Source organism: Asterias rubens, chromosome 7 (genome assembly GCF_902459465.1).
Source record: "Asterias rubens chromosome 7, eAstRub1.3, whole genome shotgun sequence".
Classification (NCBI taxonomy): domain Eukaryota; kingdom Metazoa; phylum Echinodermata; class Asteroidea; order Forcipulatida; family Asteriidae; genus Asterias; species Asterias rubens.
The window spans coordinates 4,594,983-4,667,071 of NC_047068.1; the positions used below are offsets into that span (position 1 = coordinate 4,594,983).

At 39.1% G+C, this 72,089-nt stretch overlaps 3 protein-coding genes across 3 annotated transcripts; 2 read left to right on the plus strand and 1 right to left on the minus strand.

Moving 5' to 3' along the window:
• Nucleotides 1–6,434: 6,434 nt before the first annotated feature.
• Nucleotides 6,435–21,693, minus strand: LOC117292172 (cytosolic Fe-S cluster assembly factor nubp1-A-like). Its single transcript, XM_033774110.1, has 10 exons — nucleotides 21,618–21,693; nucleotides 20,329–20,433; nucleotides 19,819–19,952; nucleotides 19,173–19,274; nucleotides 18,375–18,465; nucleotides 17,326–17,480; nucleotides 16,482–16,592; nucleotides 8,991–9,093; nucleotides 8,018–8,101; nucleotides 6,435–7,013 (listed from the first exon to the last, which is right to left on the minus strand). The coding sequence occupies exons 1-10, from the start codon at nucleotides 21,646–21,648 to the stop codon at nucleotides 6,952–6,954; spliced, it is 978 nt and encodes a 325-aa protein (XP_033630001.1). The 5' UTR covers nucleotides 21,649–21,693; the 3' UTR covers nucleotides 6,435–6,951.
• Nucleotides 10,277–14,762, plus strand: LOC117292171. Its single transcript, XM_033774109.1, has 3 exons — nucleotides 10,277–10,545; nucleotides 11,232–11,443; nucleotides 12,635–14,762. The coding sequence occupies exons 2-3, from the start codon at nucleotides 11,243–11,245 to the stop codon at nucleotides 14,315–14,317; spliced, it is 1,884 nt and encodes a 627-aa protein (XP_033630000.1). The 5' UTR covers nucleotides 10,277–10,545; nucleotides 11,232–11,242; the 3' UTR covers nucleotides 14,318–14,762.
• A 20,119-nt stretch (nucleotides 21,694–41,812) lies between the features above and the next one.
• On the plus strand, nucleotides 41,813–68,243 carry LOC117292350. The gene is made up of 15 exons (XM_033774372.1): nucleotides 41,813–41,916; nucleotides 46,096–46,295; nucleotides 50,911–51,049; nucleotides 52,475–52,704; nucleotides 54,335–54,498; nucleotides 54,757–55,423; nucleotides 56,282–56,472; nucleotides 57,382–57,493; nucleotides 58,952–59,101; nucleotides 60,493–63,540; nucleotides 65,267–65,453; nucleotides 66,048–66,149; nucleotides 66,776–66,957; nucleotides 67,657–67,833; nucleotides 68,218–68,243. Exons 1-15 carry the CDS (start codon nucleotides 41,813–41,815, stop codon nucleotides 68,241–68,243), a joined length of 5,679 nt encoding a protein of 1,892 aa, XP_033630263.1.
• The last annotated feature ends 3,846 nt before the right edge of the window (nucleotides 68,244–72,089 follow it).

Sequence of the window (72,089 nt, forward strand, 5' to 3'; positions counted from 1 at the left end):
AAATAAATGTTTAAAGCATAATACTGATATGCTTAACCGATACAAATTCAGTAAGCTCTAGACATCAAATCTGCTCCAAATGAGTTGAGATTGTTTCACTTGAAGGCAGGGTGTACTTTTGGTAATTACTCGTCAAGTTAATAGTCATAAAAACTTGAGAGTGGTTGATAATGTAAAACATATTTAAAAACGACCCCCTTGTAAAAAAATGTAGTTTCAGAGAAAAAGGCAAATTTCAAAAAGTTATCTGACATGAAGCTTATTTCGGTCACCTGAAAGCACACAATTATGCAACATGGGCTGTAGTTTTTCCCCCATTATTTTCTTGCAACTTAGATGACGTCCAAATTTCACGAGTTTGTTATTTGATGCATTTGTTGAGATACACCAAGTGACGTTTCTGGTTAGTTTTTGATTACCGAAAGCATACCCTGCCTTTAAGGTCCAATTAACAGGTGGGAGTAACAGTGTGTAGCAAGCTTTTTATCGTATATCTTTAAAAATGTTTAATAAAAAGTGTTTTAATAATAAATTTGTATAAATGGCTGCCAATGTAACACCTCTTGTTTTCGCGATGAATAACAATAAAGCTTGTACGCATAAATTAACAACTGTTTGTTTTAGCATTTGCATCTTCGTAAACAAAAATTAGTACAGAGCCTCAGTTACTGGGTCTAGTTTCTCTTAATCCATCTTTCCCAAAAGGTGTCAAGACTATCGAAATGCTTTCCGGTATTTCATATGCTCTTTTAACCGAAAAGCCCGTATTATGTTAATTAAATTACGCAATCTCTATTTCGGATTATTCTGTTCTTTTATACTATTCTTTTATACTATTCCTGAATTCCTCAGCGAGAAATTCCTTTCCCTTATAGAAGCATTGTCTGATTCCTAACCATCTGAATTGCTTTGATAAGCAAATTATTCACAGGGCATAATCCATCCATGGCCCACACAAGAAAGACTCTGTTTTTCTCTGCCGTTTTCCCACATTTTACAGCGAATTCTGTGGACGAAACTACAGCGAAATGAGTGGGGTGAGTTCAATATTACTTATAGAATCCCTTGGTAGAGTTCTTGTGGTGATTATGAGGTTCCAAAACAGTCAAAATTCAGCAAACATTCGGTTGGGTGTGACGGCGGCAAACTTGAATGCGTGGCGTGAAATTGTCCAGCTCTTATACAGTTACTTTATTATGTGAGAGACGAAATATTTAGGAAAATTTCCGTATCATGCCACCACTTTTCACTCGTTTTTATTAAGATGGAATGTACAATTTCTTGTCTTCTTACCCGCCCCTTTGTTCATTCTTTATGGGAACAAGACAGTATATGTAATTTACTCAAATGAGATATTCCTTTTTGTAAAATGAGTGAAATAGTTGCAGTATGTAGGGAAAGTTTCCCATTCTCCAGTATGATTTATGTGAAATGGTCGAACGTATATTAGCAATACGTTTGACACTTTATATATGGGTTGACAACTTGTTCAGGAGAGCATGTTGGTGATTTGGGGTGTGTGTGGGGTGAGGTGTAAAAAGATCTTCGGAGTTGAGGCTTCGATTGGCAACCTCAGCCTCTTGGTTCGAGATGGGTGGTGATAAGTGATAAAAGGTCTATTGGTGCCCCCCTCCCTTATTAAGACACTAAAATGTATAAATTGTAGTAAATTTTGTATTTTTGATTTACAATAAAAAACCACGGGAAAGTTTCAGTTAAGCACAGTGTCTATCTTACTATAGAGGAAAACGGCTTCAACTGATGCTATAACCATTACCTTAAAGTAAATTCGGAGTAAGTATTGAATTACCCTATAGTGTAACTCCGATATTAATTATATAATTGTTCATAAACCGTGAAACATATTCTGTCCATCTCAGCGTATCGCCGCCACATGAATAACAAATCTATCTTATCGTGTACGTACACGATAACTCAGTGAACGTACAAGATAAGTCCAAAATTTAGAATTGAGAACTTATCGTGTATGAACTGGAGAAGTTACCGTGTTCATACAAGAAACAATTGTTACAATCTTATCGTAGATATACAGTCTTCTGTATAGTATTTTATGTTGCTTGTCTACTGTTGTCCTACTTTCATCATGCTTTTAAGCTTCCTAATCTAAATCATTGTGAACTTTCATATAAGATACTACGTAATACTGTAAACTACTCATAATTTGAATATAATTATCAAACTTTGTAAAATATGTAAGTGTACATGTAGGGCAGCAATGAAATAAATGTGTGCAAATGCATCTTCTGGTTTTAGTGCGTAATATTGCAACCAAACGGTACTGGAGGTCCTTTAGAAGAGTAAAATTCTCGTTGGGTTGTTGAACTGCGCGCGTTTTTCTTCTGGTCCAAGTCCACCACGTGACCTTTACTTTTTCCTATCGTGGTTGAGGAGAGTAACGGCACCTTGCGACCTTCTTCCTGTATAAATGAAGAGAAGGGTAAATAAATCCATTAAAAGATACTTAAAGGGAAGGTACACGTTTAGTAATTGTCAAAGACTTCTCACTTGGTGTATCCCATCATAACCATAAAATAACAAGCCTGTGAAAATTTAGGCTCAATTGGTCATCAAAGTTGCGAGGAAATGATGAAAGAAAAAACACCCTTGTTTGACAAATTTGTGTGTTTTCAGATAAGAATAAAAGACTTCTAGCTAGAAGTCTTCTAGCTAGAAGTCTTTTATTATTTTAGTGAGAAAATTACCTCTTTCTCATAAACTAAGTTACCTCAGAGGGAGTAATTTCCCACAATGTTTTATACCATCAACAGCTCTCAATGCTCGTTACCAAGTCAGTTTTTATGTTAATATTTGATTTGAGTAACTACCAAACGTATACCTCCCTTTAAGTGTCGGCTTGAAACACAAGGGTCAGATAACCCCTGAAACACAATGTATACGGATCTACGAGGTTTTTGAACCGGCCGTATGTGGGCTTACTTATGTGGGTAAACAATACAAAATAACCTGTGAAAAAAAAATCATTTCAAAAGGGGGTCGCATGGCCGAAACACCGGAGTGAATGTCCGTACACAATCTGAGAAGCGTTACCGTGGTAACGCATATTATATTCACATTTTGGGGAATTAAAAGTGACTTGTCCTTTTAGTTAGAACCATTTTTGTGAAATAAATCCCTGTGTGGATTTCACAAAGAGTTAAGACTGTTCTTAACTCGTCAATTAGGAATAGCCATACGTGTTTAAAAACTTCTATTAGTCCTATATGAATGGTCCTAAGTTAGGACTACCTTTGTGAACATATACCCCTGTGTGGATTTCACAAAGAGTTAAGACTATTCTAACACTATTCCTAACTCGTCAAATATGAATAGCCATACGTTTTTACTACTTTCTAAGAGTTCTAGGACTAGTCCTAAGTTAGGAACCATCTTTGTGAAATCGACCCCAGGGCCCCTAGAATTCAGATCAATTCTGACCCGTTTATAACAGTGTATTTTATTACCTCATGTGCAGTGTTGAGCGACAGAATACTTCTTCGATCATCACGATGCATCTTAGCATTGTAGTCATGCTCGCCTTGGTGGTAAATCCGATCGTATAACGGTATTGTTTTGTGCTGATTGAAAAGGGATATCATTCATTAGAATAGTTATATAACAAATAATAATAATAACTGGGTAGTGAAAAGTGAGAAAAAACTCCCATTTCGATGTTATTCTTACTGTACGTGGTGAATTAAGTGAATAGAATAAAACCCGATTATAAATTGTTCAACCCCCAAATCAGTTAAAATGTACCCCAAAGACTGTAAAGTTTCCCCATTTTGGTTCGAATTTTGATAGAATATAAACTCACACACCACATTTTCATTTCTTGGTAAAATCACCATATCCACTTCCTCCTTTAAGAAACTCCATGGCAAATCTTTACAGGACAACATTAGCTCACCTTCTTCGTGGTTGCAAAGTAGTTATCAGTCGCATCAACGTCTCGCTTGTTCCTATAGTTGTCCATACTGCCAACAATGTTACTAAAAACGAAGAAAATGTTTGCAGTTGGTGAAGATGGCCGATTTCGCCTCACAGATGCACTGGCTGCCCTGGCTCAAAGATACACTGGCTGCCGCTTGTTTAAAGACACACTGGTTGCCCCTTGCACAAAAATACACTGGCTGCCCCCTTGCTCAAAAATACACTCGCTGCCCCTTGCTCAAAGGTACACTGGCTGCCCCTTGCTCAAAGGTACACTGGCTGCCCCTGGCTCAAAGATACACTGGCTGCCCCTTGCTCAAAGATACACTGGCTGCCCCTTGCTCAAAGGTACACTGGCTGCCCGTCGCTCAAAGGTACACTGGCTGCCCCTTGCTCAAAGGTACACTGGCTGCCCCTGGCTCAAAGATACACTGGCTGCCCCTGGCTCAAAGATACACTGGCTGCCCCTTGCTCAAAGATACACTGGCTGCCCCTGGCTCAAAGGTACACTGGCTGCCCGTCGCTCAAAGATACACTGGCTGCCCCTTGCTCACAAAGATACACTGGTTGTCCTTGGCTCAAAGATACAAAGATACACTGGTTGCCCTCTGCTCAAAGAAACACTGGTTGCCCCTTGCTCAAAGATACACTGGCTGCCCCTTGCTCAAAGATACACTTGCTGCCCCTTGCTCAAAGATACACTGGCTGCATCATGCCCAAAGATACACTGGTTGCCCTTTGCTCAAAGTACACTGCCTGTCCCAGATTCAACACCCGTACCATACTCATCAGTAACCATGTAGTCACAGAATACTACACCAAGAGAAAGTTTACCAGGCTGTATTTACTTTTGAAGAGTACCTTCCCTTATTTTTCTCAGAGATAGCCACTTGAGTTTTATCTAAGTGGAAATTGAAACAAAGGCCCCCAAACTCCTATCGACTAACCTATAGATTTTTAAGTGGGTCCTGCATAAAAATGTTCACTCGTGTAGGTGTCATGGCCTGAGGGGTGTGTATTGTGATCGCTCGTTCCATTGATCCATACCTCTAGTATAATTGCCTTTCTGTTTGATTAAGTGGTTTTCAAGTATCTGCAAATGGCAGCTTTTGTAATGAGCAAAACAACCCCATGAAGGAGGCAATGCCTTTAAGTGTGTTTTTTTTTGCCTTACAAGACAGGTAAAAGAAGTACATTATAACCAATAGCGATGCATATGATAGCCACTCATAGTTATTCAAACTTCTATTGTGTTTTTAATTGGTTGAAAATTTACCAGTAGTCCACTAACCCAGTCCAAACTGTATAGCCCAATGAAGGAATAATTGATTTCCCAGCCCCTCCAAATACGTGTTCCATTATTATTCACCAGCATTGTTAAGTTGAGTGGAACACAACTCGACTCTACTTTATGAGTGGGGAGGGTTGTTTAAAACAAACGGAAAACAGGGAAACAAGAAAACTTTGTAGTAATTTTCATGAAGATTTATCAATTGTTTATATTAACACATAGTTATAGTACGGTGTACATTATGTTAAATGACAAAAATTAACATACAAGATCTGCATGTTCACGCAGGAATAACAATCCCTATACAAGAAATAGTAAATCTGGAACGTGTTACCGCCGTAACTCTTCTCAGATTCAAATTTTGGGACATTAAAACTTATATGTAGTCACAAAACCACATGACTTCAAGGTGAAACGTTCATCAAAATGATTTATACTATCGAAAGCTGCTGCAGGCTTCTAACCAATAGTTGTATTAGCATTAATTTTAAAGAGTGATTACCGAACGTAAACCTTCAAGAGTGGCACAGTAGCAACACTTCTCTAAAATAGATTAAAGAAAGTGGACACTATTGCTAACTGTCAAACACTAGTCTTCACAGTTGGTGTATCTCAACATATACATAAAATAACAAACCTGTGAAAATTTGAGCTCAATTGGTCGTCGAACTTGCGAGATAATAATGAAAGAACAAACACCCTTGTGAGCTTTCTGATGCTTAATTTCGAGACCTCAAATTCTAAACTTGAGGTCTCAAAATCAAATTTGTGGGAAATAACTTCTTTCTCGAAAACTACGTCATTTCAGAGGGAGCTGTTTCTCACAATGTTTTATACCATCAACCTCTCCCCATTACTTGTAATCAAGAAAGGTTTTATGATGATAATTATTTTGAGTAACTACCAATAGTGTCCACTGCCTTTAAACCAGAATAACATAACTTACTACAATTCATAATAGAATCAACCATTGCCACACAGGATGACTGGAACATACTTCAACTGCTTCCTATTTTAAAGGAACTTGACATGTTTTTTAATTACTCAAAATATATATTAGCACAAAAACGTACTTGGTAATGAGCAGCTGAGAGCTTTTGCTAGTATAAAACATTGTTTTTGAATCTGAGAAAGACTTAAGGCCTGCAGCCTTTCTTAGGCATCTGAAAGCAGAGCACAACAATCTGTATGCATGATGTTGGGATACACGAAGTGAGGATACTGACTTTTGACAATTACCCAGTGTCCAGTGCCTTTTTGAAAAAGACAGTTTATGCCCTAGTCATTTAGGGAGTGAGTGGGAGTAAAACAGAAGGCACCCTAGCAATCCTAGAAGCGGAGGCTGAGCTCAACTTAAAAACATCATGTCGTACTCTTAAAAGTAAATAATTTAGTTATCTATTATTTGACTTGGTCTCAAGAAAAGAAAAACAAATAACTGGAAGGCAGGCACTAATTATTTTTAAAGAGATAAGAATCAGTGGTATCCATGATGGAAAAATGCTTAGTAAGTAAGGTTTGCGGTGACACCATGTAAAAAAACTCTTTTGTGAGTAGTGGTGGCTCTGAGAAGAGCAGGTTTGTTCTGCTCTGACTTTTTAGTCAGTGTGCACTTTTTGTGTGTGCTCTATTACTTTAGTTAATGGGTCTGGGTAAAGATAGATTGGGGTTGGGGCGGTTTAAACCAAAGAGGAATGGTGGCGGCGGTTTCATGAACAGTCCATGTTGTTTTCCCCTCCTTGGTTGTCCTTCTGGCAGGCACTTTTTAGTTCTTTATTGAAAAAGCAGAATAAAAGAAACTGGGTTAGTTAAATTACAATGTTAGCAACTAAGGGAGTCTCATTTGGCTTACAATCATGTGTGCATTTGGCCTCTCCATCATAGTGCCAATAAAAGCAGGACTTATTATACAGCCATATTTGAAATAGTTCTTAAACATATATGAAGACAAGAAATGGTGTAGCATGAACTCAAATACTAATTTATTCTGCCTGTCGGCATAATCAGGGAGATTTTCAAGCTTGTTCATCAGAACATGGACAGGTTTATTTTCAGGGTTACCTTAGGGGAGTAGGCAGCTCTGTATCTCAAAATGCCATGTTGTGACCAGTGACCATCATCACCATCATTGTGGTGTCTGTGCGCATTAAGCATACAGGCGATGTCGTAGCTACAGTTTGTTTGTTTTGCTAAGTGGCTTGGTGAAGTTGTTTTATTCCATGACAAATACTGTTGTAATACTGAGCTATTATATTGTGTGCTTCTAACTAATTAGTTGTTGGAGAATAATAGTTTTTGTTATATTGTGACATTGTGTAGATTTTGTACTTTTGGTGAATGTCTTGTCCTTTTTCAGTAGAGTGTTTTTCCCCAATTAACGTGGACCAATCACTTCATTACAAAAAGGAATTTTGTTTGTTTTTACCCTTACACAAATGTGTTCCAGCACTGTCTACTAAGCATTCCTGAGTTAGGTCAACAAAATCACAGGCATATTACTGGGGTGGGATTCGAACCAACGACCTTTGCCAATCTAGAGCAGATGTCTTACCAACTAGACCCACCGAGATTGCCCGATGGCTAGATGCAATTCCTTTATCTTAGCAATGTAAAGTTTCATTTGGTTTTACCCTTACACTGTAGACCTTTGCCATCCAGAGATTGCCCAGTAGCTAGAGGCAGTTTGATCTTTTATTTTAGCAGTGGGTACAACAATAATTTAATAGATGTTAAATTTGCACTAGGGATAAAGAAACAAGGGGGGGAGGTACTCACTGTTGATGATAGACAGGTATGCATGTGTAGCAGGAGAGTCTGGCACCTCCTCAAAAAAAGATTTACCCTCGTCACAACATTTACCTAAAAACAGGGGCAAACAAATCCAATAAGCACAATACTTAATAATAATAATAATATTGGCTTTCATATTGCGCAACTCCAAAGAATGATTGTTTCACTTTACATATTATTACCCCTGATCACTGGGCAATTTATTTTATTCCTGAAACCTCAGCTCCCTGGGGAGTATACAGCCTGTGCAACAAATATGCGCTTCTCGGCTAAATCAATCACAAGAACCATATCTGCCCTCACAGGTACCCATTTTTACCCCTCGGTGAAGAGAAGCAATTATACTTAAATGTCTTGCTCAATAACAAAAGGGTCATGACCGGGATTCGAACCCACACCTTGATGATTCATATGCACTGAATACTCGGTGTTTTCCACAGTCCTGTGTTGAAAAAAAATCCACATGCAAGGAGGGATTCGAACCACCCCCCCACATTCTTAGACATATATCTTGTTTACTGAGAGTGTCTTGTCTGTTAAAGGGTTTTGATACCTTTTGTAGATCAATTTTGATTGGCCATGGTATGATTACTACTCACTGTGAACGAAGATGTATGTAATATTCTATCTGTAGAAGTTTCAGCTTTATTAGTCGTCGAGTTTTTGCAAAAAAAAAAGTGAAAATCAAAGAGCGATGTTTTCAGGAGAGTCATTTAAATACTAGTACTGGTAAATATGTTGTACATCCTTAAATAATATGTGACAATATTTTACTCATTTCTAAAAAACTACAACACTTCAGCAAGTAATATTTTAAGGTAAGCTTACTACAAACAGTGTAAGTTTAATGTAAATCTGTGGACATTTTGTTTTGTGTCACAACAAGTACCCTTTAACAGACAAAGAGAGAAAGTGGAAATACAAAAAATTTCTTTAGGATTTCAACAAAATTATTTACCTATTCTTGGATCAAGAGGAAGTTTGCCGAGGAATGGTATTTTGAGATCGTCTGCCATTTTTTCTGCACCACCAGTTGTAGGAGGGAAAATTTGAGATTCATTCTGTGTAGAGAAAACAACAATACAAATAATCAAAATAAAAACTGTCGCAATTAACAGTAAAACGAAATCATCTGTTTAAAGTATAATCAATGAGTAATGTTTAATACAATTGTTTCAATTTGAAAACTGCGCTCACAATGCACAAATTAAACTGAAGTATACCCTTTAGAGATAGTAGAGTCCACAAGTGACCTGTACCAAATTGCCCACAGCGGCCACAAATGGCTACAACATTTGACCAACTTATGCAAGAGGTTTTAAAAGAAAAAGAAATTCACCAAAATGAACACTTCCCAATGTTTCCAATTTTCCAAAACAAGCCCATATATTTGTGTTGCTAAACAATTATGTTCCTGGGATTTAGGGGAAAATTTTCTCTAAAAATAAAGGAGTAAAAAAAAAATAAAGGAGTAAAACAAAAATACGGTGATGATTATATAAATGATTGGTCTCTAAAGGGTTAACATGACACACCCACAAATTCAATGTTTGCCGTGACTCCAAAGCTAGCCTTGAAAACACACAATAAATGCACTCATGCAAAGTACAAATATTCACCACCTTTGGCTCTGACAGTAAACTTGTCTAAACATGTCGAATTGACTGATTGGTGACAAAACTGCTACCTTTAAAGGCAATGTTGACTGCATTTTTTTATTTAATCACAAAAAATAGTTAATGGAAAGAAACTTTGACCATGGTATTACCTCCTTGGTAACAAGGTAATTGCAACCGTTACCATGGTTACCTCCATGCAGCATATGGCCTATAGACCTTTCTCTGTTGGTAAATAAATCGCGCTGGTTGGTATGGAATGGCTGAATGGCAAACATTCAGTTGTGTTAAGAGAACAACCTCAACATTTTCTGCAAACTGTCAATTACATAAAACACCTCCCATGATTTAATGCTTTATTTCCTAGAAATCTGACACTATTTTGTAACAATTGTGAAATTTTGTTACGAACTGTAGCTACCTGTTTTTCATTCGCATTTATGGCTTTCCTTAGTTTTCCACCCTCGGTTGGCAACAACTCGTGCTATGACATTGTAAAAGAAAGGTCTATATGTTCAAGTACCTTTAATGGTACACGTACTGTAAATAAAGTGGTTTGATGTGTAGTTCTCATATTGGGGAAACCCCCCTCACTATGCAATAAGACTTGCATGTAAAATTGCACAGAGATGTTTGACACCAGTTTGACATCCTTCATTATGTGAAATAGCTTCAAGGACATGTACATTATCCCAGTAATTGAGTAATAGCTGTACAATCTACATGACATAGTGGTGGCCATTTGCAATCCCACATTGTGTGAAATTACTTCATTGCATTGACATTGAGTATAAAACCAACAGGCTGTCTGCGTTTAGATGCAGAGTGCGCAAGTGGTTAAATAAGCGGTCTACATCGTTTTCATCTGACAACTTGGTATTTTGAGATTCATTGAAGGTAAGTTCCCAAATGCTGAACACTCACATTATCATTTAATAAATGTTAAATGTTCATCAGGAAAAAAAAAATCTTAATTTGGTTTTACCCATACACCAATGTGTGTAAGCACTGTGTACTCAGTACTTTCCTGAGATTCGAACCCGGGACATTTGCAGTTCTAGAGTAGTGTACCAACTACACCACCAAGATTGCCCGGTAGCTAGAAGCAGTTTGAATCCTACATCTTAGCAGTGGGTGCTACAACAATGTAATAAATGTTAATTGCCTGTGATACACACATCGGTGTATGGGTAAAATCCCAAATTAGGACATATTATCACTAATAGCATTTTGGATTCAGGCTCAATGCAATGGGAAGCAGCAGTATGAGTTTTCTTGATTGTGTCACTGGTGTTTTATTTTATCTTGAGAAATAGTACTTGGTGTATAAAGATAAATAAATAAAATATTTGTGTTCTTAGGGTATGATTATTACATAGGCCCTATGTGATGCGATCAAGCTAAATCAGTATGGAAACAAGCAAAAAACAGGGTGAAATTTTTTGGGGAAAAAATTGAGCCCTGTGTAAACTGCTATCCTCCGTTATTTTTTGACCAACGCAGATTGCTTTAATTCTTCTCTTTTGTGGTTTATTTTTGGACACAGATTCACAGTTTTAAGAGAGTGTATTATTACTTTTCAGAGCTGAGAAACATGGACGTGAAGCCAGGCCACTGTTGGCGTTGTGAGAAAGCTCTCCCTGATTGTGTGGTGCGATGTGATCGCTGCAACAAGGCCGTTTACTGCAGCAACTTATGCCAAAAGCGGGACCTAGTAAGACATGGTGCTGTTGAATGCCAAATATTTGGACCCAAAACATGCACTTATTGCAAGAAAGAAGGTGACCATAAGCAGGTACATGAATATTTAATTGATGTTAAATTTGCATCGGGATTAGGCATATTATTTGGTTTTACTACTCTTCCACCGATGTGTGTAAGCTCTGTTTACTCTGTATGGCTGTGATTTTGCTTCACAGAACTCTGGAAAGTACTAAGAATACAGTGCTAACACACATCGGTGTAAGAGAACTTAAAACCAAATTAAACATGAGTATTGTCGTCACAAGGAAATATGATGCACAATCAACAAAACAAAAATACAATAATAATTAGTTTTTATAATTATTTAAGGTACATGTATCACTTGGTATGACAACAAAAAAGTAATCTTGAGAAAACTGTAATGCTGTATCTGCAGTATACTCTTATGTTTCTTGGAAAAATAATACATTATTAAAGTTAAACCACTGATGTATTAATAATAATAATTATAACACCCCTTACAAGTATTCTGCCTGCTACTTGGTTAAGAGCGCATCACATGACATGTCTTAGTTTTGCTAGACGACGGCCGTGTGATAGTGCGTCGGTTTGCCGTGCGCTAGCCGAAGACTAGCACACGGCGTGCAGTACCCAGACGTCCATTGCGTGTACGAGGATGATAAATTAATAGTCTGTAACCATTTTGGATTGCACGACACTCTACATGCAGCACAGTAAAAGTTTTTGCAATCTGTATTCGCGTCGTCCGTGGATTGTAGCATTCAGGTCTGTAACTTAATAATAATAGTACAGTATTTAGAAATGTTTGGGGTGTTATAAAACAAATATTGACTGCTTTTACTCGTGTTCGCCTCGGGAAAATAGAACGCTCCGGGGATCACCGAGGGAGTCATAGTTTTAACCATAGCACTCGAAGCAGTCAATATTTGTATACTAGTGCCCTGCCGTCGATTTCACCAAACTCTTCCAGGACTTAATACAGGATGAGTTAATTTCCGTAACCATAGGCATTAGAACGTATTGAACCCATCCTAAGTTACGACAAGCAACACATGATAGAATTAATCCTAGTGTTTCCAGAAATCAGCTGCTGGTCACTGGGCCAATAACATTCCTTTAATCTTTCTCAGCTCCCTGAGGAGTATACAGCCCTGAGCTGCCGTGGCGCTCCAAATGCTTTTTTGTACACAATATCAACCCTTGCAGGTATCCATTTATACCCATTTTCATTGCTGATTCCATCCGCATCCTTTATTTTCAGTGTGCTGGATGCAGCGCGGCATGGTACTGCAATGTGTCATGCCAAAGGAAGGACCACTCAAATCATAAGCTTTACTGCAAGACCATCAAAATATGCATTCAAACGGCTGTCGCACCACTGAATCAACTCTACAATGTTAGAGCTCAAGATTATGCTAACAACTCACAGGATGCTATATGGCGTGCAGAACTGCCCAAATACTTTGGAAACAAGATGGCATGCGACTTCCTACAACTTGCAGACAATGAAATGGCTTGTGCTGTAGGTAGAAGAGAAGTATTAGAATGTGACTTCCACGTTCTGTCGACAGGATGTGGGAATCTGCGCAACACCATTTTGACAGCTGCTTCCCTGCCAGCAGAATATCAAGGGAAACTCCACATTACACTAAATGATGTTGAACCTTCTGTGATGGCCAGAAACGTCCTGTTTCTCTTTATATTGATACGTGAAGAAGGCGAGGAAGGCCTTGCTTCCAGCTTGGCCACCATCTGGTATTCACTACACATTTCAAAGAAAGATTATAAGCTGCTACAGAGAAGCTTGCAGGACCTTCTGAAAATCAACGCTGAGAGACTCCAGGAGCTTGTTGGTGGACTAGTAATTATCAGCAATGCAGATCTTGATAAGATACGTGATATCTGGAAGCTATGGTATTCCCTTTCATGTAAACGCATCAACAGGTCGTCCATCAACCTCAGCCAACAGCGTCGGGAATGGTTTGCGCAACAAGATCGACAATTTATCCATGAATTCAAGTTCTATCAGGAGAGTCTCTCAGAAACGGAAGCCATTTCTGTTGGACAGTGGCTGGAGCGTGGTTTGTTCCTTCCGGATGACGCCAAGAAGAGTGACCTACCCTATGACAATCCAACCTTGACAGGACCCGTGTTGGAAGAATCAACTGTGAGAGATGAATTTTTAAGCACGATAACGGAAAGGAAGGTTATGTTCAAGTACTGTATTGGACCCTCATTTACACCCTTCTCAGCCTGGGACTGCAATCAAGTCAAGCAGCACGCACATACCCCCAGCTCCTCAGTGATAGGGATGTACCATGCATATGTGGTAGATCTCCTGCAAAAAGCAAAAGCCCTCTTCACTCAAGGAAGGCTTCAGATTCACCTCTTGGTCAGTAGCTGCTTAGAGGTCCCGGACGCCCATAAGACCCTCGGCATGGTGGACTACGACAGGATCTTCACGTCCACTCTAGCCGACAGAGTCGGCATCTGCAAACTTCTTCAGATATTCAGACCGCTCCTGAATGCTTGCAACAGAAATGCAGTGATAGTCACCGAGACGCAGGACTGGCTTTCTCTGATCCCAGATGCTCTTTTCAAGATGGATTCCAATGATAAGACGATGCAGCTGTACAGAAGAGACACGGGAAGGCAGCTGTCCTCACCTTTGGCTATCAGAAATCAGATGGAGTATCGTGACAACAGCGAGTGGTTCATGGTGTACCTACGAGCAGTCATGATGGCTGGTGGCCTTGATATACCTCCGATTGATGATTTCCTATCTTTCAAGCAGGCTATGCAACATGTTGAGGGCTTACACATGAGGGATTTCAGGAAGGAGTTAAACAAGCTAGTGCCATTCCTAAGTCGTATCAATGCGAAATGGCTTTCTCTGCCACTGGGCATAAATAGAGCGTTGGAGTGGTATATACCACAGGACTGATGCTTCATGGGGGCAGATGGTTGAATCTGAGGGACGGAGGTAGAATGAATGGTTGCCCTAGGCGCAATTCGATTGAGCTGCTTAACGGTAAGCAAATTTTGGTACTTACTGTAGCAGAAAAATTTGGCGGCCATACATACATTACGCGTTCACCATTGATTTGTATTGTGACGTCATTTATTTTTGTAAGGTAAGCACCGGAAGGTTAGCATGCCTTCTTGTGTGCTTACGGTTAGCAGCGCTATGAAATTGAAATCAAACAGCACAAAATCGACTGCTAAGCAGCGCTATAAAATTGGGCCCTGATGTTTAACCAAATGTGACATGTGTTATTGATTAATGCAGATCGGTAGTTAATGTCCACTTTCTCTGACTTTTATAAACATTTCAAACATTGAAAACAAAAATGTCCTTCAGCAATTTGGTTTGGGTACAATAACTTTAAGTCCGGGGGGGGGGGGGGGGGGGGCACACCCTTGTTGCACAAATTTGTTGGTTGAGCAATACAGACACTCATCGAGGCCTTGCACCTTAAGCTCTTCTCTCATCTATTAGACGAGTAAATGTGTAAGAAGTGGCTGTTTTTTTATATTTAAGCCCGGTTCATACTTCCTCCGAATGCGAAGCGAATATTGACATCACAAATTCGCAACGAATACTTTGCAGCAGTTCAACTCTACTCAAATCACTTGCGAATATCGCTGCAAAGGAGAGCTGTAACGTCAATATTAATTATTATCTAATGTATATTTATTAAATTGTTGTCATAGATTAGTTAATGTTTGAGGGGTGTGCCAACCTTATGGGCTCAATTTAATGAACCTGTTAAACAGAATATTCTGCAACTTGGCTCAGCAAGAAATGGTAAGGGTACCATGCAGTCAGTCACAGATATGGTAACCAAATGCTATTCTGAATGGCAACCTATTTTGATGAGCAAAAGCTTTGTAATTTTTTGTGCTGACTGTAGGCTTTATGAAATTGGGCCCTGGTGGCGGTGCCCCTTGCAATCATGATCTTTGTCCTTTTGAAAAGAGGACGAAAGTACAAGGGCTGACCTACGTACATGTATGGTACAGGATTTTATAAACTTTTATGTTATTAAACACAAATAAAAAAAAATGTTAGATAAATATCTAAAAATTACCATGAAAGACTTTCATGCCTCCTTTTTTTTTATCAGAAGGGCAGTTATTAGTTGACAGTTGTTGTTATTGAAGGATGGCCTTGTAGAGGTGTTGGTCAACTATTACTCCATGCTACTCACTGGTTTGGTATTTTATACAATTTTAAATCTTTGTATTTATCTTTGTTTTCTCAGTCATAGTACTAATGTTAGAATTCTTAGATCATTTAATTCCTTTTAGTATTTTGCAAGTGTGAAGTATAATAAAATAGAAAAATTAACTAATGTGACCGGGTTCAGTCGACCAGAACAACAACCAGCAAGAGGTGTGCTATAAAATAAGTTGAGCCAGTAGTAAATATAAATCTAAAATGCATTGAAGAATGCAGGACCACAGTGGAAATCAGTCTTAAATATAGCTAAGTGAGTCTTTATTAAAAAAAAAAAACATATCCCATCGAATGCCTGAAATTACCTCTTCCTCAAAAGCTATGTTACTTCAGAGCCAGTCTTTTCTCACAATGTCTTATACTATCATTAGCTCTCCATTGTTTGTTACCAAGTAAGTTTTTATGCTAAAAATTATTTTGAGTAATTACCAATGATGTGCAGTGCCTTTAAAGTACTTGTTATTTTAGGCTTTGAGTAATTTTACTGTAGACCTTTTTCCTGACTTGTCTCTTTTGGCTTTTGCTGTTTAACTTAAGTTTTTGCTACTTTTTTTCATCTGTAAAGTGCCTTGAGGCCCTCGCATTAAGCCCGACACTCATACTTCCTGCGAATGCTATTCGCTGTCACAAATTCGCAACAAATAATTAGCAACAGTCGAAATGTGTTCAACTATCACAAACATTTGCAGCGAAAAGAGGACTTTGACATATAATTTGTGTACGCATTCGCAGGAAGTAAGTATGAACCAGGCTTAAGGCGCCATACAATAATTTACTATTATATTAGTTTTATTTGATGTACACTAGGCACAGAAATGTAATAAAAAAAAAAATAAATAAAGAACTGAAATTGCAGTTTGGTACTCACTTTGCATTTGGGGCAGACGAAACCGCTCATGTTTTCAACAACTCCCAAGATTGGCAAGTTGACCTTCTTACAGAATGTGATTTCCTTACGAACGTCCATCAAAGAGATTTCCTACAGTTACAACAGAGTTGCAGAAAAAAGAGAAATTTATACTTATAACCAAATTTTCAAAGTTGATTTATCCCATTGTCTGCATTGATGCACAGCTTGGATAAGTTATCATTTGGAGTTGAATCACACAGGGGTGCATTCCTCGTGCGTCATCATTTCAGATGTTCGCCAACAATTTCAACTGGAACAAGCTGAGCACCGCCAACTTTGGCGAATGTTAGCAACAAAAGGTGAACGCACTTCTAAGGTGCTAGTGGGTACGTAGATGATATTATTTTGTCATGAAAATAGTTCTAGTGTTTTGGGTTCTAGTGTTTTTTCGGTGGTTGATAACGCAGTCAGGTAGAGTTGAAATAAAAATTTTACTTTTTGATGTCATGATATGCAAAAGAGGACTGAAGTAAACCAACGTTACAAACAACTAATACACATGATGTTACAGAGCGCTGCTGTATTGACATCACAAAGCATGCAACCAAACGTTCCAGCAATAAAAAAAGTTTGCCCAAACAGTTTTGATCTGTTTGTGCAAGTGGAACGCACCCCAGTTAGGGCACCTCACAAGTGTCATGATCTGGATTCTAAACCGCTCAGCCATGACATCCTTTAACCCAGGTGAGTTGGGTCAATTAGTGGAAGCGTACATGGCAACTGTTAATTTTATGCACACTTGTTACTCCCCAAATTGAATCACTGTTCCTAACATAGTTTGACATGAAAAAGCAGTGTTTACCTGTGGTGTAGTAACAAGCACTGCCCCGTCTACATTGGTACAGCTGAGATATTGTACAATAGACAGGTGTTCATCAGATGTCCCTGGTGGGGTGTCTACTATAAGGTAGTCGGTATCGCCCCAATCCACATCACGCAGGAACTGTTTAATAAGACCTGAAATCAACAACAAACACAAAGTAATGCTTGTTAATGATAATAATAATAGCGCACTCATATCTGTCACCCAGTGACGCTCATGGCGCTTTAATATTCAGTAATTTTTCAGTAAGGCATGTGGGACTACTTTTGAATTATGAGACCTACATGTATACTCCGTTTACATAGCACAATGTAATGGTTCACATGGTGCGGTGGTGCAATGTGCTGCCAATCAAACCAGGAACACCCGGGAGGACCCCTTCTCTTTTCGATAAATGCACTCACTGGGTTCTTTTATGGGCTTTACACAACACGCGGGACCAACAACTTCACGTCCCATCTTGGGGGCAAAGATTTTCAGTTCAAATGTGTTTCTAAACCATTTCTGAATAGCTTGACTATGAAACAATGTTTTCTGCTCTCTAATAGAAACAATTGGGACACAAAGTCAGAAAGATGTTGAGCAGTGAAGCTCAAAATACTTAAATGGATAACCATCAAAAGCACTTTTTTATGCAGCAGGGAAATATGTTTATTTTTATTTTTCAGGGTAAACCAAGAAAACTTGACGTGAACAGGATTTAAACCTGCAACCTCCAGATTAATGTTTCGGGGCTCTACCAAATAAGGTGTTAACGGGTCCTAATAAGCAATCTCCATAAGTTGACAGTCTCCTGTTAATGTTTCAATACCGGATCACCAGGGATCATACTCAAGTTTTGATTACAGCCTGGGAAGTGGCAGTACAGGGTATGTACTTTTGTTATAAAGCAGTTTTCTTGTTCATGGGTTTGTCATCTCCAATTGGAGTATACAGCCCTGGGCTGCTGTGGATCTCTCGCGCTGCTGTGAAGAGAAGCAATTATAGTGAAGATTCCTAGTGAGCATAATTTCTGCTTAATACTGTACCGTTTTTCTTTGGGCCTCTCCATATAACTGCATCATCTGGACTGCTCAGGAGAAACCCAACTGACATCACGCTCAGGTTATCTTCAACATACTGTCAAATGAAACAATGGATGACAATAGTCAATTTTTCATTTTCTACCTAGATGACACTAGAAGTGAAAACTGGCTGAACTAGTTTTTAATCCATGTTAAGTTTGTAATTGTATTGGTTAGTAAGTGCCAAATTCTTGGGTACACATTGCCATGAAATTCGGCACTGCTGAGAAGTGTATGACAAATCTGATTTAAGCAGATGTAGCTCCTGCTAAAATATAGGATTCAGACTGCGGTCATGTGTTTCAATCCCAGCGAAAAAATATGCCTGTTTTTTTTTTACAGAACTTGGGAAATAACAGAGTAAATAGCACTTACAGACATCGGTGTAAGCGTAAAAATTTAATAATATTCTTTATCCCCGATTATCAAGCAATGGTGGCACGGTTGGCTTGTGCGTAAAAGCGCTCGCCTCTCACCAAGGTGACCCCGGTTCGATTCCCGGTTGGGGCCATATGTGAGTTGAGTTGTGCGTTGGTTCTCTGCTGTGCCACGATGGTTTTTCAGGCTATCCGGTTTTCCTCCCTCAGGGAAAAAATCAAACACTTTTGATCTTGGCTGTGCTCTGTGGTCATAATGGGTTGATGTGGCTGGCAGCTGAATGCGCCCTTGCATGCCTGCTTCTCGAACACGTTGTAGCCGCGTCCTTCGCAATTAAAAAAAAAAATTATTTTATGTTTGAAAATGGGCCCAGGTTTGACTCACCACCGGTGACCATCCGGATCCACTCTGATGAACTTGCTCTCCTTCAAGACCCATTACCCGAGGGATTGATGGTCCACAAATATCAATGTCTAATACTGCCACCTGCGCACACAAAAATCGATGTTTGTTAATCAAAACCTCTCGTCATACACTGATAGTGGTGTGACTTGGCCGAGCGGTCAAGAGAATCAAATTAAAGTTCTTGTGGTTAAGTCGTCGGAGTGTGGGTTCGAATCCCGGTCATGGCACTTGTTTCCTTGAGCAGGATGCTTTACTATAATTGCTTCTCTTCACCCAGGGGTATAAATGGGTACCTGCGAGGGTAGAGGATGATATTGTGTCTGAAAATGCCACTCGAGCACCATGGCTCAGGGTTGAATACTCCCTATGGACCTGAGAAAAATTAAAGGGATGTTACTGGCCCAATGACCCGAGTGTATGTTATTGTAAAAATGTGCGGTGTATAAACTAGTTATTATTAAAGACCAGTCCAGTATCTGGTGGAACTTTAAAAAAAAGTGTCTACCAAACTTCTGTTTGCATGTTTGACATGTTTTGCTTATGTACAGGTCTGCCGGCAATAAATGGTTAAAATACCTGATCCAGTGCAAAAAGTGGCAGGTAGATCACACTCAAAATACCATACCTGTGTTTCTTCATTTCTTGCCAACCCTCTCGCCAGATGAGCTGTGAAGGTGCTCTTGCCAACCCCTCCTTTCCCCGATAGCACTAGAATCTTGTGCTTTACAGAAGACATTCGCTCTTGGATTTCCTCAATTGCTGTTTAGAAAAACAAACAAACGTTATTAATAATGCTAATCAAACTACCAAAATGTTCTCCTCGGGGGGGGGGGGGGGGGGGGGCGGGGGATACCAATGATTGACTCCTGGGATGTTTAATAGTGGATGAAATTCGTAGATTGTTGCTAACCAAAATAGATGGACTGCACAAAGTGATCACGTGTAGGCCCTACATACGTGTGTGCGAGACTCTCAGATCACCTCTCCTTCAGCATGCTCAGCCAATGGGCAATGATACGTAGCCTTTCAGGCGCCAATTTCACCAGCAATGGCGGCCATTGCAAGGGACCTATATAAAGTAAAGTGTTATTCAATGTGTACAAAATTATCCAACAACATTCACCACTAGGTTTACCTGGGTCGGGTGCTGCGGGTAGCCCACTTGCACAAATGTCCTGGTTTGGACAGCCCTGACATGCTGACTGCTTGCCGGCTAATTCACTCTGTGTTCCTGGACATTCTGCAAAACAAAAGCAAGAAGGATGGCTTTTTGATGACAATCTAATCTACACTACAGCTTTTCAAAAAGCATTTTGTGCAGCTTTTTTCTTCCTTTCAGTTTATTCATAAATTGCATAATTGCTTTCAGTAATCAGTCCTTTGACAAAATAAAATAATGAAACATTGCTGATTTGACTGATGATAAGTAGTTACTTCAACTTATAAACAACCAATACGCTAGTTTTGTGTCTACTAATTTAATAAACACAGTCGCATATTATGTCACTGTCAGCAGTGCAGTGTTCTGCTGATGATCATGATTTTGGTGGGGGCTAGTGTGATTCACTGAATGATTGACATCCTTGTCATTGCTTGTTGTTGTGATGCGCACTGTTTTATTTTTTAGTTAGCCAAAACTTTCCAAAGATAAAAAGTTCTTTTAAATCAAGCGTATCCTCATGTACCCTATATATTCCTGCACTGAAGACAAATTATGAATAATAAATGAGCGTATTTTTTATCAATAACGCTTCTGATGTTTTTGTTTTAACCCGTGTGCAATTTACAATAAAATTGTAAATTCTGGTTGAGGGTATTAGGGTTTTGGGTAGGGATAGGGTTAGACCCTTAGAATATCATAAATATACTGATAGGGTTAGGGGTAGGGTGGTGGGGGTAGGGGTAGGGTTAGGGGTAGGGTTTGGGTTAGGATTGACAATTGTGGGTGGGGGAAGGTTTGGGCAGTGGTGGACACTATTGGTAATTTAATTACTCAAAATAATTATTAGCATAAAACCTTACTTGATTACGAGTAATGGGGAGAGGTTGATAAGTATAATTTTATAAAACATTGTGAGAAACAGCTCCCTCTGAAGTGACGTAGTTTTCGAGAAAGAAGTAATTTTCCACGAACTTGATTTCGAGACCTCAGAATCAGATTTAGAATTTGAGGTGGATCGAAATCAACCATCTGAAAGCACACAACTTTTAACTTTTAAGTTTGTATAAACTATGTGTGACAATCCACCAAGCAAGGCAATGTTTTTTTCTTTCATTAATATATTATAAATATCTCGCAATTTGGACGACCGATTGAGCTCAAATTTTCACAGGTTTGTTATTTTGTACATATGTTGAGATACACCAACTGTGAAGACTTGAGTTACTTCTTGACACCAATAAAAGGAAAGTAATTTTGCTTACGTTCAGGTGCGTTTTCTGGAACGTCGGCCATCTTGCAAAATTAGCAGACGATTTTGAGAGTACGCCCCCATGTGACGGAATACGACCATTCTGAAAAGTTTTAAAGATTTGAATTTGATCAAGATAAGCATATTTTTTGAATAAAACTACCATGTTCAAATTGATTAAAATAATTTCAAATGAACTTAATTTATGAATGTCAATTTCGTACGGGTTTATTTGTTTATTTTCATATAATGAATGATTTTTATAATTTCTGTATAAAGATCGTGTAGCGCCGTTCGAAAATAATGACACCAACTACACGTTCGAAAATATTAATGGTCGAAATAGTTTCAAACATGTAGTTGGTACATGGACACCAAATACACGTTCAACAATTATTATGGTCAAAATAATTTCGCCCGTGTAGTTAATGTCACTGACACGAACTACTCGTTCGTAATTTTTAACGGTCAAAATAATTTCGCCCGTGTAGTTGATGTCACTGACACGAACTACTCGTTCGTAATTTTTAACGGTCAAAATAATTTCGCCCGTGTAGTTGATGTCACTGACACGAACTACTCGTTCGTAAATGTTAACGGTCAAAATAATTTCGCGCGTGTAGTTCGTGTCACTGACATCAACTACACGGGCGAAATTATTTTGACCGTTAACATTTACGAACAAGTAGTTCGTGTCAGTGACATCAACTACACGGGCGAAATTATTTTGACCGTTAAAAATTACGAACGAGTAGTTCGTGTCAGTGACATCAACTACACGGGCGAAATTATTCTGACCATTAAAATTTTCGAACGAGTAGTTTGTGTCGGTGACACTAACTATACGGGCAAAATTATTTTGACCATTAAAATTTTTGAACGTGTAGTTGGTGTTCATGTACCAGCTACATGTTCGAAAATATTTTGACCACTAAAATTTGCGAATGTGTAGTTGGTGTCATTATTTTCGAACGTGAAATAACCAATCTGTGAAAAACACCTGTCACACGAAATTGTGTGCTGTCAGATGCTTAGAGACATCAAATTCTAAATCTGAGGTCTCAAAATCAAATTCGTGGAAAATTACTTCTTTCTCGAAAACTACTCCACTTCAGAGGGAACCGTTTCTCACAATTTGTTATACTATCATCCTCTCCCCATTACTCGTTACCAAGTTAGGTTTTATGCCAATAATTGTTGCCCTGCAGAGCGGAAGTAAAAAAAAAAAGAGTAAGGTTCTTGTTGAAAAACACAACCATCATACGGCGCTCTTTGATCTATCTTTGGTAACTAGTTCTCCAACTGTGACGTCACGAATACAAAATTAATAGTTTTGTAGCTATAAATGCAACATTAAGCTCTTTGGTAAAAATATAGTAATTTTATATATTATTTTACCAATAATTCTGATTTGCATACCATTGTCTTGTTGCTCACGCGCGCGTATAAGAAGTGGCAACTTGACGTACGCGAACCTGTTTTTTTGTTTGTTGTTTTATTAGTGGAGTTCACACACACAAACAAACAAACAACGAAGTTCGTATTATTGTTGAAAGCACGGGTTTTTACAGCGAAGAGAGCAAATCGTTTGATTTTTATTTCCAGTAATTCACTGAGAAACAATAATTTCACAAGCAACTTGGTATCTGTAACTTCTGTTACTAGTGTTAGCGATGTTGAACGTCAACCAGAAGTCTTTATTGAAGGCTGTGGTGCGGTCAGTTCGAAGAAATGAGACCGCACGGGGGACGACGAGTCCGAAGAAAGAAGAGCAGCGGGCTACGAAGAAGGACCTAGCCAAGGGGCCCGGGACGTCCTGCAGCCCGCGTGGTCGGCGTGGCCGATGTGGTAAACGCACATGCCCTCTCGCTTTCTGTCTCCGTCAACCGGACGTTGAGCCTGACTATGACGACGAGGGATTAGATGAAGTGAACCCGCATGGGAAAGTTTCCCTTGGAGATTGTGATGAGGACGGACAGGAAATGAGGTAAGAAGTTAAGACCAGGATTAATGATTTACATTTTTACAAACCCAATTTCAATCATATTCATGATCATACTCATATTCATAAGTCATAGTCACTCATATACTGTAGTGGTGCTGAGCACAAAAATTTGCTTAACATCAAATTTTTGCCTTGATTAAATTTAAAAACAGGATTACCAACCAAATTTCCACGTGATTTTAAGGATTTAAAATTAAGCAAGCAACAGCTGAATACCACACCAGCAGTAACGAGCAATATGCAACAAGGGAAATTTGGTAAATCCTGTTTTTAATTTCATGCTAAGCAATTTTGTTGTGCTAACAAACAGGCTATAATATTATTATAGCAGCTGTATGAAATTGCAGGGCTCTGCTTACCATATTATTTTACGGGTTAGCTGCGTATTTTGGCTTCTGCGCGTGCGTACGCCGCGTTACTATGCATTTCTACGCTTATTATTAAATGTCGCTTATTATTATTATTACAAGGCTAGCGTAGAAGTTTGGCGCTTGCACGTAAGCGGGGAATCGTGAGCACGTAAGCGCAGAATTCGGTGGTAAGCAGAGCCATGAAATTGGGCCCTGGTCATGCTGGTCCCTGGACAGTCTTCCCCCAGTCATCAGTGGGCTGCTCCTTCTTACACTTTTTTACAGCCTTGAATGCTATTACCTTCAACTAGATAAACTTTTTTACACAAAGCTGTGCTTGTCTAGGTAGTAGTAGTGATTAGAAGCCTCGGACCCTTCAAAAGTTCCTAAGTAAGATTTTTTCACGGGAAAAATACCTTTGGGGGCTTTGCTATAATGAAAATGGCCTAGTCTTTCCCTCTCAAAGTTTGTAATCTAATTTAGTCATTGTTAAATAAATCAAAGACTTTGAGAATATCATGCAATTGTGCAAAATACAAATAAGCAAATTAAGCCAGGTGCAAACTTCCAGAAAAGAAATTAAGTTCATAGTTAGCTAAAGTTGCATTTGAGAATTTCCATTGGGAAACTTTTCTATCCATACAGAAACACGTTTATCGTAGGCGGTCCTGTGTTCATTTAAACTCTAAAATCACGGTACAGTCTTTTGCGCGCAAAGTAAACAACCCCTAGATACAAAGTTACATTTTCTACTCGCCAAACATTCTTCTCCGCTACTGGTTACACCAAAGATCGGTGCGTGGTATGATGTTTGCGACTTCAACCAGTCTTAAAAGCTTTATGAATACTTTTAGTAAACAAATAGGGAAGGTAATTTGACAGCCACTGAGTTGAAGTGAAATTTAGATAAGATTAAAAGTGTTTGGTAACAATTTGTGTTTGAAGATTTAATGTGAAAGTTACATATCAGTGAAAGAAAGAAAGAGAGTACTCAGAAAACTGTGACTTCTTAAGGAAGCTCCTTGAATTCAAACAAAGATTGTATTTAACTTATATCATTTATTAATTTTATTTTGATATAATTGCCTTGTAATAATTTTGAATGTAAAATAAAACGCGTACAGTTTAATTGAATTAGATATCAAAGGATTCTGGTTTCAGGACTTATTTCTGTTTGTTTTAGAACTTGGTTCTGACAAATGGGCATAATTTGATTTATTGCGATCAGTTTATTTATTTCAATTAAAAAAAAAAGCCATGATGCCGCGGAAACTTGGCCGTACAAGATAAATCATGAATCTGTGTTGTGTCATCAGTGATCAAGCAAACTCAATCTTACTCTAAATTATTCCTTTACAGATACCATAATAAATTTAGTTTTGATAGTGTATGTTTGAGTACTAGTTTTATGTAGTGTGTACAACTTCTTTTAGCTATGTTGTGGCCCAATTGTAGAATAATCTGCCTAATTATAGTTTGGCCCTGACCAACTGCAGTTAGGCCTGACCAAACTGCAAATGGGTCAAACCAACTGCAGCCCAGCTACAAATTGGCCTGCCAAACTTCAAATTGGCCTGCCGAACTTCAAATGGGCTGCCCATTACAAATGGACTGCCCTAACTTCAAATGGACTGCCCAACTTTAAATGGGCTGCCCAAATTCAAATGTATCGCCCAACTTCGAATGGGTCGCCCAACTTCGAATGGGTCGCCCAACTTCGAATGGGCCGCCCAACTTCGAATGGGCCGCCCAACTAACAATAAGCTTGTCAAACTACAAATGGGCCTGCCCAACTGTGGCACAGTTGTGTTGGTGTTTCATTGACAGCCGATAGAGGCATTGTCACTGAAGTGTAGCAAACTAACATTCTACCCATGTTGGTGTTTTATGTTACTAACATCGGCTAAATGTTGCTAGTAAGTAGTTAGGGACACTCGGTGTAACGATGAACCTTTCAGTGCTTTGTGAAAGCAGACACTTGCCCACCTTTTACTGTTTCGTTTATGTTGTACCCGATCATCAGTTAATTATTTCCCTGTCCTGTATCGCTTTCAAGTCCCTTTTCTTGTTTTCCTTTCTCTTATTATATGCCCAGTCTCCGTTTATTTTGTAACGCCATTTATTTTGCCTTTCCCCAACTCCCTGTCCCACATTGTGCCCCTAACTCCTCCTGTCCCAGTTCCCGTCCCTGTCCCAAATCTAACTCTCGCCTCTCCCGTGCATGGATTGTCCATTGAATGGACCACTGTTTGCTGGCCCTTAATTCATGTCTTCCCATTCTGCGCTCGGGTTACGCTAGTGGTTCTTTTTTTGTTTCATGTATTTTTTCCAGTTCAGTTTATTATTTATTACCTTTTTTTCCTGCTTTCCATATTATTTCCCCAGTCCTTTTAATTTGTTCCCTTCGTTTTTTGCTGTTTCCCCGTCCCCCTTCCCACACATGCATACCACACTTTTTGCCCATTCCCTCTCCCTGTCCCACAAGCTCTTATAATAACCTCCAGTCCTCCACTTCCGTCGCGTAGGCCTCTGTTATTCCCCATGGTGATCCGGTGCATTGTTGTTTGCTTCCACTGTACGCGCCAAGTTACTGGTCACTCGTGCTATGACTGTTACATCACAAAGGGAAGAAGCAAAGCAGACCCCCTGACAACCCAAGGGTAGCTCCCAACCCCAAAGAAACACGTTCGCGCTTTGACTTGTGACGCCACCAACACATACCCCCAACCCATGGGTTCCCCGAAATTGACCCAGGATGCATCAACGCAGCAGCACGTAGTTCCCGAGGATATACGCCGTGCGACATCGGGTTTGACCTTGCGCGTTAGCGTCCTCGCAAAACAACGCGCGATTTATGTAAACAATGCGAGAAACAGGGCGCCCGCGCGCGGTCAGAATGGTATCGCGGGCTCTGAATTTCCAGAAGTTTCTAAACGGAAAGTCAATGAAAGGGGTAGTAAAAACCGACCGGAATGAAAGCCTAATGAATATTTATTACCCCCAGTCGATTCCCCATTATCCGATCATCATTCTAGGATAAGTCTTGCTCTCTGAATATGCATAGATCAGACGTAGGGCTTGATATTCTTGGACGCACTTGACGGTAAATAATCGGTTTTGGTCTGTTTTATCATCACAAATCCCCAGCCGAAGCACCTCTAAAAAACAACAAAATGAAAACGTAGAGTGTATTAAAACGGCTTTTCTTATGAAAATCTCATCATGTAATTAGAGTTTTCAGGTTTTTTCAAGAATGACGTTGGTTTGAGTTAGACAGCTTGAATTTTTTGGACGGTTCAATGTGAAATTCTCGTCAAGGTCGACTTGGGCTTTTGTAATTTGACACCGCGTAATTTCACTTGTAACGCGTTCGGAGGCACGCGCAGCAGATTTGTGTGCCGTGAAAATGGTGCGGTTGTCGGGTGCGTTTAGTGACTGGGTTGGTCGCACAATCTCGACTCTCGTAGTGTTGTACCATGGAGGTATGGTTGTACCTGGGTAAACAAGGGTTAGGCCTAAGTTAAATGTGGTTATAGCTGCTTGGCAAATTAACTTGTCATGGATTGGAAGTATTTAGGACACATGCCAGGCTTAAAATATAACTTCAGCTAACAAAAACGTCGGCTTACATAGTTACTAGTACACACATGTACATGTACATGTAGTTTTATAATGGGTCAGTGAATTGATGCCTGAAAACAATATACCGGTAAATATATTCAGACCGAAAATGTCATTACCCAAGCTCAGTCAACAAATTAAACAGGCTTTATGCCAACATTTATTATAATGTTTCAAAACATGCATCCATCAAATGTAATTTTTCTAGATATTTTATTCTAGTAACACAGTGAATGTGTCATAACATTGAGAAACATGAATTTCACATAGCAATTGTTTATTTATTTATTTATTTGTGTGGGGGGGGGAATGAAACACCCTTTGTTTTAAATTGACTCAAACCAAAAGATAACTAAACTTAGTGCCTATCAATTAATAGGACAATAAATTTGTTGTTATTTCTAAAACCCAGATTTACAATAGATGGGCACAAGAATATTTGGAAATTAATGTAGACTGTGTATCTGCGCCCTGTTTTTACAGACTCTAAAAGCCGGCACAAAAGTGTAAAAGCCGGCACAGGCAAATTGATGATCCGTCGTTAAGTACTACCCTGTCAGATGTAACATTTGCATCAGAGATCGGAAACTATAGTTGAAGGAATTCAACATCCAGACTGAAGGCAAAAAAGCTACGAGTCAACGACATGAAGATGTCTTGGCAGATAACATCATTGTTAAGAACCTCTCCTTTTTGTTCTCCGATGACATCCCGTCAATGGTCGAGTTGCTATCGAGCCAACCTGTTGCCTTGCTGTGAAGTCCCTCGTTACTAAAGATGAATAGCAACCAGATGTCTGAGAGAAGTAAGACAAATGTGGATGCCTATTAAATATTTCTTTATTTTATAATTTTGTTATATAAAATAACATTCAAAATCAATCAATCAATAGTTTGCAACAGGACCAAAGAAATTTTACTTGGTACGAGGAACAGTCCCATGAATGAGGATTGGGTCTAGACAAGGCAGGTGTAAGATTATAAAAACATAAATAAACATGAACATGTATGCAAGGCTATTTGGCAGATGAAGACAAAGACAATTTCTAGACAGTTATTCCTCACTACTTTGTTAGTGGGCAAATCAGATTAGTTCAACACTGAATGATCTGATTATACATGTATTTTTTTTCCCAGCCCACAACAGTGTCCTCTGCACCACCGACGGACCTGTCCACACCTCCAGCAGACCCCATGCCACCGTCAGAGGCATCTACATTACTTGACAAAAGAAGACGGGACGTGACTGAGGAAGCACCGAGCTTGACCCCTGAATGGCAGTGGTGCAAGGAAACTGATGTACGTATTTTTGTTTTCATTTTTTTGTTTCAGGTATTATGTTTTACCATATCAGCACTCTACCACCTGAGCTTTCCAGGCCTGCAGTTTCATCCTCCCAAATAGCACCTTTGATTGGTCTGGGTTGCCAGTCACAATCCAAAACTTATGATTTGCTTTAAAGTGGGGGGGGGGGGCGGGCATACCCATTAAACAATGAAAAACAACAAGTTCTAAACCCACCGAAGGATCTACTGATATAACAGTAAATGATACATTGTCATTGTGTTTGTTTGACAGGCAACAAGAATTTAAACTGACCGGGAATATTTTAAAACGAGTTTGGATTGTGGAATTGTGGAAATAAAGTTTGACTGAACCAGGACTTAAACCTCTTCATTATTCTTTGTGCAAATTGAAAATGAAGTTTTGTTAGTGTAACTTTAATTTATCTTTTCTTTATTTTGATCCTTCATTAGAGCTGTGGCATTCAAAAAGTTCAAATCCATCCAGGAGTGTTTATCACTGAGAAACAACTGGATGCAGTTAAGGCATCACTTGGGGAAAAGGAGACGAAGGGACTAAAGGTCGTTGTCAGGAACCTCCTTTTGACGCTGTTCTCTAGGGAACAACTTAGTAAATCATGCTGCAAGGGTCAAAGAGGAAAAGAAGACAGCCGAGAGGCCCTACCAGAGAGTGCTGTTCAAGCTGTTAAAAGTATGTAACTATTAGATATCTGGAGTACACTTACATCCTCTTTCTCAACAAGATAATACCTCAAGCTCATGCATGAGCAATTATTTTTCTTTGCACTTTTGAGTACAAAAATACTTTATATATTGTCATTTGAGTCCCATGCAATAACAGGTAGTTCCAGTTTGGCAATCTCCAAAAACCACAGGGCTTGTGGCTACACAACATACATCAATTTTGCCATGACAGATAAAACACGGATGCAGATGTTTAGTGCTTTTAAAATCTTTGCTCTCTCTTATGAAAATTTGTTTAATAGATTTTCTTTCATATTTATTTCTTTTCAAGGTTTCATGTCTAAACTTGCGGTTGAATACAAAATCCAACCTTTGAAGAAGACAGAAATCGTCCGAATCATCAACAGTGCCTGTTACAATGCCAGGCGTTCATCTAAGGCCGAGTAGACAAGGTTTTTTTTAAAATTTATTTTTTATAAATATAATGCCTGTAACTTTTAATAAACACGTACCTCAGCAGAATGTTTTTTAAGGCCCCAACCTCAAGGTTTTGAAAAAATAAAAATACTTCTGGCGTTGAGAGCGTGCGTCATTTATGGGAGTTTGCTTTGTTTTACCTCCACGCTGCACGTAGTGGCTTTACAAATTCCCAGCTCTAATGATTTCAGATTGATTAATGTAATGAGGCTTTTCGTAAATCTATTTATAATCATATGTCTCGATTTCCTTATTTATTGAAAACATTTGAAGTGAATAAGATTCAGCAAAACTCATGACTTGACATTTTTTTTCAAGCACGTCTTTAACGCAACAATAGAATAAAGGAAGCAACCAGGGTTGTATTTGTATTTCAATATGCTGCATTTGGAGTGAATTATTGTGCTTTTATGTTTTTTTTTTCTTGCATACATGTAATTCATTACTCTTTGATGCCTTTTGATGACTATTTGATGCCTTTTGATGCCCGTTTGATGCCTGATCCCAACTGATGCCTGTTTGATGCCTGATCCCAACTGATGACTGTTTTGATGCCTGATCCCAACTGATGACTGTTTGATGCCCGTTTGATGCCTGACCCCAACTGATGACTGTTTGATGCCCGTTTGATGCCTGACCCCAACTGATGACTGTTTGATGCCTGTTTGATGCCTGATCCCAACTGATGCCTGTTTGATGCCTGATCCCAACTGATGACTGTTTTGATGCCTGATCCCAACTGATGACTGTTTGATGCCCGTTTGATGCCTGACCCCAACTGATGACTGTTTGATGCCTGTTTGATGCCTGATCCCAACTGATGACTGTTTGATGCCCGTTTGATGCCTGACCCCAACTGATGACTGTTTGATGTCCGTTTGATGCCTGATCCCAACTGATGCCTGTTTGGTTCCTGATTGACTGTTGGATGACTATTTGATGCCCGATAACTGATGACTGTTTGTGATCAGGCATCAAAGAGTCATCGGTTGTGATGCCTGATCACAAATGATGACTATTTGATGCCTGTTTCATCAAATAGTCATCATTATGATGACTGTTGATGACTTTAAATCCCTATTTGTTTCTTTATTTGAGGGTTCCAAATGCTGCCCTTTTGATGCCTCTGATGCCTCTTTTGCATTGATGACCAAATTAAGTCATCATGATGACTGATTTTTCTAGTAGGATATGATGCGATCAGCCCTGTGCAATAGTGCTGGGCAAATAGTGAATTTTGGTATTTGGTTAACTGCTGGCCAACTTTCCGAAACTAACCGGATATTCGAATACCTTTTTGCCGCCGCTAGAGGCGCTATTAAAAAAATAAAAATGAAAATTGATTGGGCGGATTGATATTAGTTTTAGACAGTGTCACTCGGTTCATTCATAAAAATAACCGGATCTAATTTAAAGATGGCGATTTGCTTTTTCTTTTGATCGTGATTGACTGTATGGAAAACTTTCATAATCTTTGAACAAATTACGTCAGAAATGTCATTGTTTTAACTCTTTAATACTTACGTATGTTGTTTTATGCTGTCTTAAAGGAACACGTTGCCTTGGATCGGACGAGTTGGTCTATTAAAAGCATTTGAAACCGTTTGTTATGAAATGCATATGGTTAGAAAGATGTTTTAAAAGTAGAATATAATGATCCACACAAGTATCACTCGAAACTGCACGGTTTTCCTTTTACGTCGCGAACTATCACGCTCGGCCATTTATGGGAGTCAAAATTTTGACTCCCATAAATGGCCGACCGTGTTAGTCGACAGGGTAAAAAGAAAACCACGCAATTTCGAGGCATATATGTGTAGATCATTGTATTCTACTTTTACAATATCTTTCTAACCATATAAATTTTACAACAAACGGTTACAGAACGATTTTCAAAGACCAACTCAATTTCTATCAGTTGTCGCCCCGACGATCGCGGATAATAGTAATATCCGGTTACTTGGTTGTAATTACAGGACTATCCGGTTTATAAATAGGTATTCGCGCCCATTGTGGATATCCGGTTATCGCGGAAAACCTATAATTTGCCATTAACCGGATATTCGAATTATTCGCCCAGGGCGGATGGTCGGATATCACAGCGCTGCGGGTAGGAAGTTGTCCTCGATTTTAATCAAATAGATGCCAATGGGAATGTTTACTGTCAAAAAATACTTGTTTGGGGAATATTGTTTTGTTATTACTACTGACCGTGGCTAAATTTCATTCATCTGTTCTGTTAAGCAGAAAATCCTGCTTGACAAAGTTAATTTCTTTGCTATGCAAAAAATGCAAATGGGTGGGGCATCTGTTGCAAAATATGTAATATGTATGAATTTTTAGCTGACCGTCTTTGCTGTGGTTAGCAATATTTTTCTGTGCTTAACAATTTTGGTTGTGCTAAAAGCTTTATGAAATTGGGCCAATGCCTTTATAATTACCCCTCAGTGGCAAAATGCAAGCAGTGGAGCTGTTGAGTGACTGCCAAGACTCATCCTGCCCAGCATCACCACCGAGTCCAATCCACAGGTCTTGTCAGCAAAGACTGCCTGTAATGCCTGCAGGACATTTCAGCCAACCCGAGGAGCGATCAGCAACACCGGAACATGTATCAGGGACTGAGAAGACTATAAAGAGGAACAGTCGACCCATGTTCCCTACCAAGGTGCCAGGTTTTTTTAAGTCACTTGGGAACCGGAGAGGACTAGTACGGTCAAAACAGTCGAAGGCTTCAAACTATGTGGTCACTGACTTCACTGAAAGGTAATTTTAAAACCAAACACTTTACTTGACTTAGTAATATTATTTTGAGTCTTCCCTTGTTTTGTTTTTCTTCTCTTAAAAAATAAAATATATAAGTCTGAAATCATTCATTTATTACTTTACTGTGTCTTTTGTTTACCAGGGGTGTACCAAAATGCTACAAGTTTTGATTGGGACTCTCCTACACTATATTGTTACTACTACTAGCGGGATGTCGCGCTTCGCGCGGCAACCCCGCTAGAAAGCTCTACGTAAAATGCTGCAAGTGTAGCGTTGTGTACAGGGGAGGGTTAAAGTGGCTGGGCAGGGTCACAATACAAAACACTGTGCCTCCCGTCCCCGCGATCCCCTGCATTGGCATTGTTCTTTGCTTGCCACTGTTTGCCCATAACTCATATTTTCCAGCTCGCGCGGGTCCTGTTTGTGGTTCTTTTCCGTTTCATGGGCTTGATTTCCCCCCCCCATTCAGTTTAATATTTTCCTGTCCCATTTCCCATATCATGATAGTCCCTTTTAAACTTTGTTCAATCCCTACCCCAGCCCTGTTTTCAATCTCCGTCATTTCTATTTTTGTCGTTCCCCCGTCCCCCGTTCCACAGACGTACCACTTTGTGCCCCTACCTCCTATCCCCATCCCAAATCTAACCCGTGCCTCCTTCCCGTCATCCCGCCCGTGAATTGTTCTTTACACTTTTTGCCGTCCTATAACTTTCCCCTTTCCCTGCGGGTGCCGCCAGTCAGGTGGTTCTCCGTTTAATGTATTTTTCTCTGTCCAGTTTATTTTTTCCCTGTCCAATGTCATCATAAGTCCCTTTTTCTTTTTCCCCTTTCCTTATTATTTTCCCAGCCCTTTTACTATGTTCCCTACATTTTTTGCCATTCCCCCGCCCTCTTCCAATAGATGTAGCACACTACATGCCCCTTCCTTCTCCCTGTCCCACAATGTGCTCTAATAACCCCCACCAGCCTTCGTCCTGTCGTCGTGCCTCGATCCCATGCACTGTTCTTTGCTGTATGTACGTGCAAATTTACTGGACGCTCGCGCTGTGACTGTGACATCACAAAGGACGCCTGCCCTCAATCCCAAAGTTACTACACGCTCACGCTTTGACTGTGGCGTCACAAACAACACATGCCCCCAACCCATTGGTACCCCCGAAAATTAGCCCAGGACGCATCATTTTAGCAGGGTGCGGGCGCCACTTGATGTGAAAACAACATGGCGGCACCCAGATAAAAATGGCGGCGCCCATGCGATTTAAGCGCTACTGTAGTATAGATGTATGATAATTTAATGTTATTATTATTAATTATTATAACTGCCAACATAGCTACTATAGTGTATGAGGCCTGTTTGTCTACCAAACCACTGAAAAGGAGAACTGCTCATGGCCCAATTTCATGGAGCTGTTAAGCAGAGCATAATGCTCAACAATTACCTGCTCATCAGAATCGAGCAGGATACCAGTAAAAAACTATTCCTGTCACAAGGTACATGTAGTTTGGCTGGTTACAATATTCTGGTAAGCTACATTTTATGCTTTTAAAAGCAATGTCGCACTTGTTGAATGAAAAATGCCATGCTGAATGTATTTAATTTCACACGAATGATGTTCGACAGGAACCTTTCTGAAAACGTTTCCATGGAGTCCATCACCATTGGGACAGAGATTGATCACCACAGACCAAAGCCGAATGTCGAGACCAGAAAGGTAGCCTGGAAGGCATCTCCAAAAGGGAAGTCCAAGTCATCCAAGGAATGGGACAGATGGAGAGCTGTCGAGACCTCCTATGCAGGAAGGTACACCAGCAAAGTAGCCCCTCTTCCTTCTTGCCCTCGTGATGATGACGTCCATGCAGAACAGCATCCTATCTTATATCGATCCAACAAAAAGTGAGTAAAAAATACTTGTCAGGCATACAAATTTTACAATGAAAATTGATAGGAGTTTGTTTCTTGAAGTTCCAAATCTACATCTGGGATAGATTTTAGAAAATTTGGTTGTATTTTTCATCAGGGTGCATCATTTGTAAGTTGTTTGATTTGGATAAAAATAACCAGCTATACACATCCCTTCACAAATCACCATGAAAGAGTGTAAATCAGTGTCTTAAACAAGGCTAGCTAAATGCATTTGAACATTTTGAAAAACTTGGTAAGACACTGAGAATTGTAAATGCCGTGGGTTCAAATCCCACCTTAGTAAAATCACAGAACTCGGAAAGTACTTAGTATACAGTGCTAACACACATCGATGTAAGGGTAAAGTAAACAATAAATATTCTTTATCCCAGATGCAAATTTAACATCTATTGAATAATTTTGTTGATGTTTAGAACCAGCCCGAGAGTATCTGCTTTTGACATTGAGGGTGCCCTCGCAGATCCACGGGTGCGGCAAATCAACAGCACAAGTAGTGGTCCAAGCAGCTTTGGCTGTCAACCAAATGGCATTACCAGGGCCTCGTCATCGAGACCACTGTACCGCAACCAAGCCCCAACTGCAACGTGCCCCGTCATGGCAGCAGCATCATGGGCTATCACCCACTGGACCACCTCTCAACCAGAACATGAGAAGCCCCTTCAACAGGAACAGAAGAAGGCCTCTCAACAGGAACAGGATCAGGGGACTATTGACAAGAAAGTGTTGGCTTTTATGAGCTATCACAAGTATCGGTCCCTCAGTAATATGGCTGTGTCTTCGGCCATGTCTATCAATCCTAGCTCACACTCTGCGGATGATGTTGAGCGTGGAAGGAGGAACACAGACTCGGATGGACAAAGGAAGACAAACAGGTAGGTATTATTTCAGTAAAGATGTTTGTTTTACCAATTCCAATATATGGATGTAAAATGGAGAACAAACTCATAAATTTGTCAGTGACGTTTTACCACTACACTGGTGGCTTCATCGCACTAGCAACTCACAGGTGGTTTTCTCCTTTTATAGTGATCAGAGACGACTATAAACGATGTGACCAATGTTTACATTCAAACCGCTCTCTGTTGACAAAACACTGTATACGTCATGTTTCGACGGGCAAAAAGACGGTAGTCATGGCAAGAGTGCATACACTTTCTAGCTGGCTGCCAAAACACAAAGGTTTTGCCCGGCGGTATGCGCGTGAATGATGTTATGGTTTTCGAGTGACGTCAGAGGTCTCATCGTCTATAGAGGGCGTGACAATTTTGTGGAGTTTGTAGGCCTCTTCATCCATAGACCTTATATGCACATGATGTCATATCAGTACGGCGCCCTCACCTTGAAGTAAAAAAGCGGCCGTTCATTGGCCACTTGTGTGCCGCGCATACAAGTCTGTGCGTATGATTGTTTTGCTAACGTTTTACCTCTAAGATGGCAGTTGGTTGACGTCAATGCATAATCAAAGGTCTATTGGAATTGGTAAAATGATCATCTTTACTGGAGTTTTAATGGACATTCATAAAGAATCTATTTAAGATATTAGGTTTGTATTATACCTGTGAACTTCATGGAAGCAGCAGCAATTAACTAAAATTTCTGTGGTATGTGAGGTGCCAGAAGATATTTCTATGGTCCAGCCTTGCCCAAGTACAAACTTTGTTTCCTGATTGAGGATCACCTCATCAGAATACCCTTCAGTCCTGAATCATAGCATTTCTCATCAAATATTTTTTTCTGTAAATGTGTTTCCAACCTTCTAATTAAAATTCATTAATAATATCTGTTGAAATTTTCTTCAGTCACTATTTGCTACAAAATGAAAGGCACTGGACACTATTGGTACTTTTTTTATCTGAAAGGGTGTTATCTGAAAGGGTGTGCAACAAGGGTGTTTTTTATTTCATTATTTCCTTGCACCTTTGATAACCAGTTGAGTTCAAATTTCCATAAGGTTCGTTATTTTATGCGAATGTTGGGATACACCAAATGAAAATAGTGGTCTTTGACAATTATTGAAACTGGTAAGCTGCATTTCAATGGTTTTAACCTTTCTTGTGATAGTAAGTTGCTTAATCTTGCAGGATCATCCATGTCAAGCCGCTCTTCCCCAAACTCACCAAAAGAAGATCTCCTGAAGGAAGATCTCATGCTGCCATGAAGTAAGATCCCCTGTTGCCCCTCAGGAAGATCCCCAAAAGGAAGATCTCATGTTGCCCTGAAGGAAGATCCCCTCAGGAAGATCTCCTGTTGCCCTGAAGGAAGATCTCAGGAAAATCCGATCCCGTTGCCCTGAAGGAAGATCTCCTCAGGAAGATCTCCTGTTGCCCTAAATGAAGATCATCCATTGCCCTGAAGGAAGATCTCCCGTTGCCCTGAAGGAAGATCTCCTCAGGAAGATCTCCTGTTGCCCTAAAGGAAGATCTCCTGAACGAGGATCTCCTGTTGCCCTAAAGGAAGATCTCCCGTTGCCCTGAAGGACGATCTCCTCTGGAAGATCTCCTGTTGCCCTAAAGGAAGATCTCCTGAACGAGGATCTCCTGTTGCCCTAAAGGAAGATCTCCCGTTGCCCTGAAGGACGATCTCCTCAGAAAGATCCGATCCCGTTGCCCTGAAGGAAGATCTCCCCAGGAAGATCTCCTGTTGCCCTAAATGAAGATCATCCATTGCCCTGAAGGAAGATCTCCCGTTGCCCTGAAGGAAGATCTCCTCAGGAAGATCTCCTGTTGCCCTAAAGGAAGATCTCCTGAACGAGGATCTCCTGTTGCCCTGAAGGAAGATCTCTTGTTGCCCTAAAGGAAGATCTCCTGAACAAGGGATCTCCCGTTGCCCTGAAGGAAGATCTCCCGTTGCCCTGAAGGAAGATCTCCCGTTGCCGTGAAGGAAGATCTCCCGTTGCCCTGAAGCAAGATCTCCTCTTGCCCTGAAGGAAGATCTCCTGTTTCCCCAGGAGTCCAGGACCCTCATTACCAGAACTTGCTATGACGGACAGTTGATGAACTGGTAAATGTGAGTCCGTCTTTGGCACCCCATTGCCTCGAAATTGCGTGGTTTTCCTTTTACTGTGCGAACTAACACGGTCGGCCATTTATGGGAGTCAAAAACCGTGTTAGTCGACGAGGTAAAAGGAAAACCGTGCAATTTCGAGGCATGTTTGTGTGGATCATTGTATTCTACTTTTACAATATCTTTCTACCCATATGCATTTTATAAAAAACGGTTACAAACGCTTTTTGAAGACCAACTCGACCGATCCAAGGCAACATGTTCCTTTAATCTTTACAATTCAGCATCCTGAGTGTGACACTCCAAATTTCTTGTCTTTTTTTCTTTGTTTCAGACAAACATTTTGGAAATTAACCCAGTCAGTTTTCTTTTTGGCCTACTTATTTGACATTCTTAAAGGCAATGGACACAATTGGTAATTATTCAAAATAGTTATTAGCGTAAAACCTTACTTACTACGAGTGATGGAGAGTTTCAAACACTGTGAAAAGTAGGGCCTAATCGTAGTTTTAAAGAGAGAAGTCATTTCGCACTAAAATAGTTTAATTTGATTTCAAGACCTCAGAATTTGATTTTGAGGTCTCGAAATCAAGCATCTGAAGGCACACAACTTTACAACAAGGACGTTTTTTCTCATTATTTTCGACGACCACATGCGCTCAAATTTTCACAGGTTTGTTATTTTATGCATATGTTGAGGTACACCAAGCGAGAAGACTGGTCTTTGACGATTACCAATAGACTATTGTTAATCGTCAAAGACCAGTCTTCTCTTCTGTTGGCAATAGTGTCCACTGTCTTTAAAAGAAATTGGAAACAAATGTTTAAACAATTTTTAAGTTGGTTTGTAATTTTCTCCAAACCCCCTGTTCAATACATTAAAGGTCACAACTCATCTTGGCTTGGAGATTGGTCTTCCTGTTCTGCACCTGAATATATGTGTCTAAAGGTAAGAACATTAGCCTAAAAGATCACAATGATCACGCCATGTTTACACAGAACTTTCTACTAACCCCACCTGATTGGCATTTCAAAGCCTAGTACATTTTTGTTCTATGTGTAAGTTTTGCTAAGCAATAGTTACTGATTAACAGCCCATGGTACGTGTAGTGAAACATTTTCATACAGTAACTGTCATCATGTGTAAATGACATTCTGAACGTGGTTGCTGGTTGTTGGACCACATCTCCCGGATTGCAAGATGCAAATGTTGGCAACTCTGCCATACTGTATCACTGGAAGGGAAACAAATAATGCTAAGGGCACAATTACTCAAGGGGGTTAAAATAAATTGGATGAATTTAAATTTTTAGCTGGGTTGCATTCCTGACAAGATGTCTTTCTCATTCCTTTGTGAACAGTTTGAAGATCTACTTTGCTGCGTTATGTCTAGAGGGAGGGAGGGAGGGAGGACACATCTTTAAAAAAAAATCAGTTTTTATAAAAGTGTTAAGAAACAAATATAACATTATTTAAAATGGTAAACAAAAAGTTGAAAAATAAAACAAAATTAGATGAATTATATTAAGATCATTTTAATGAAATGATCAGAATGTATTTAACATTTGTGTTTTCTGTCCTACACTTTTAAAATTTGCTTTCCAAATTGTTCAAAATTGCAAAACTCATACTAACCCAGATATGAGACAGTTCAAACTTTTATCTGAATTCAGACTTTCTTGGTAATCAAGAGAATGTATTTTCAAAAAAATTAAAAGAACTAGTTTCTATCACTGTTTGCAAAAGCTTCAGGGGTGAACTAAAGGTTGAATTGCCATAATTTCAATGTACCTCCCAAGATCTGGATCCCAGTTTCGGACTTTCTTTTGTCTGCAATGACTTATCCCTGCTAATTACTAGTAATTTAAAGTATCAAAAGTCATTAATGGTTCACTTTAAGGTTAAATATTATTCTAAGATTTGGTATTATGTATTTCACTAGGGCAGTTTAGATCGCGTGTACATTTATTATTCAAGGAGACACAAGTCTCCACCCATCATTTTCAGTCATTTATAGAGAAACAAATATTTACCGCTCTGTTCACTCAGCGACTGATCAATAAGTCAAGTTGTCTCAAAAACAAAAGAAACAAATTTAGCTCAGAATTGTAGACCACCTGGGTATTCTCACAACCAGTGGAAGTCAATAGCGACCGCTAGAAAAGTCAACAAGCGCTAGATCAAATAGCGGCTCTATCGATCTGGCTTTTAGGGCAAGCTTTTGAATATTTCAATAAATTTCTTGGCCGCAAAAGAAACATCTTTTAGTTTTGGTTTGGACGTCATTTCAGTGTGCTCGTGTGATTTTGTCTAAAGGCAGTTTTTTAAGGCAAAGCATTTGTTTAAGGAAGTATTCTGCCGTGATGTTTAAAGAACTTTCATGAATACTGGACTCGGTCTAGAAGGCGAAAATGTTTATCCGGAACTGCTTTATTGTCATTGTATGGGTAAGCCTGTTTGTTGTTGTTGCTATTTAAGGTCTTTGCCAATCCAACCCCTTCCCACTCCCCTGCCACCATCACAACCACCATCTCTGCTCTTCTTGTGTGACCAGCCAGACTTGTTTCCCGTCGCTGCCAGACCCTTGTAAATACAAAATTATTGTCTTATTTTCCATGAACATGTACATAGATGGCATGCGATGATGCATGTGCGATCGCGACGCAGCAGGCAATGTGTTTACATTATTTTACGGCGTTGCCATGAATACCTCCTCTCCCCCTGTCCACCCTCACACCACCGCTGCTCTCCTTGGCTGGGCCCAATTTCATAAAGCTGTTGAGCAGGAAAATCTGCTTTGGAAGTAATTGTGGGGCACCAGTCACAGCAATGTCCACTTTATGGTATTTTGTGAGATATTTTTTTGTGTTTTTCAAGTTTTCATGCTTACAGCAGGCTTTATGAAATTGTGCCCAGTTTATGCCCCTTTTCTCTTTACCACCATCACCACCGCTGCTCTCTTTGACTGATGTTTTACCTCTCCCTCTTCCATCCCACACCACCACTGCTTTCCTTGGCAGGTAGTTCCCTGTCATTAGCTCTTCCCCTCCCCCCATCACCACTGTTCTCTTTGATTTTCTTCCCTAATCCCCCCCCCCCCTTTCCCCCCAACACCACCACCAAACAGCTGGCCCAAGTTTCATGGCTCTGCTTTCCGCCGAATCCTGCTCTTATGTTCACAATTCTCCGCTTAATGTGTGCAAGCGCCAAATGTGTAAACAGAATGCCTAGAAACGTGGAGTATGTACGTGCATTTAAAGACAAATTTCCTGCTCACACGTAAAATACGCTTGTCTCAAAAGCGGAATTCCCTGCTTCGGTTTTATTCATTTGTTTTCTAGGTGGTTCATGTGGGGCTGGAACCCACAACCATCGCGTTATAACCACGATGCTCTCTTTTCCTGGTTACATGCACATAAGCAGAGCCATGAAATTGGGACCTGATTGTCCTCCTCCTCCCCTTCCACCCCACACATCCTCTGCTTCTTTCCTTGAGAGATGATTCCCTCCCAATCCCCCTCCTGCCTTCCCCCTATACCACCACCACCAGCAGCACCGCTGCACTCCTAGACAGATGAGTTGAGCGGGGGAATTATCACTAACATCAGCTTTGGATATTTTTATGGTAAAGTGTGTAACTATGTAACTTTCATCACTCAGTTCTGGGAGTTAACAACAGAGCAGCTAGATTTTTCTTTCTGTTCAAAGCACATGTGTCTCATAGGTAATTGTCAAAAGTATCCTCACTTGTTGTGACCCAGTATAGACTGTGCAAGTCTCGCGTGCACCGGAGCGAGAAAACGCGACAACTGAAGAACTTTATTTGTTTATGAATCAAATCTTTGCTTTAATTTATTCTTAATGCCGAATCTGAACAACAAAAATACCCATAAGAGCTTGTTTAAATTAGTTTTTGCTTTTTAAACAAATACACAATTATTGGTTAAAGTCTATGTATAGACAAAAGTAAAACTCTGGGACAAGGATGTTTGTTTGTTCTTAAATTTTTTGAAACCCCTTTTGTAAATCTACGCCCGAATGTGAAACTACTCAATGCTGGTTTACACGCGGACGCACGATGGTCGCAAGGAAGTTAGATAAACGCGTGATGCAGTTTAAAGAGGAAGCCGACGCCGACGATGAAAAGGCTTTTCAACCCGCGCGACCAAAACAAGCGTCTGCGTAAGTTTCGTGATCGGAGATGGGAACAAATTCTTAATTTTTACCAAGTAACCTGACCTGAGATCAAGTTTAAATATTGGTTTTTCTTCGTTATTATGTTGACTTTATTTTTACTTTTATAATGATGTTAATTAGTTTTACATTTGTAACAACTTATGTCATTTTTATGGTCATAAACTACATTAAACTAAAGTATTGGACGAAACAAAATCTCCCCAACGTAAAACTCCATAAGGTTGGGACCACAATGGTCCCGGAAGTTCAAATCCGCGCGAGACTTGCACAGTCCATATGAAATAACAAACCTTGTGAAAGTTGAAGCTCGGTTAATGGAGTCACAAGAAAAGAAGTGGAAACAAACTGAAATATTGCACTGTTTTCACCCATTGAGTTTTTGACTCTTGAGATCAAAACCACTTGTTTTGCTCAGTTCAATTCAATTGCTTTATTGTCACACATATATATACATATACAGTGAAATTCACTTCGGCTTGCGAGTCTAAAAATGTTAAAATTACAAAAACAAATTGCATTTCAAGCAAAGATATTTCCAAGTGAGTTACCCATTTTGACCATCTTTTAACCATGTAAGTTGAGTGCAAATCTGTGATCATTTATATTTCACTGAATACCTTAAGTTGCTGCTCAAAGTTTAATTTGTGCCCATTAGAGGTATTTTTTCCTTGCCTTTGTGAAGAAACTAAATGTATAGTGTAACTTTGCCTTACAATCATCACTGTTTTTATTCGAATTATTATTTTCCCAGATTCTCCTCACTACTACTCCGGCTTCCACTCAACTGTGTAAGTCTTATTTATATAAGTTATAATATAACAGTTGACTAGGAGTAGTCTAGGGAAATACAGAAGTTTAAAAACTGTCATCAAAAGATGTGTCTTCCACAAGGCCCTTGATCCAATTTCATAGAGCTGCTTAAGCAAAAAACATGTCTGCTAAGCAGAAATGAGCATGATACCAGTCACAACCTGAGTATAAGACATGGTAGCTTGGCTGGTTACCTTGTTCTGGTAAGCATACTTTTGTTACACTTAGCTAGTTTCTTCACTTGGGCAGCTCTATGAAATTGGGCCCTGTCATCAACTCAGCACAATGATTTTATTGTATTAAATAAGGGTCTCATTTATGTATGCCAAGTATTTGTAGAAGCAACCAGCATAAGTTATACGAAAGCTATATGGGATTTGAGCTATGCATGGTGAGGTATACACCAATTCAGGCGCGCACCGGGTGCGCAAGTGTTGAGCACCGCGGCCATTGCTGAGGTAACATGTGCCTAGTTTTGTGCACAGAGACATAAGGAAATTATGTTTCTTTTCTCTTTTTATGGAAATGTAATGTCTTTCTCGACAATCTAAGCGATTTCTCTGACATGGCTGCATGATATGACGATTTACTACTGTTCTTACTATTTTTTTTAAATTAAGCACAAAGGAAAATACTGAAATTGTGACAAAATCTCATTTTAGTGACTATTTTATGCAGTTTCCGCGTCTTTTCCCCCTAATTCATTTAAGACAAGCACCGTTTTCAAGATGATTCGGTTTCTATTTAGTTGCAAATTTTGTAGTCAGTGATCTTCATTAGTATATCATGATGTCCTGTTAAGGAAAATGGGATAGTCGTTGAGGAAAACATTTCATGTCCAAAAAGAGTGAAAAGAAACAGGATTTCCTCATGTCTTTGTGCACAAAACTAGGCACATGTACATGTACACCTCAGCAATGGCGCACAGTGCTCAACACTAAGCGCCTGAATTGGTGTATTGGTTTGTAGTAACGCCATGTACTACTTGCCAGATGTGCTTTTGAGAACTTAACTTGCTTTATATTCCACTATAGCTATTTTTTATTTATTTTTTATTTATTTATTTCCAGGCAAACAGTACATGTATACAAAGAATAGGCAATAAAAATATGACTACACAGAGATAAAGCCTACGGATAACCACTACCGCGGAAATAGTCACTATCTAAAGGCGATCCAGACAATAAAAATACCAAAGGCACAAAAGGGTACAACATCATAAAAAAATTGGAAAATAGCATATATCAAATACCATATCAAAAAAATATATATATATTTTAGGAATTTAGCACATCAAATACCATATCAAATATAAATATATATTTTAGGAATTTAGCACATCAAATACCATATCAAATATAAATATATATTTTAGAAATTTGGGAGACTTTTCAGTTCTGAAAAGAACTGTCCTGCTTTTTAACTACTACCCAGGCGGAAGGTAGAAAATCGGCTACTTGGCAAGTAGATACACACATTGTGTAACCACAAACCAAAAATGAATGCTGATGAACTTGAGCATGTGAAAAATAACAAAACCTTCAAGTTACAATTTCAATTCTATTTCAGTGTTTTACAGGAGTTTTCACAAATGACATATTTACGAGTCATGTATATTGTTATAGAAAGTCATCGGGCCCAATTTCATGAAGCAGAAAATGTTGCTAGCCAAGTTTCTTTGCTAAGCAAAAAAGTAAGTGGGGCACCAGCCATAAAAATGGCTGGTAACCTTTTCCTGCAAAGCAATACTGTTCTGTGGTTAGCATGCTTTATCAAATAGGGCCCAGGCAAAAGGAAAAAGAATCTCAACATGTTTTGATCAAGGATAATGTTTTTATCTTGTAGATTATAAGGGATGTTTTGATGAGGATTTGAGTTCAGAAGACGCAAGGGGAATCGTTAATATTGGGAACTATGACAACAACAATATCACTCCGGAGAGCTGTGCAGCTTTGTGCCGCCCAACTTACAAGTAAGACCTCAGTTCATGTCTCAAGCAAATTTACAGTCAACCAGCTCCAGGCAATTTTGAAGAGGAAAAAACACTCTTGTTTCAATAAATTTACATAATATTCTTTGGGATAGCTACTGTTACTGTAGAAAAGTGTCATTTTGTTCTACCCAAGGGCTCCTTTAAAGGCACTGGGCACTATTGGTAATCACTCAAAATAATTGTCAGCATAAAATCTTACTTGGTAAGCTGTTGGTGTTTAAAACATCATGAGAAACGCCTCACTCTGAAGAAAGGTAGTTTTTGAGAAAGAAGTAACATTTACTGAAACATTCAACGGCTTCAGCCCTTCAGTCAATTCTTATTTTTGTAGGCATCTGAAAGCACATAAATTTGTGCAACAAGGGTGTTCTTCTTGATTACCAATTGAGTCAAAATGTACACAGATATATTATTTTAGGCATTCTGAATGGGATACACCAAGTGAGGATACTGATCTTATGACAGTCTCCAAAGGTGCCAAGTGCCTTTAAATGCAGTGCATTCGTATCTCTCCAGGTTGCCTCTCTCAAAACTTGCCTGGTATGACAGGGCCCTGTTGAGGGGACGAAGGGCCCTGTTGAGGGGACGAAGGGCTTGTAACTCAACATTTTCACTGGACCAGAGTTTATTTAAAAAAAAACTGAAAAATTTAACCGGGCAAAATGGACCACGTAGAAAACTAATGAATAAAAACTAATAAATACACTAACTGTTGAGGTACTCGCTTGAACAAATGAGAAAAACCAAGATGGATAAGACGCAAGGAGACGCAAAAAATTGGAACAGTGACTCAAAGTTGTAGGTTTCTCAAACAAAAAGTAACTTGATTGACCATAAACCAACGATCAAAAGCAAAACCAGTGATTGGAATCCAGTAATAAAACTGGCAATAAAACAATAAAAACACCTTTGGATCAATAAAAGGATGAACTTCTACCTTAGAAAGAATTTGCTTGAAACCTCTGAGAACCAACTGAAACCTAAACCAAGAAATAACTAAAAACAACTTAACCAAAACTAAAACACAGAACACAGTGCCAAAGAATAATAATAATTATAACATAGGTATTTATAAAGCGCCTTTAACAAAGATCAAAGCGCTATTCTATCTCATTATTTTTTGTATGTTTAAGTGTACTTCCATATTCAATAGAACTGAATGATATTTTTTTCAGATTCAAAGTCTACATTTTTGTCACCAAAAAAACCTCAATGAGGTTTTATTAAATTAAAAAACCAGGAGCACCTTTAATTATTATAAGCAAAAACAAAACTAACATTAAATAAAAATTTTCATGGGGTCCTTTTTCTGTAGTTATCATTGAGCACCTAAGAATATGCTCACTGGTTCTTTTTTATAGCTATGCCAACCTCCATCTTGGCCAGCTATGTCTTTGCAGTCACACTGTCCTATATGCATCATCTTGTAAACAAGAATTATGTAGCTTCAACTGCTCTGGAGATCCAACTCAAAAATGTGGAGGCAAAAGGCAGAGTTCTATCTACACTGTGCCTACAGGTATCTCATCGCTCATGATCCTCGATGTCGGCAACAATTCCGGTAAATATGTTTTTGGATTTTGATAAATAATTTCACTTATAGGTCATCATCAAAAACAGCAGGCATTTTACACCATTTAGATGTGAGGTTTGTGCATCCCCGAGCACAAATGTTGACAAAATAGGGAAACTGACATCAGAGGGCTATATAGCTCAGTTGTAGAGCGCCTGCCAGTTAATCTGAAGGTTGGTGGTTTAAATCCTGCTTTATTGAATTATTCTTTGTTCAACCCCAAATAATTTAAACTTTACCCAGTAAGATTCCTTTGTGGTTTATTATTTGAGGTTAGAGACTTGTATTTTTTTCTTATTTTCATTGGACAATGAGTGTATCTCAAACCGATTTTGGTCTCCGAAACACTCCAAGCCGAAATTCTGAATAACGCGAGGTCAAACAAACCTGTGCGACAAAGGAATTGTGGCGTCATCGGCGCTATTTGATCTGGAAAAGAGGACCCTCAATTGGCAGAGCAGTGTTTTCTGGAGTATCGCTTAAACCAGTGTACATGGTAAAATAATTTTTGTCACAATGAGACAAACAAAACTTCTGTGAAATTCTTTTACTCATTTCTCAAAATATTCTGTGAAATTGTTTTACTCATTTCTAAAAAACTAAAGCACCTCAGCAAGTAATATTTTAAAAGAAGCTTTCTTCATACATGTACACTATCATTATCTTTGTGGAAGTTTAATGTGGAACTGTGGACGTTTCTGTTTTGTGTCTTACATAAAGTACCCAACAATAGTACCCCGAAAATACCCATACCCAAACCCAAAGTATAGTGCTTTGGGGTTGAACTTCAAGAACTAAAAAAACAAAATTGTAAAATTGACTTTTATGTGCGCTGACGTCTGGTGAATTTGGATCAATTCAAGAGTATGCCCCTCACCATGAGGCATAATGGATATTATCAATTATTCATTTTATTTACTGGTTAATGTTTGATAGTGTCCAAATAGCAAACATGCATGGGCTGGAACCTCGAGATTCACGTCCATCCGGGAAATGGTTGGCATGGAAACATCAACAGTGCCCAATTTCATAGAGCTGCTTAAGCACAAAAAGGAGCTAAGCATAGAAAAATCTTTGTTATACATGTACCTTGGTAACAAACTGTGAAATTTGATTGGTTTTGAGAACCAATCACTGTGAAGTTTGATTGGCCGAGAGCCAATCACGTGCCACGCAAAACCATGGCTGAGTGATGTACCATGGCTGAGTGATGTTCACCGGTGTACATTACCTTGATCGTTCCACCGTTTGTCGATTTCCAGCGCTTACATGTAGTACGAACAACCGCGGGTTCGGGGGAACAGTGAATTTTTTTTTAAACTATCTAATAATGTTTGAAGATGAAACAGAACTTCGAGAAGAGGCTTAATAATGTTACCAAGGTATAACAAAACAATTGTTGCACGCTGTGACTGAGGTCCATGGGTTTTGTACACCCTCGAGGGAAAATGGCACCCTCAGCTTCACCTCGGGTGCCATTTTCCCCCTCGGGTGTACAATTGCATAATGTTTACCATGGTTACCAGCCACACTTCCTTGTTATACGTACAATTTGTGACTGGTATCCTGCTCATTTCTGCTTAGCTGTCCTGGAAACAAAAACACACATACATGCAACTGTGTTTTCCTCATAGGATGGTTGAGACATTTCCTTAACTATCTTACAAAAAAAAATACATGTTAACTATCTGTTTTTCTTCCTATGATGGTTGAGGCATTTCCTTAACCATCCTGGGAATAAAAAACATATTAACTGTATTTTTTATTTCTAGGATAGTTAAGGAAATGCCTCAACCATCATATGAAGAAAAAGACATGTTAACTGGGTTTTTTCTTCTAGGATGGTAAATGCATTTCCTCAACCATTCTACAAATAATAAAGACATGTTAACTGTGTTTTTCCCTCATAGGATGGTTTGGGCATTTCCTTAACTACACTGTATTATGTATATTGACTGGGTTTCTCCTCCTAGGAAATTGGGCCCGAATTAAATGAATTAAAATGCCTGAGACAGGTTCCCAGTATAGTATTTGCTTAGCAGATATATTTTAGATAATCAACATTTCCTGGTTGACGGCTGCAACGGCTGGTCCGTTCTCAATGATACTTTGTACTCAATTGATGGACGCCAATTTAACACTATGAAGAAATGTCATTCATTGATGTTGATTTTTATTAGGGCCCTGCTTATTGTGTTTCATTTTGTAATCAATACTTTTTTCTTGCAGAATATAAATTTTTTGTTGACGTAAGTTTAATCATTTTCATTGTCCAATTTCACCCATCAGTCATGTCAAGACTATTGATCTGAGTGCTGTGTGTAGTGTAATCTCCATGCAAGTGAGACTCAATTTATAAAATGTAGCTTTTTTAAATTAACTCCTAAATTTATAAGGGCTGCAAAAGTACTTAATGTCTTTTTTTAAAGCTGGTACTTTGACTGGGGGTTGGACCAGTTTGCACTGAATAAAAGCCCCGCCAAATTCTGTGTTATTATTTTTTTATTATTATTAGTATTAAATGCAAGCATGGGGGCCAAAAAGCCGAATTGCGGATGCAAAATATACAAGGAGTTAAAATACAATAACTATCACTATAAAAATATTAAAATTCTGTGTTGCGACCGCTATTCTTGGCTAACAGGGCAAATGCCAAATTTCTGGGCTGTTTAAGCAAAGAAGAACTTGTTTGTGTAAAACAATGTCAGCATTCATACCGCCATGTGAGATGTATGTGAGATGTGGTGTACATGTACAACTTTTGTCTTCAAAATGGAGTGAAAATCCACTGTTCTCTCCGTCCCGTCGTTTCTCGAGACTGTGGGATACCATTCCACAACACATCCGGGATGCTGCTGTAATTTGTCCTCTGCCGACATTTCTCCGCCAACTTAAAGCCGTCTGTTTAAATCCTGTCTAACATTTTGTTTTGTTTTGATCTCTCCCGTTTGACCCGAGAGCATGCATGTATGGGGACTTGATCTTCTTCCTTTCCCTTCCAGTTTATTGTTGCCAGTTTTCTTGTTTTACCATGTGTGGGACAACATGCTTCCGAGCATCAGTAATTTAGTTTACTTTTGTTGTCCCTGACCCGCATAGTATTGTTTGGTCATTTGTTGAGTAGTTTTCTTGTGTCCTCCCCCAGATTAACTTCTTATATTTGCATGCTCCCCTCATAGACTCTTTTTTTACTGTTCTCTCTATTTGCCCTCACGTCACCAGTTTTTTTTTTTTTTGGGGGGGGGTTTACCCCCTTCTTTTTTGATTTCCTTATTTATTTACTTATTTATTTACTTTCTTTTCTGTTTATTTATTTAATTTTATTTTTCGCTTGTTTGTTTACTTACTTGTTTAATTGTTTATTTATTCACTTAATTATTTTTTGTATTATTTATTGATTGACTGATTGTTAAATTAATTAACTTATTTATTTATTTTTCACTTATTTGTCTTTTTTGTTTACTCATAATGTTTTGAAGCGTTGTCGTTTCTGTTATGGGTTTTTTCCCTTACATTGTTGCCTTGTTTGTATTTTCTGTACTTGTACTGCTGAGGTCGAGTAAATAATAATAATAATAATAATAATAATAATAATAATAATAATATTTTAAATTCCCCATTTCACCTTGTTTTCACCAAGTTCTCATCTTATTAGCAGTTCTTTAGTGTTCCATGTTGTTTGCACAGCCCCACCCCCCTGGGTATGTGTGGTTTAATTCAAGGAATACTCACCAAGTTTTCAGTGTGTCCTTGGTATATTTCCTTCCTCCATCATATACCATAGCTGGATAGGTTACTGTTAGAGTGGAAGTCAACCTGATAGATGGTTTATTGGTCAGCCTTTTCACATTGTTTCAGGTCAGCAATGTTCTGTTCTGTTCAACACACTGTGGATAGACCAATGTTTACATTTGGAGTGTAGCCTAATAACCCCCATGAGACCATAGAGTGAAGGGAAGTGAGAAATGACATTCCAGAGAATTACTCAGAGGTCTGGGCATGGGACAGGGAGCATACCCTGAAATCAGGGTGAAATTCATTGAGGCCAGTCAATAGTCTGGGGACTCTGTTTTCAAGGTCTGGTCACCTTTGGTAATTGTCAAAGGCCTGTATTTTCACTTGGTGTCCCAACATATTTATGAAATATTTATTAAATAACAAATCTGTTAAAAAAATAATTGGCCTCGAGTAATCATCAAAGTTGCAAGAAGAATAAAATGTAAAAAACACTCTTGTTGCACAAGTTTGTGTGCTTTCAGATGCCTTATAAACGGCTTTATCAGGCCTGAAGTCTTGTAATATTCGAGTGAGAAATTACCCCTTTCTCATAAACCTAAAGAGGGAGCTGTTTCTCACAATGTTTTTAAATACTATTTACAGCTCTCAACTGCTCGTTACCAAGTAAGTTTTTATCCTAACCATTATTTTGAGTAATTACCAACAGTGTCCAGTGAAGGAGAAATATTTTTATAATTTCAGTGAAAACCTGCATGTCACTGAGATTTCACTGTAGTTTCACACCAGACATTTTCATGGTGACATTTAGAAAAGCTGACAACTATTTTATTTTTTATTTTAAGATAATTTGTGTTTGTGATTTCAGTGGCAACTCCAAAGGATGTGGCAGCTTACTCCGGGATTTGGTTCTCCATTGATGTTGAGCATCCATTGATGAAGCTAGTGGATTTTGGTGATGGATATAAAGAGGAGTCTCGTGAAGATACATTTTGTCATCAGTACCTGTAAGTAACACCACGGGCCGATTTCACAAAGAGCTAAAATTATTCTCAGTCGGACACTTGTGTCCTTTAGCAGAAGACACTCAACCATTACTGCAGGGTCCTTCGGATGGGACGTAAAGCTGATGGTCCCTCAGTTTGTGTAATGCACGTAAAAGAACCCGGTGCACTTATCAAAAAGTGAGGGGCTCACCCCAGTGTTCCTGGATTCATTGGCTGCATATTGCGCCACAGCACCTTGTAAACATACACTGTGCTACTGTTTGAGGACTAGGTCTCCTACTTCAATACGTAGCTCCACATACCTTGCAGGAAATAATACTGAGTGCTTCGATACGCCCTCAGGGGTGTGATAAAGTGCTAAACCGAGTGTTATTATTTTTTATTATTCCATGCCTGAAATTTCATTTTTGAAAGGGCAAGATCATATTTCATTATCAAAAAGGGCACTTCTATTGGAAAATCTTTTAGTCTTATGGGAAACTTTGGAAAAGGGCACCAAGGCCAACACTGAGCAACAGAGGCCTGTAATTCCCGGCCTGTCAATCTTATTAAATTGTGAACGGATCTTGATCACTAAGAAAAGTGCGATAAGACAATGGTGGTACTGCCAACTCATCTCAAGACGAATATTAGTCCTTTGTGAAATCGAGCCCAACGGCCCTTATGGCAAAAGAGCCTAACACAAAAAATGACATTTTGAGAAAAGCAAGTACACAGACAAGCTGTTGGCCGCAAAAATGGCATGAAAGTGTAAAAAAAGGCCAAGATAGGACATGTTGTATTCATATCCTTGCATTCCTTTGAAACTTTGAAATGGAAAAAACTCCCTCAATTTACCCAGAAATTATCTTATATAAGAAACCACCATTTTGTAGTTGGACTGTTTTGCAATGGCACAGCCTGTCACTTCCACTTTTGTTATTAAAGGCATACTTTTGGTAATTGTCAAAAACCATCCACACTATGTGTATCCCAACATCAAGTAGCAAACCTATAAAAATTTGGGCTCAATTGGTTATCGAAGTTGCAAGAAAATTATGAATGGAAAAAAAATAACACTATTGAAGTTTGAGTTTTCAAATGCCTGAGAAAGGCTTGCAGATTCACATTATTGTGTGAAAGTTACATCTTTTTCTGAACTGAAACTACAATATTATATACAAGCTATCTAGCCCTATGTTGGCGGTCGCCCTAGTTTGTAGTAATATTTCCTTTCAGGGGTGCCAGTCACAAGCCATAGACGTTAACTGTCGATCACACCCAAGTGTTGATATGGGATGTGGCAGATATCAATAAATAAACCACAACTGGGGGAATTTTAAACAATTCGGGGGTGAACAAAGAAATGACTAGGGTGGGATTTTAACCATCAACCTCCTTGTTATACTAAAAATGTTCACTAATTTTTGTTTGTTACATCCCCAGGTTTCCTGGGCTAATGCACATGACAGCCACGGTCGCTGATGCAGCCAAAGTGACATACACTGTTGGGATGTACCTCAATGTCCACCTACCTGTGTTGACCATCAGATCACACTGCCCCGCCGTCGTCTTACGAGGAATGCCTTTCAGTTGTCAATTCACTGCCTTTGGAACAGGAATGGCAGCCACGGTTCACATTGATGACATTGGGAGTTTTAATATGACCATAGCAGGTAAAGAAATTCAATTCAGTTCAATTCAATTTTTTTTAAATGAAAAATTATCCTAGATTAGGCAACTATACAAAACCTTAGGCAGCTCTATAAAAAAAAAACAGTTTTAAAATTACCAACTAGGGCGACACCACAATAAAGAGGAAATCACATATACGTAGTTACATATGAAACATCACAGTATAAATTATCCACATGAAAGAAAGAAAATAAGGAAATGGAATGAATCAATACATTTATAATTGCACTGGAAAATTGGACTGAAACATGAAGCAGAGCATCCACCATTCAGAACTTTGGTTGCCACTTGAATAAAGGAGAGCTTCCAACCAGAAAGTTGTACAAGGTGGGTATTTAAAACAGCGTTCAGACTGAAGTAACTCAAAGTGTTGTTTCAGAATATGAAAATCACAGGCTAAGATGGATTGCGCTTTCTTAAGTATTTGTTGTTTACAGAACCGGCTAAGATCTTTCTGTTCATATTCCCATCAGCTTAAAAATGTACCCAGTCAGTTTCCCTTGTGGTTTATTATTTGATATCTGATATAAAAAGTCGCATCCCCTTAAGGTGATCCCCTGTCTCCCGCTTCCCAGGTTGTATCGTTACCCGGGTGTGATCCCTGGCTACACGGCAGTTTGCGGTTTAATGGCTTCTGACAGGCACCCCCCGAACAAAGATATTGACAAAATTGGGAGACCACCAACATAGGGCTAGATAGCTCAGTTGGTAGAGCGCCGGCACGTTAAACCGGAGGTCGTTGGTTCAAATCCCGCTCTAGTCAATTTTTCTTTGTTCAATCCTAAATCATTTAAAATGTACCCAGTCAGTTTCCCTTGTGGTTTATTATTTGATAGCTAAAGAATCTGTACCAATTAATGAAGTTGAGCTCTCATGTACATGTTGTAGCCACTGTGGGCGGTGATGGGCGAGGCCAGTCCAGAACTCAAATTTGTCAACCATCACTTTGAGCAAAATACACTGTGCCGCCCAGCACAGAACAAAACTATTATAACCACATACCTTTGAAGTGAAATGTTTACCAAAATGTGATGCAAATGCTGCTGTAGGATTCTTCCCAAATAATATTATTTTCAGTAGTTTAAAAAAATTACTAAATGTACACCTTCCCTTTAAAGACAGTGGACACTATTGGTAATTGTCAAAGACTAGTCTTTTGGTAATTGTCAAAGACTAGTCTTTTGGTAATTGTCAAAGACTAGTCTTCACAGTTGGTATATCTCATCATATGCATAAAATAACTAACCTGTGAAAATTTGAGCTCAATCGGTCATCAAAGTTTCGAGATAATAATGAAAGAAAAAAACGCCCTTGTCACACGAAGTTGTGTGCGTTTAGATGGTTGATTTCGAGACCTCGTGTTCTAAATCTGAGGTCTCGAAATCAAATTCGTGGAAAATTACTTCTTTCTAAAAAACTATGGCACTTCAGAGGGAGCCGTTTCTCAAAATGATTTATACCATCAACCTCTCCCCATTACTCGTCACCAAGAAAGGTTTTATGCTAAAAATTATTTTGAGTAATTACCAATAGTGTCCACTGCCTTTAACAACTTTTCACTTGAACAGTGACATACAAACTTTGAAACAAAATGAAATACTATTCCAACAGATGCAACGAGTGTAGCAGTTGGGCCTGATCTTGATGCTACTGCACAGTCTGCCTTGCCCGGTGGGGCCCAACTTTGTGTGAAAGTGATGGATGCACTCCCAGAGGATGGAATTCTCATTGGATGGGAAGTCGTCATTGACACCCCTGGAAGTGTTGAATTTAGAGTAAGAGTGGCAGATTTCTCCATTGTTATTAGAATTATTTCACATGTGCTCTTTCAATACTAAAAAATAGCAGTGAATGGGTGCGTTTGACTAGCTTCCCTGGGTCGACCCCGGTCTGCCCCGGTTCGTTCAAATAGCTTTGACACCATTCCAGGGGCTTACCCAGGTCAGCCCCCAATACCCTGCTTGTGGAACGGGTCACTAAGAGTATTGTATAAAGATTGAGGCATTGAGTGCTCTGTTTTTTTTTGTGTTTAGGTTTATCGCCCAAAGTCAATATCTGGTAAGTCATTTTGTCACCGGACTCTTAGCTACATCGACTCGTCAGAAAAGTGTTCGGAGCAGTCCAGCCTCGCCGCCCACACATGCACTCCAGAAGAGAAGTTCAGCTTCACCAAACGGGCCTGTATGTCAAATGCTCAAAACGGTACAACCTTCCAGCAGAATGGGATCCCACCTGGTAACACCACCTATGAAGAACTCAGGAAGATTCGATTTACTATCGATGAGATTGGAAAACATTTCATCCCAATGGCGTTCGCTGAGGATCTTGAGTTTGAACTTAAAGCAGGAGATCTGATTGGTTATTACTCCGAGGGATTGGCAAACATTCGAGAGGTTCAGCCCCTGACTCCGGGAGAAGGTGATGTGTGTTTGGGCTGGTTTGGGGTTGACGTGCCGGATTATAGATCAATCATGCTATCTCCGGAGTCTGCGCAGCACCAGGGCCAGTATTTACTACGAGCGGTGACGGTCAAACCGTCGAGGCTTTACATGTCTGGAACGTACCCAGAGAGTAGTGCTCTAGGACCCCACAACATCACCGTGGAGATTGGGAATGCCGTCGGCAATGAAACAACCACGGCGACGTTTTTTGTCGAGAATGAAATTGATAATGTGACCCTAGCGATCAGTCACTCAGCTGGTAATATAAATCTTTATTTTTAGTTTCATTTGGGGGATCAGGTTGGCTGAGCAGTTTTTTTCTCTGCTTTCACCTCTGTGGACTCGGGTTTGAATCCCACCTCAGACCAGAGCCTTGCGCGGGGATTGGGTTTCAGTCTGTCCCTACCTGAATACAGGTTTTCCCCATTTGGGGTTTTCCTCCAACATCTAAAACTGAACATTTTTTCTTGTTTCCTATCCATCCTCGTATTGGTACTAATAATTGTGCATTTGGGTGTACAAAAATGAACAAAAAATAATAAAAATATTAAATTAAATTTAGTTGTACACTAAAAAATTAGAAGTTTACAAGTTAACAGTGGTGCCACTTCAACCGGGTCTGTGGTTTTCTCATAACAACCACATTTGCCTTTTAACCATTTTTGTTACTCTTTTCTAACCTCTAAAAGGTGTGCTGGGAGCTTGAAATCTAGACTACACTGGTAGCTTGCCAGTGTAGTCTAGAATTCAAGCTCCCAGTTAACTAAATCATACCGTAGCGGGCGCGCTTTGGCGATTTACAACTACGCGTAGTACACTATCCAGAATCAAGCACCATAGTCTTGGGCCAAGACTAGATTCAAACAAGCAAACTTAACATAACATTTATTAGCTTGGCTCATGACAAGATCGATGTCTGAAACCAAGGTGCTCTAGAGTCATTCCGAGCGACTGCAACAGTCGATTATTTGACTTCTGGCCTGTCCAGTCGCTCCTAACTGTTTCAGATGTCCTTTTCATGGACTTAATTCAAATTTGGTTCAGCACCACCCTGGAACACCTGTCTGAAATGGGTGTAAGCATACTAAAAGCGTTCTTTTCTTTTTTTTGGTGCTAGCCACTGTCTTTGAAACGGTTAGCTTAAGTGTTGAGCATGATGGCCGACCAGTCTGGTATGAGTGGGATATGGGAGATGGTTTCAATACCTACAATACAACAAGGAATTCCTCTTGGTTTAGCTGGAGTCATGCTGGTCATTACAACGTGACAGTCACGGTGATAAACCTGTACAACTCACAGTCCAATACGGTAGGTGTTTTTTCTAATTTTCGTTCAGGGTGAGTGTTACACTGATTTTTGCTATCAACCCAAATCAACTCTCACAAGGGACACATAGCCACCTACATATGTACTCCCAGGGGTGAAACAGGGTATCGTTCACTGTAGGAGCCTGGATATTGCAGCACCTACCCAACAAAGCAGTTATGGTTAGGTGCCTTGCTCAAACCCACATGCTGCTGCTGACAAAACCATAGCTGGAGCCAGTGTCTAGACAGCTCGGTCCAACCTGCCACAAAAGATACTAACAATTCATAAAATGAAATAAAATGTTGACGAACTTGGAAGCTTACCTTAAGTCCGGTTCATACTTCCTGCGAATGCGAATGCGGTTGACGTCACAACCCTCCTTTCGCAGCGATATTCGCAAGTGAGTTGAGCAGAGTTCAACTGCTGCAAATTTTTTGTTGTGAATTTGTGACGTCAACATTCGTATCGCATTCGCAGGAAGTATGAACCGGGCTTTATGCTCCAACATTAGGTTCTAACAATTTATTCACAAGAATGAAACAGAAATGGAAGTTAAATTTGTGTTACAAGAACAGACTAAAATGTAACTGCAAAAAAAAAGGTTAATGGCCTGACTTTTCAACCCTATAGCAAAGTCTCTCTCAAAGGCTAAACATAATGTTTAAAGCCTTAAAGAAAGACTCTGCTAGTGTTGAAACCTCAAGCCATTAGCTAACCTCAAGCCATTAGCTATTTTTTATCATTTATATCAAAGATATTTTTGGTTGGTAAGCAGTATGCAAAAGCTAATTAAATGTTGTGATCTTCTTATCTGAAAAGTTAGTTTCTTGTATTTAATGACTTTATTGTGACAAAACTGCAATTTTTTTAGGTAAACAGTTTTAGTATGACAATGTTTTCCCTGCACAGAAATTGATAATTATTCAAGAGAACATTCTTGGCCTTGAGTGGACGAATCCAGACCTGGAGGCACCTATCCTACTAGGCAATCAAGTAACTATGGAATGGACAGCTGAAAATGGTAACGAGATTAATATCCTATTTTAAAACTCCTATTAAACTTGCAACTTTTTAATGTATTTTACTCAAGCAAAAATGTTAAGTTGGGATCTTTGCTGAATTTCATTTGAAATGTTTTTAATCAATAAAGAATTTGAGTCGTATGACTAAAACAAATTTTAACTGTGTATATTTTTAATCAATTGGTCGCCAAAGTTGTGAGATAATAACGAAATAAAAAAAACCCTCGTCACACAAAGTTGTGTGCTTTCAGATGCTTGATTTCGAAACCTCAAAAATGAAATTGCTATTTATTTTTAACTTGCTTTTTGCTGCATGCTCTTGTAGTGCAATTGTTTATTTCGTGCTTCTGTTTATGTTCTTTTAAAATATTAAATGAATAGTAGCACTTAACAGAGTTTATAGCAAGAGGTGTGTTATGCCTCCCTAGTGGGAAGTATTTTTGTATTTTAGTCTTTGAATATCTTGTATTTTGTATTTATTTGTACTTAAATAAATATTTTTATATCCTAATGTTTTTCTGTAATTTAAAAAATAGTATATATATTTTCTTATGCTCTGTAATTCTAAACGCAATTCAGCCTCTGGCTGCCAAGTTTGGATGCTTTAAATAAACCAATAATAATAATAAATTCTGAGATCTTGAAATCAAATTTGAATATTTCAGTTGAAAATTACTTCTTTCTAAAAAAACTAAGCTGCTTGAGAGGGAGCCATTTCTCACCATGTTTTATACTACCAACCACTCCCCAATGCTCCTAACCAAGTAAGGTTTTATGCTAACAATTATTTTGAGTAATTACCAATAGTGTCCAGTGCATTTAAAGCCATTATACACTTTCGGTACAGGAAAAAAAGTTCACAGATTTACAAATAATTTACAGTGTTTACAGAAGGTAATGGTGAAAGACTTCTTTTGAAATATTGTTCCATGAAATGCTTTACCTTTTGAGAAAACATTAAAACGATTAGCGAGAATTATGGATTTATTATAAACAAATGTCATGACACGGCGAAACGCGCGAAAACAGGAGTGGGTTTTCCCATAATTTTTTCCCGACTCCAATTATCGATTGAGCCTAAATTTTCACAGGTTTGTTATTTTATATATAAGTTGTGATACATGATGTGTTGGACTTGGACAATACTGTTTACCGAAAGTGTATAATGGCTTTAATGCTAGTTCAAAGTTAGGACGAGTTAGAGATAAGACTACAATCCCAGGCTAAAATGCTTGGGCCACCCATTCCTATTGTTACATAAAATCATTCCCTGTCGCTTTCCACTGACAATAATCATTCTCTCGTCCGCCCCCCCCCCTTCAATGTTGACTGTAACGTCAATCAGAACCAACATTGAAAGGGGGCAGGGGGGGGGCTCAATGAGATAAGGCCGGGATTGTAGTCTTAACTGTGAAATCCACCCCTTGACAGCTTGCCATACTCTTTTTCAATTGCAGGGACGGAGGTTGAGTACTTGTTTGAGTTTGAAGGCAACGTTGGTGAGCCTGATACCAATCTGACTGTTGGTGGGAGTGGTGCAAACATCTCAAGTCTCAGTGCATCTGGATGGACTCTCAGTAACTTTGTAGTGCAGCTCTCCTCTAACGGTATAACAATTTATGCATAACAAGTTATTTGGTGGGGTTTGACCCCTTAAAGAAGAGGGGTTTTTTTCTTCAAAAAAACTGTGTGCTGTTACGTTAAGAAGAATGGGCAAGATCTTTGTACGTTATCAAACGACAAGAATATTAAGAGCAAATATAAATATAAATATGAATAGTAAACTTGCGGGTACAACCTTGGGTAAAAACTCTGTTGGTCTCCATGTTTCGAACAGTATACTCTGCTCTTTTCCTGAAGACGAGCAGAGTATACTGTTCGAAACGTCTAAACCAAACCGGCTCTTTTCAGAGCCACCACTCCTTCAAATAAGATTTTACTCATGGTTGTACCCGCAAGTTTACTATTAACACTTATATTTATAGTTGCTCTTATTCTCCACACCATGCAAAGCTTCAAACACCATTGACAAGAATATTATGCAGTGCTTCAATATTATTTTACTAAATTAAGTTGTTTAAACTGGAAAATACTTTTGGACATTGAAATGTAATATGTTTCAGCTGAGTTTTTCACATCATGTTAGTTTTGTAAAGACAGTCATTTTCAAGTTGAGCTAACACTTTAGTTTGCACACTCAACTGTAGATTTGTAACGTTATGAATGTACAGTTAAGTGTAGACTCGTCAAAATAATATACACTTTCATCAACAGAGTGACGTCACAAGAAATATTTTAATTTCAAATATTTTGTATGAGGAAATTTTCAGAACAACTTGACCAGGGGTGGATTTCACAAAGGTAGTCCTAACTTAGGACTAGTCCTAGGCAATGCTAAGAGATAGGACCAGTCCTAAGTTAGGATGAGTTACTGGTCCTAACTTAGGACTAGTCCTATCTCTTAGCATTGCTTAGGACTAGTCCTAAGTTAGGACTACCTTTGTGAAATCGACCCCTGAACATTAATTTATTTTATTGAATGCAAAGCTTAAAGGCACTGGACATGATTGGTAACTGTCGAAGACTAGTATTCTTACTTGGTGTATCCCAACACGTGCGTAAAATAACAAATCTGTGAAATTTTGGGCTCAATTGGTCATCGAAATTGCATAACAATAACGAAAGAAAAAACACCCTCATTACACAAAGTTGTGTGCATTCAGATGCCTGAGAAAAGCTCCAGACCTGAAATCTTTCTCTGATTCAAATATTGTAGTGAGAAGTTACCTCTTTATCAAAAAACTTGTTACTTCAGAGGAAGTTGTTTCTCACAATTTTGTATACTATCAACAGCTCTTCATTGCTCGTTTCTAAGTAAGTTTTCATTCTTACAGTTACAAACTTTGAGTTTGTAACCAAATGTGTCCATGTGCCTTTAACAAAATTCTGCCACATGTTGTAATTATTGAAATTGAATGGTTTAATTATTTTTTCACAGGTTTAGTTGGTACAACAACCTTTGTCACAGATAGAGCTGGCCACCTCCGTATCTCTCTCCTTGCCTATAATCTGGTGAACCAGTCGTGTATCTGGGCCAATATTCATGTCCAAGCCCCTGTCTCTGGGTTCAAAGTCTTTGCTACCCCGCCCCAGCGTCTTGGTGACGACATTGTGCTCTCGTACAAACTATCCGGAGGAACGGACATCATAGTCGACATGACCTTCATGGGATTCCAGTTTTGCAAGAACTGCGTAACGACTGATCTTAAAGGAGAATGCTTGTTAAGTGCTTACAAGAATTACCACGAAGCTGGCGTCTTCGAGGTTGAGCTGAATGCGTATAACAACGTCAGCGGACCTCTCTTCGCTATGACAAACCTCACGATACAGGCCACCTTTAACAGGTCAGATCTGGAAGTAAGCATCATACCAGGTCTGGCTGTTGTCACCGGTTTGGAGGTCTTTGTAACGTTTGCTTTGAAGGAGGGATCCGGCGTCAACTATGAGGTTGACTATGGAGTGGAAAACATTAATCCAGTGACTGGCTTCTCGGAGTGTCTCTATCAAGAAGAAGGTGACGAGGTATCAACCAGCCATATCTACACTTCTCCGGGGGCGTACCTTGTCACAATCCATGCTTGGAATCTTCTCAGTAATATAACACACAGTGATGTTGTGAGAGTACTGAACCCAGTCGCCAGACTAGTGATGGTTGAACCGAGTCTCATGGACTTAATCGGCGTTACTCAGGAAGAGGGCCTCCGGTTAGCGGTTGTCTTAAACTTCTCTGGCAACGACAGCCATCGACCCACAGATGCGTCAGCAGTGTATTCCTTCTCTGATGTGACTCTTCAAGATCCAATGTGGAACATCAGCAATACTGATCCCTATCCCATTACCCAGCTTCTGCCGGTACCAAGTCATGGATTATACACTGGTAGTGTCACTGTGTACAACCTTATCAGTAGAAATGAGTTCCTTATAAGAGTAACCCTGTACGAGGTCATTGAAAACTTTGAGATTTCAGCAAGCAATGGATTTGACGTGATTGTTGGAGAACCAGTTTATTTTAGCCTGACAGTTACCTGGGGATCCAACATTTGGTTTCATGTGTTATTTGGCGATGGTGCATCTAAAAATGTATACACTGAAAAGGATCGACACACCTTGTTGTCAAAAACATATAATGGCTTAGGAGGATACGAGCTCAGTATAGAAGCCTCAAATTCAGTTGGAGGGGTGACGAAGACTGCAAACCTGAGAGTATTCCGCAGAATTGAGGGTTTTTCTTTGAGAGCACCAAGGGTTAACAGGTTGCCCCCCGGTGGATCCATTGCCATCCCAGTTTCACTATACCTCAAGAAGAATGTTGCCATGCCGAGTAATGCTACTGTTATCATGGACTTTGGGTTTGGCGAACCATTGTTCTTTGATCTACTGAAAGTTAACACCAGCAGTGTGGACTACGACACCACACTTTCGCATCACCTGGGTAGCTTCCCTAAAGTTTACAACGCAGCCGGGAGGTTCAATGTCACAGCTTACATCTCCAATCCTGCCAGTAGCCAGAACATCTCAAAAGAAATCTGGATCTTCGAGGAGATATCTGATGTTGAGACCGTCGTTAAATATAATGAGTACCTCTTGAATAATTCCAATGATGCGCAAGATCAGCCGGCCTTTGATGCCGGTGGTATATACGTGCCACTCAATCATGCCATGGTCCTGATAGCAGAGTACACCTCAGGCAACGATCTTGTGTTTGAATGGGACTTTGGTGAAGTGCCCGGCCTTACCAGTGTGACGCGAGAACCACGAGAGATCTACATTTACGGAGCGCCTGGGACGTTCAAGACAACCGTGAATGTGTCCAACCCCGTCCAGTTTGTTGTCAGCAATGTGACGGTCCACGTGCAAGTCCCTGTGGCGGACGTCAAGTTGACTCTTCTTGATATCGGAGACAAGACCAGCAATGTCACGATGTTCTTTGAAGTGAGCACACAGAGCTTGGGTACAGACGCATGCTATCGAGTAGATTTCCAGGACTCGCAGGGCAACCCAGTGCGTTACTTTGGCTCTAAAGTGGTCTGCCTCTCAGCCTATCATACAGAAATTGCACTATCAGAGTACCCTTTCACATGTGAATCTATAGACTTTCTGGCCATCTGGGAGGAAGGGGGCGGACCCCACTCTTTCAACATCACAAATATATACGATAACTACGATCAGTACAGCATCAATATCACAGGGAGTAATATTGTTTCAGCTTCGACCTTCATCCTCCCACAGTTTGTCATGAAACCAGGCTGCTTCAACCCAAAGGTCATAGTCCAGGAAGCAAACCTCTGCAACAGTCTCTACCATACCTGTGATCCCGGCACAGACTACCAGGTTTACTTGGCCGCCGTGCAGATCACCATCCTATCCAAGGTTACTCTACAGTGTAAGAGCACCAACAAGGCAAGGTTTCAGTGGTCTGTGTTCTCGACCGGGATCAGTCCTATTGATGACGGAGGGATGGAAGTACAGCTCCCTGCTGATATCCCCACTGACGGTCCATCCCTGGGGAGTTTAATAATCAAACCGGCAACCTTGTCGTATGGTTGGCACCGTATCGAGCTGAACGTCTCAATGGTCGGAGAACACCCGCCGATCTTTGGGAAGGATTCCATTTTCTTCCGGGTGGACGCTTCGCCTCTGGTGGTGAACATCATAGGCGGCGATGAGCGCACTGTACACTACAACAATACGGTCACCCTGGACGCCATCGACTCGACCTTCGACCCTGATGATCCCGGCGCCACCCAAGAGGACTTTCAGTTTGTCTGGCTGTGCCGTCGAAAATCCTACTTTAGTACGACGACCGGCAACACAACTGAAGATGTGGAATCATTTGAGAAGTGGGATAAGTTTTATGAGAATCTGATAAAGGAAGCCATCGACAGAAATGATGAAATTGATGCCAGTGATAAACTTGATGAGAAAGTCATTGATCGCGGAGGTTGCTTCGGTTTGTCAACTGACGCTGTTGTACCAAAACCCGGTGGTAAGTAACATCAGTAAACCTAGTGTTGCTGGCTCCCCGAAATACAAATGATTAAACCTTAGTCTATTTTAGGAACACCTTGCCTTGGATCGGTCGAGTTTATCCATGAAAAGCATTTGTAACCGTTTGTTATATGATGCATACAGTTAGAAAGATGATTTATAAGTGGAATACAACGATTCACACAAATTTGGCTCAAATTTTCGTGGTTTGCCTTTTGCTTTACGAACTAACACGGTCGGCTATGGCCGACTTGTTAGTCGACGAGATAAAAGGAAAACCACAAAAATTTCGAGTGATACTTGTGTGGATTGTATCCTACATTTAAAATATCTTTCTAATCATATGCATTTTATAACAAACGGTTTTAAACGCTTTTTCAAAGACCAACTCGTCCGATTCAAGGCAACGTGTTCCTTTAATGAAAAGCTGAGTTATGTATAGTGGATTGATTCACAAAGTGCTTCTCAGATTGTGTGTTCCGGGGATTAATGATTCTTCCTGTATGGACATTTTCTCTGTTTTTTTTTGCAATTTCTTAAAAATGCTGCCACCTTTTGGAATGAAATGTTCACATGTTAGTTTCATTGTATAAATATATCAACGTTTCTATAGGATTAAAACAATCAAAAAATTCCAAAAACTAAAGGTATACATTGGCTTAAATTATGCATCTTGGGTTACCAAATTCATTGCACTTCCTTGACTTTAAAGCCATTCACTTTCGGTACAGAAAAAAAAAAAGTTCACAGATTTACAAATAATTTACAGGGTTTACAGAAGGTAGGGGTGAAAGACTTCGCTTGAAATATTGTTCCATGAAATGCTTTACTTTTTGAGAAAGCATTAAAAAAAATATAAATTCACGTTAGCGAGAATTACGGATTTATTTTAAACACATGTCATGACACTGCGAAACGCGCGTAAACAAGAATGGGTTTTCACGTTATTTTCTCCTGACTCCGATGACCGATTGAACCTAAATTTTCACAGGTTTGTTATTTTATATATAAGTTCTGATACACGAATTGTGGGACTTGGACAATACTGTTTACCGAAAGTGTATAATGGCTTTAATAAATTGTTAGAAAATCATTAAAGGTTAGAAATGCTATAATAATTTGGTTTTACCCTTACTCCGATGCAGTTAAAGGAACATTACAGTATTGATTTTTGCTAACGAAACAGTTGCTGGCAGTGTAAGCACTTTATGTAAGCCACCATATTACATAAATCTGACAAAAACTGTAGATGTTTGAAATCGATTGAGAAATTACCGATACACATTTTGCATGACATTGATTTAAAAATAAATTTATACTGCGCTCACTGAATGATAAACTCCCAACGGGAAAGTAATTTTATTTATTTCTCATCGAATATGTCATTTCAAATAGAACTATTTCAAGAGATGTTTTCTACTATCATCATCATTGGACTGTGTAAGTTTTATGTAAATCTGTGATCTTAGAAAGAAGAACATTCTTGCCAATTCTGTAATATTCCTTAAAAATTGAATTATTTATCCCTGCTGCAAATTAAACTTCTATTAAAGTTATAAATGTTGTCTAAAAAGGGAACTTGAAGTTCACTACTGGTTAACTACTGTATTTTTGATATGTTTTTTGTTGATATTTTTTGTATACATTTTTCACACTGGGAAAAAGGAATTTCAAGTACTTTTTAACATGGCTAATACATAATTGATATTGAATTGAATTAACAGGGAAATTGAAGTTCACTACTGGGATAGTTGCCGTTAGCACTGTGCCAATGTACTACAACATGGAGTACGAGTTGAAGGTTGCTGTCATTAGGAGAATGGCCCTATGGGGCAGGAGCTACGATAGAGTAGGAGAAGCAACCCAGGTTATCGACGTCAGAGAGGGACGACCACCGATCATGCTCACATAGTAAGACTATTTTAGTCCATAATTTCCCAATAGATTGTTTGATAGAAAAGAGAGTGTTTGAACTTGAGATTCTCTTCAATGAGAAAGGTAGGGTTGAAAAGAAATGTTTGTATACCAGGGCTGCTCACTCTAAATAGCAGGGAAAAGATTTTTCAATTTTAACCAAAATCTGTTTTTTTTTAACACCCTCCCCTAAACAAATATTGTTGTTTTGTTTTACATTTAAAATTTTGTTTTTATTATAAAGATCAAGTTCATAAAAACATGAAGATGGTTTCATATAAAACAAAATATTTATTGGCATAATAAGTTTTCGAGAAAGAAGTAATTTTCTACAAATTTGAGACCTCAGATTTAGAATTAAAGGTTTGAAATCAACCATCTAAAAGCACACAACTTTGTGTGATAAGGGTGTTTTTTCTGTTGTTGTATCTCGCAACTTCAACAAACCAGTTGAGCTCAAATTTTCACAGGTTTGTTAATTTATTTGGGGTATTGGGTTTGTTCCGTTTTTTGAATAAAATTAACACACAACAATTGATTGATACATTTGTCACAAAAAACACACTTTTGAAATGCTTATTTTTCCCACAGTTGTAAGGTGAACTGTAAGAGTAAACTGAATCCATCCAACCGATACTCTTTGGAATCTAAAGAGGCCTTTGGTGGAAATAACTTCTTCAGCTTATATTATGCGTAAGTCCTAAAATTTATTGTTCTGTGCTCCAACCATCAAACAAATAACATTTTAATAGAACCATGGAGGTTGAACATATTATACTAATACAGGCATGATATTCTTCAAAATTTAGTCGGTTTTCAAAATAGTTGGTATTGCTCTTGGGAAAAATCAGAAAAAAATGTGATTAAATAACCTAAAGAAACGTCTGTGCCTACACGATGTGTACAGTAGGTGAGTACTTGATAAGAATTTTCTGACTGTTTTCCCAAGGACCAAATATCATGTCTATACTCGTATAAAAGATGCATCGGGGGAAATATTATTTTGGTTTTACCCTTACACCGATGTGAGTAAGCACTCCCAAGTTTTGTGAACAAAATCATAGACATATTACTCAGGTGGGATATGAACCCACAACCTATGCCAATCTAGAGCAATTGTCTTACCAACTAGACCACTGTGATGGCCTGGTAGCTAGAGGCAGCTTGAATCATATATTTTAGCATCAGGTAATGCTACGGTTTAGTAGATCTTGAATTTGCATCGGGATAAAGAATATTATTTTGACTTTATCCTAACACCGATGTGTATAAGCACTCTTTACTTGTCTACACTTCTATTGGCACACTTTTCTTTCTAGCTGGACTATTTCCATGTTTGTCTCTGGAGAGTGGAACAAAGTGCCAGTCAGTGAGTGGGAGATGTACTCCAGGACGGGCCAGCAACAGGCAAACTTTGTCATGGAGCCAGGATTCTTTCAGGAGTCTCAAAATTACCAGCTCAAGCTGTTGGCCTCAAGAAACCCAGACTTCTCCAATTCAGGTAAACAAAAACAAGAGCAAGCTATTTAAAAACGTTGAGACCAATTAAAAACACACTCTGCGGTAGTGAAGTTAATAACAAGAAGATAATGACGAGAAGTCCCCTCGATCCACTTAGTGAAAGTAGTGGTCCCAGCCGATTTTCTTTCTTCTGCCCAAGACGGTTGTTTTCAGAACTGAGAAGTCTTCCTAGTCCCCCCTCCCCCCCCACAAGAAAAATAAAAATGCGGTAGAAGAGAAAAACCCACTCCGCCGTTGTAGAAGACAAGTTCTCAAAGAACACCCAGTAAGTACGCAAGGTGATTCCTGCACACCAAATAAACCCATAAAATATTGTTTGTTGGAGAAAACTGTTAAGTTGGTATTGATCTTGTATGCAAATTTTAGATTAGATTTTTGCCCCTCAGAAAAATCAACAAAAAAGTAGTCTGAAAATTCTATTAAAGCCTATATCATTCGTAGGTTAGCCCTTGTACTCAATAAAAAGTTCCTACCTTTTTTTTCCCCCAAAAGTAAAATAATAAATATTAGCACATTGAATTGATAATAATTAAGAGACTTTTAAAGCGCAGTACTGCAGCAAAACAGCCTCAAAGCGCTAAGCGAAAACAAGCAAGGGATAAAGACAAAATTCAATAGCAGAAAAGCTCATTTTACTCTTTATTTTAATACTACCAGTTCAAAAATTGTCAAAATTCAGGGAATGTTGTTCTGCGAGTTGAAGTGAATGATCGTCCGACCAATGGATCTTGCTCCATCTCACCGCTGGAAGGAGAAGCTCTCAAGACTAACTTTGACATCTCCTGCAGGGACTGGACTGACATTGATCTACCTCTGACGTATATCTTCACCATCATGAATAGAGTCATCCATTCAAGTAAGAACATGAAGTTAATTGATTTAAGTCTTAACATAATATGTTAAATTTGCTCTGGGTATAAAGAATATTGTTTGGTTTGGCCCTTACACCAATATGGGTATATAAGCACTGTATACTCGGTACTTTCCCGAGTTCTGTGATTTTTTTTTAAATGCCTATTACTCGGGGTGGCCGGGATTGGAGCCCAAGACCTTTGCTATTCTAGAGCAGTGTCTTATCAAATAGACCACCCAGATTGCCCGGTAGTTATAGGCAGTTTGAATCCTACATTTTAGCTGCGAGCACGATTTGACTTTGACATCTCCTAGAGGGACTGGACTGACATTGATCTACCTCTGATGTATATCTTCACCATAATGAATACCGTATCTTCATCCGTAGAATCATCCATGCAAGTCAGAACATGAAATGAATTACCTGATTTAACCCTTTAGCCCGCATACCGCCCGGAGGCGCCTTGCGTATTACCCCGCATACCGCCCCCACGCGCCCACGCAGTTTGACATGGTGTAATTTGAGTCATAAACATGCGATTAAAACGCAGCAAACAGCCATAGATAGAGTGCGATGTCAAGATGACAATAGTCTAAAAGTAGCACATGGTCCACATAAGAAAAAATGACGTAAGGTTCAAGGTCGAAAGTCATTTCACAATCAAACAACGCATGTACGACGAGTGGGTGCTTTTTGTCTGTGTGGAGCGGGCCGTTTTTCACTGTGGGTGGACCGTATAGGTGATGTACTACATAGGTCTTTTTCTTCAGCCGCGCCACGCATCTAGAACTCTCTACCACTTAATCTTTGATCTTGTGTTTGTACCGCAAAATTCAAGTCTCTTCTCAAAACTTATCTTATGTCACAGGTTTTCAATGACTAATTTTGTTGTGTCTGTTTTTCTTTGTGTTGTGTTTTGTTTTTGTTTTGTTTTTTGGTTTTACTGCGCCTTGAACACCCAGCAGGGTGGATATGTGCGCATTACAAGTCTTATTATTTCTATTATTATTATACTGCGCGCGCGTATACAGAGTAATGGCAGTCTCCCGCTTCTTTTGCGACAAACTTTCTGGTGTTTTTACACATGAAATACAGTCAATTGAAAGGAATTTACAAAAGGTTTAGGTACAGAAGGTATCTGTGGAAAATATTCGTTTTCATTTCTAAAGGTAGGTTTTAATTATTTTCAACCACTTAGCTTGAGAAAACTTGTCTGCAAAACTTTCCACGTTCCACTTTAACTTCATTTATGCAAACAATGTTTTCAAGTTTTTGTTGATCTATCTTAAGTTTAACCTGAAAGCTTGAATTTGGTGAGTCAAACAAAGCAACTGTGAAAATCATTCAAAAGATATTTTTAGCCTCTACTAAATAAACTCAACTTTTAACAAGAAAATAATCACATCAACAGTTATCCGGCCGGAAATCGATTGAATTTTCATGGTGCACTCAGGAGCGTATGGAGTTATGTTTAATATTTCATGCGTGCCAATGGGTTAAGTTGTTTACCGCTTTTTAAATTGTTATTATTATTATTTTTTTTCCTTTTTGATAATTTAAAAAAAAAATCAGACAAACAGAGAAAATACATACAACATAACTGATAAAAGCCGATTGAATTTTCATGGTGCACTGAGGAGCGTATGGAGTTATGTTTAATATTTCATGCGTGCCAAAGGGTTAAGTTGTTTACCTTTTTTAAAATTGTTATTATTATTATTTTTTTTTTCCCTTGTTGATCATTTAAAAAAAAAATCAAGCAAACAGAGAAAATACATACAACATAACTGATAAAAACCAAGGATAGCCCAAAAATTGCTTATTGGGTCCTTAAAAAACAATCAAATACAAAATTGTACAGGCATGTGTAAACGATGATAATCAAAGGTGTACAAAACTGTTAAATATTTGATTGAGAGAGAAGACGAGAAGTGGTCATCGAAATTGCAAGAGAATAATGAAAGAAAAACACTTGTTAGAATTATCACTGGTTCTCATTCTAGTCAGTTCGCCGAAAGGCACTGGTCACTATTGGTAATTGTCAAAGACCAGTCTTCTCACTTGTTGTATCCCAACAGATATGCATTCAAGAACAAATCTATGACTATTTAGACTCGATAGGTAATCGAAATTGCAAAAGAATCTTTAAGGGAAGAAATACTGTTGTAGCACAAGTTTGTGTGCTTTAAGATGCCTAATAAATTGCTGCAGTATTTTAATTTTTTGAGTGAGAATATACCTTTCTCAAAAACTATGCTCTCACTGTTCTAGTCAAATCGCCTGAAAGCTCTAGACACTATTGGCAATTACTCAAAATAATTGTTAGCATAAAAACTTACTTGGTAACAAGCAATGGAGAGCTGTTGATAGTATAAAACATTGTGAGAACTGGCTCCCTCTGAAATAACATAGTTTTCGAAAAAGAAGTTATTTTCCATTAATAAAAATATTTGAGTTTGATTTCGAGACTTCAGAATTAGCAGCAAGACCTGGTCAACCATTCAATAGCATTTACAAGCAAACATTTTTCAAAGGTTTACATTCAAATTCAAATGCTATTTTATGTGCTTTCTGATTCGTACAGCTGTTTAAAGGCAGATACTTTGAGGGAAAATTATTTGGCATTGTCTCCAAGTGAACGCCAAAGCAATGCTGCCTAAAAAGATGGCTGCCTGAGGTCACTACAGAGCAGTGAATAATGTAAAAAATATTTTTAAATTGTTTAACTTATGATTGTAAGACTTTATTTCCATTGAAAAAATTGCTAAATTCTAATTTGAAATGGACGTTAACAGAAAAAAAAGACAACATAATCAGGGCAAAATAATTCTCTTTACATTTCAAAGTTATCGGGTTCGGACTTAAACTTAAGAAAGGGTAACAACTCAAAAGTATCAACTATTTCAATTAAGAAAAAAACATGATGTAAATAATGATGTAAAATACATGGAGACACCTCTAAAGGACAACTTATGAGCTAGTAAATGATCTATAATTCCAATCGTTTTCATAAAGCCATAAACCATCTTGAATTTGAATACAAAGAAGTTGAAATTCGTTGCACATTAATGAAAAAGAAAACACAAATTAGCAGCAAAATCATGTTCTTTATGTCTGTGGTTGTAGACCTGGCCCAATTGTAGAAACGGCCTAATTATAGTTTGGCCCATACCAGCTGCAGTCAGACCTGATGGGCTGATGGGCTGTCAAACTGCAAATTAGCCGCCCAACTACGAATGGTCACCCAACTTCGAAGTGGCAGCCCAACTTCGAATGACTCGCCCAACTTCGAATGGGCCACCCAACTCCGAATGGGCCGCCCAACTTCGAATGGGCCGCCCAACTTCGAATGGGATGTCCAACCCTACTGCAGATGAGCCTGCCCAAATGTGGCACAGTGGTTGTTGGTGTCAAATGGGCCTGCCCAACTGCAGATGGTCCTGCCCAACTGCCACACAGTTGTTGGTTTTGAATGGGCTTGCCCAACTGCGCATGGTCCTGCCCGACTGTGGCACAGTTGTTGTTGGTGTTTCATGGGCAAAGTCAAGGGGCATATAGTGTTTGCCTCTGTGTGTCTGAGTGATATTCCAAGAAAGACTCGGCGTATCAATTTCAAACTTGGTTTGTGGATTGGTCATGGGATCCCTCAGAGGCCTATTGTTTTTGGACCCCCCCCCCAGATAAATATTAACCTGATCATTATGGCTAAAACAAAAAGAAATGTTGTCCTAGTGATATCGCAAGAAGGACTCGACTTATCAGCTCCAAACTTAGTTTGTGGATTGGTCTAGGGATTCTCCAGAAGCCTTTTGTGTTTGGACCCCCATAAGCTCATTATGGCTAAAACAAAAAGAAATGTTGTCCTAGTGATATCTCAAAAAGGACTCGGCTTATCAACTCCAAACTTGGTTTGTGGATTGGTCTAGGGATCCTCCAGAGCCTATAGTTTTTTGCCTCCCTCAGTTAAATATTTAGGTCATATTATTGCTAAAACAAAAGAAATGTTGCCCGGGCCCAAACTTGAAAAGGGCTTGGCGTATTAACTTCAAATTTGGTTTGTGGTTTGAGGTTTTGGGGTCATGGGCAAAGTCAAGGGGCATATAGTATTTGCCTCTGTGTGTCTGAGTGATATTGCAAGAAAGACTCGGCGTATCAATTCCAAACTTGGTTTGTGGATTGGTCATGGGATCCCTCAGAGGCCTATTGTTTTTGGACCCCCTCAGATAAATATTAACCTGATCATTATGGCTAAAACAAAA

What these genes read in the sequence shown, in the direction of transcription:
- LOC117292171 (XM_033774109.1), top strand. Translation starts at nt 11,243, where the DNA reads ATGGACGTGAAGCCAGGCCACTGTTGGCGTTGTGAGAAAGCTCTCCCT. An exon ending in AAGAAGGTGACCATAAGCAG is followed by an intron (nt 11,444 to 12,634) that starts GTACATGAATAT and finishes CTTTATTTTCAG; the next exon opens with TGTGCTGGATGCAGCGCGGC.
- LOC117292172 (XM_033774110.1), bottom strand. Translation starts at nt 21,648, where the DNA reads ATGGCCGACGTTCCAGAAAACGCACCTGAAC. An exon ending in ACCCGCAGCACCCGACCCAG is followed by an intron (nt 19,953 to 20,328) that starts GTAAACCTAGTG and finishes TTTTCTAAACAG; the next exon opens with CAATTGAGGAAATCCAAGAG. An exon ending in ATACCTGTCTATCATCAACA is followed by an intron (nt 7,014 to 8,017) that starts GTGAGTACCTCC and finishes TTTTCAATAAAG; the next exon opens with AACTAAAAAGTGCCTGCCAG.
- LOC117292350 (XM_033774372.1), top strand. Translation starts at nt 41,813, where the DNA reads ATGGTCGCAAGGAAGTTAGATAAACGCGTGATGCAGTTTAAAGAGGAA. An exon ending in GGAATGGACAGCTGAAAATG is followed by an intron (nt 57,494 to 58,951) that starts GTAACGAGATTA and finishes TTTCAATTGCAG; the next exon opens with GGACGGAGGTTGAGTACTTG. An exon ending in AGTGCAGCTCTCCTCTAACG is followed by an intron (nt 59,102 to 60,492) that starts GTATAACAATTT and finishes ATTTTTTCACAG; the next exon opens with GTTTAGTTGGTACAACAACC.